Source organism: Notolepis coatsorum, assembly GCF_963971535.1.
Source record: "Notolepis coatsorum genome assembly, chromosome: 12".
In the NCBI taxonomy this organism is placed as follows: Eukaryota; Metazoa; Chordata; class Actinopteri; order Aulopiformes; family Paralepididae; genus Notolepis; species Notolepis coatsorum.
Window position 1 is genome coordinate 9,834,116 of NC_140176.1, and position 62,541 is coordinate 9,896,656.

Here is a 62,541-nt window from a genome sequence, read left to right on the forward strand (position 1 = left end):
GATGCGGGCCTTCACCTGTCATGTCCAGTCCGTGCTTGGGGATTTACCTCAGCCGTACTCAGGATTTCAGGGTTACCGACCAGCTTTTTGTCTGTTACGGTGGGGCTCGTGCTGGTAAGGCACTGTCGGAGCAGCACCTGTCCCATTGGTTGTGCGAGGGTGTTACCCTCTGCTACACGCTGGCTGGGCAGGATCCCCCTGGGGGCGTCAGGGCGCACTCCACTCGTGGGGTGGCTGCCTCTGCCGCTCTCCTGGGTGGGGCCTCGGTGGAGGCCATCTGTGCTGCAGCTTCATGGTCCTCCCCGGGCTCCTTTGTAAGGTTTTTCCTCATGGACATGACCGGGGGTTCTGTCTCCCAGGCGGTTCTGGGGTCTGTGGCCTTTCCTGCTTCCCGTCCTTTGGTCGGGTAGCAGGAGTGTATGGGTATGGGCCGCAGTGTGTTGAGTCACACGTGGTTCCGCCTGTACGGTGTGTTCAAGGGGTTCTGGCTCCCTCTTGTTCGCATTCAGGTGGAGTTGACTGCGCCCCCCCTTCGTTAGGAAGGATGGGGTGACAGGGCTCCCCGCACCCCTTGATGTGGGCTTACGGGTCCTCAGGGGGTACATCTGTCGGGTCTCGCACCCGCTCTTCCCCATTATCTCGTAAGGCTCAGAGCGGGAGCGATGCCATACGAAATATAACGATAGGTTATGTAGATAACCTAGTTATATTAGTATTGGCTGAGCTCCCGCTCTGCGCGCCCTGAGTTCCCTCTTGAGGGATCTTTTCCTGGGACGGGTTTTTGGCGAGGAAGGGTGTGTCATGACCAGAGTCATGATTATATGGGTGGTGCCACCATAAGGGGCGGGGCCCCATACAGGTGGGGTGCATGTGTTTTTGTTCGTGGGAGATACATTAGGTATCACAGGCGATATAGAGTATCTCGTAAGGCTCAGAGCGGGAGCTCAGCCAATACTAATATAACTAGGTTATCTACATAACCTATCGTTAATAGGAGGGATCCTCCCTGTGGCTCGCCCCGGCTTCCCAAGCCCTGTAGGTTAGATGGGACCAAAATAAATCCACTTTATGAATTCCCTGAATTGAAAATTAATGGCTCTCCCAACCCTGTGACACACTCATGTCTAAACCTATCCCCTACCTGCACGCTGTAAAATCCACCCATTATCTATGAAAGTATAGATGTGGAGGGAACTCTTAGATCATAGCAGTTCCCTGAGTCTTCCTGTCAGGGAACACTTGTGTACTTGAGCTTTCTACTCCCACCAGGGACACCTATACACAGAGAAGATGTATATTATGTACTCATGGTACTGTAGGACACTTAAATACATCCACAAATTGGCATATGTCAGTTGATATACTTATTCTGTTCTATTATATTACATTAAGATGAGATATTCCTTTATTGATCCCCTTGGGGAAATCCAGGCATCATAGCAGCATGGGGGAGGGAAGGTACAGGTATATATTCTAATAGTAGAAGCCATACATATAGGAAATACAATTATAGTAATGATAAAAATAAGCATATCTGAATATAAGCATACGAGTAGTATAATCAGAGGTGCAGGGTCTGTATGCCCCATCAGTTATATTATACGTTACAATAAATATGGTCAATAACCCATTCTATTTTACCGTTATGCTTTGTCCTATTCTATTATTTTATTTAATTGAATTTTCTATTCTGCTTCCTTCCATTCTGTTCTACTCTATTATATTCTGTTCTGTCCTGTTCTTCTCCGTTCTGTTCTATTCTCCTCTCCTCTCCTCTCCTCTCCTCTCCTCTCCTCTCCTCTCCTCCTCCTCTCCTCTCCTCTCCTCTCCTCTCCTCTCCTCTCCTCTCCTCTCCTCTCCTCTCCTCTCCTCTCCTCTCCTCTCCTCTCCTCTCTTCTTGTCCTGTTCTACTGTGTAGAATACCTCTGTTCTGGAGAACCACCACTGGAGGTCTGCGGTGGGTCTGCTCAGAGAGACTGCTCTGCTGTCCCACCTGCCCGCAGAGGACAGGTGAGCTTCACACGGAGGTTATCCACACTATCTACCTACTCTGCTTGGCCCTCACTGGGGACAAGCATGTCACACTGTCACAGTATCTATCCACACACACACACGCGCACGCACGCACGCACGCACGCACACACACACACGTGACAGTGACAGTAATTCTGGTAATCTGAAGGTTCAAGGCTCCTTCCGACGTCATGTCGACGTGACCTTGAGCACTTAACTACCAACTGCTCCCGGTGAGCTGGTTGGCACCTTTACATGGCAGCCTTTGAAGTCTGTGTGTGTGTGTGTGTGTGTGTGTGTGTGAAGCATGAGTTGTAAAGTGTTTATGTTTATTTAGGATCCCCATTCGTCGCTGCCTTAGAAACGGCTATTCTTCCTGGGGTCCAGTCATTCACACAGTTAGAATTATCAATAAAAACTATTTGAAATCAAAGTAGTAATCAATTTTAGAAGATTCTACATCCTGAGCCACTGTCGCCCAAAACCCTTTGTTCAGCTCAATGGTTACATGTGATCTGTGTTCAGCTCAATGGTTACATGTGATCTGTGCTCGTCCTGATGGTTCCATGTGATCTGTGCTCGTCTCGTCAGCCTGAACATGGAGAGGCAGCTGGGCTCCCTGATCCTGGCCACGGACATCAGCCGACAGAACGATTACCTCTCCAAGTTCCGCTCCCACCTGGACCAGGACGACCTGACCCTGAGTAACCTGAGTAACGCCAACCACCGCCACTTCCTGCTGCAGGTCGGTCGCCGCCTCCGCCGTAGACGACGTAGAACTGTGTGGGAGAGCGAGGCACCGATGCCAGCGCTGGATATTTGTCTGATAAAGGATAATAATAGTGATGCACCGATGTGAAAATTGTGGCCGATACCGATAACCGATATTAATATTGCTGTTCTGGCCGATACCGATATTTACCGATGTCGATATCTCTGTATAGATTTTTTTTATGATAATCAAATAAAGAGCTATTTTCCAAAACGCATAATTATTTTACTTTTGTAACTTATTTTCAGAAATGACTGATATTTTGAAACTATTTAAGGCCAAAACATGTAAAAAAAAAAAAAAAAAAAAAACTTATTTTCTTTTTTTAATATCGGCCCATATCAGCCCTATCTTGATATCGGACCGATACCGATGTGTAAAAAAAAAACGGCCATATCGGCCGATATTATATCGGCGGCCGATATATCGTGCATCACTAGATAAAATAGAATATCGGTATTGAATATCTTTCGCCGTTGACTAAAGAAAGACGCACTTCTTCAACCATTATCTGAAATAATAATAATTAAGATAAATCTAACCTTACTGTCGTGCACTTGTCCCAATAAACTAACCTACACTGTAGCACTCAACACTTTGATGCACATTGTTACTCAGCTGATAAGAGTTGTGCCCTTCTTCCTGATGACTCGTCGTACAGAACTTGTAAGTCGCTTTGGATAAAAGCGTAGCAGCTAAATTACTAAATGTATTGGAGAATTTCCCACATACTAACATCTGATATCAAGAAATATGTCTTAATATGCCAGAAATCAAAGCAAAGAAAAATATATTATATCTCAATAGTTTTTGTCCAATGACCCCGAAACGACGGTCCAAGTCTGTACTGTTCCGTAAAAGTAATTGCTCGGATTGGTACTTGGTATCGGCCGATGCTGAAAGTTCAGGAATCGGCTATCGGCAGTGAGAACGTGGTATCGGTGCCTCCCCCTAGTGTTGGAAAATCTGTTTTCTAAGCAATTGTGTCCATTTTGTCTCCCAACTCGTACAGATGGCTCTGAAGTGTGCGGACATCTGCAACCCCTGCAGGCCCTGGGAGCTGAGCAAACAGTGGAGCGAGAAAGTGACCGAGGAGTTCTTCCACCAAGGTATCAGTCACTCTCTCCTATCTGTCTCCCACCTTCTGTCTGTCCTGTCTCCGATCTGTCTCTTACCTTCTGTCTGTCTCTCCTACCTTCTGTCTGTCTCTCCTACCTTCTATCTGTCTCTTCTACCTTCTATCTGTCTCTTCTACCTTCTATCTGTCTCTTCTACCTTCTATCTGTCTCTCCTACCTTCTGTCTGTCTCTCCTACCTTCCATCTGTCTCTCCTACCTTCTATCTGTCTCTTCTACCTTCTATCTGTCTCTCCTACCTTCTATCTGTCTCTCCTACCTTCTGTCTGTCTCTCCTACCTTCCATCTGTCTCTTCTACCTTCTATCTGTCTCTCCTACCTTCCATCTGTCTCTTCTACCTTCTGTCTGTCTCTCCTACCTTCTATCTGTCTCTCCTACCTTCTGTCTGTCTCTCCTACCTTCCATCTGTCTCTCCTACCTTCTGTCTGTCTCTCCTACCTTCTATCTGTCTCTCCTACCTTCTGTCTGTCTCTCCTACCTTCCATCTGTCTCTCCTACCTTCTATCTGTCTCTCCTACCTTCTATCTGTCTCTCCTACCTTCTGTCTGTCTCTCCTACCTTCCATCTGTCTCTCCTACCTTCTATCTGTCTCTTCTACCTTCTATATGTCTCCTACCTTCTATCTGTCTCTCCTACCTTCTAGTATCTGTTCACCCCCCCCCCCCTTTCCTGTTGTTTCATGATTCCTGTGGAGGGTACACCCACCTACACCTGAACCTAAACTCAATTTACCAAGCGTTACCCACCTTTTAAACCTATAGAAATCTTGATTTTAAATTCACAATAGTGATTAGTGGCAGATTGAAGTTACAAGAAATGTTGATTGTTTGCTTATATTGCAGTTACTGTGGTCATCGCATTGCGTTTATGGTTTTCCCCTCCTTCTTATATATAACCAGTGCATCTACATTCTGGTGTTCCCACTCTTCCACAGGAGATGTAGAGAAGAAGCACAATCTTGAAGTCAGTCCACTGTGTGACAGAGACACCAACTCCATCGGCAACATTCAGATCGGTAAGTCATTTGACTTGTGTAACAAAAAGCTACTGTTATTTTGTACCGATCCGTCTTCGGGAACGCACTTTTAGAAACAGGGCTGTGCCATATCGTATAAATAAACGTAATCATTAAATAAACAACTCAATGTAGCACCCACTTTACTCACTTTAGACACTTTAACACACTTTATATTTATTGGTAAAGAGATTAGCACTACAATTCATACCTCATTGCACCTTACTCTAAGTTGTACCTCATCCCATTTCTGCATTGTGCATTGTATACTGTATTGTATTGTAACTCAGTTACTAATTTGTTCTACTCTGTATTGTATATATGTATATTGACTGAACACTTTTGTTTACACTTTGTTTACATACTTTTGACTTTCTATTTTATACGTTATCTATTTTTATCTAGCACACTCTCAGGAGCATAACAGAAAAAAGCATTTCATATAAAAGTATTCTGTGTTTTTGTATGACAACTAATAAGAAACTTGAACTTGAACATATAGTCCACAATAATACACGTATACATTTGTACACGAAAAATAAGTGTCATATATCATGATATTGTGATGAGCATTTGCATATCCTAGCATGCATAAGAGCCTACAGAACGATACAGGGTCCCCCCCCCCCCCCCCCCCGGATTTAGTAGCTGAAAGAGGAGCTACTTCAGTCGTGGGGAAGTGGTTTGGCTACAAGAGGTCAGACACCCAATGAAGCGCGATCATTTGCAAAATATGCAAGAAGACATTTTAACGTCTTTAAAAGGTGGAAACGCAAGCCGTACAACCTGTGAACAGTGAATAGAAAAGGGTCAGTTCTCTCTTGCCAGAATAAAGAGTGAATAAAGTATTTTGAATTGAGATTCTAATCTCTCGCTCTCCTCTTCCGTCTCCTATTCTCTCTCTCCTCCTCTGTCTCTCTTCTATTCTGTCTCTTTCTTTCCTTGTCTCCCTCTTCTGTCTCCCCCCCCTCTGTCTCTCTCTCCTCATGTCTCTCTATTCTCTTCTCTCTCCTATTCTACCTCTTTCTCTCCTCTTCTCTTTCATTCTTCTGTCTCTTCTACCTCTTTGTCTTTTGTTCTTTTACCTCGTCTTTTCTTCTACCTCGTCTTTTCTTCCTTGTCTCCTCCTCTGTCCTGACGTTCTCTCCTCTTCTACCTCTTCTCTTTCATTCTTCTTCTGTCTCTTCTATTCTACCTCTTTCTCTTCCCTTCTACCTCTTTCTATTTTCTACCTCTTTCTCTTCTCTTCTACCTCTGTTTCGCTTCTACCTCTTGTCTCTCTCCTCTTCTGTCTTTCTCTCCTTCTGTATATTTCTCCTCTCTTCCTCCTTTCTCTTATCTTCTACCTCTTCCTCATCTTCCTCCCCTCTTTCTCTCTTCTTCCGTCTCTTCCACCTTTTTCTCTCCTCTTCCTCCTCTCTCCTCTTCCTCCCCTCTTTCTCTCTTCTCCCGTCTCTTCCACCTCTTTCTCTCCTCTTCCTCCTCTTCCTCCCCTCTTTTTCTCTCCTTCCGTCTCTCCCACCTCTTCCCCTCCTCTTCCTCCTCTCTCCTCTTCCTCCCCTCTTTCTCTCTTCTTCCGTCTCTTCCACCTCTTCCTCTCCTCTTCCTCCTCTCTCCTCTTCCTCCCCTCTTTCTCTCTCCTTCCGTCTCTTCCACCTCTTTCTCTCCTCTTCCTCCTCTCTCCTCTTCCTCCCCTCTTTCTCTCTTCTCCCGTCTCTTCCACCTCTTTCTCTCCTCTTCCTCCTCTCTCCTCTTCCTCCCCTCTTTCTCTCTTCTTCCGTCTCTCCCACCTCTTCCCCTCCTCTTCCTCCTCTCTCCTCTTCCTCCCCTCTTTCTCTCTCCTTCCGTCTCTTCCTCCTCTTCCCCTCCTCCCCTCTAGGCTTCATGACCTATGTGGTGGAGCCTCTCTTCGCCGAGTGGGCTCGTTTCTCGGACACCCGTCTCTCCCAGACCATGCTGGGCCACCTGGGTCTGAACAAGGCCAGCTGGGTGGGCCTGCAGCAGGAGCTGACCTCCAGCTCGGAGGAGGCGGAGCCCGGCCAGGCCCCGCCCACGGCCCCAGCCCCCCCCACCGGCACGGAGCCCACCACCGCCGCCGGTGCCACGGCCGCCCCGGAGTCCAAAGATATACCTCAGGGAAGCACGAAGTCCTGACACTCCCCCCCCCCCCCCCCCCCCCCATGACCTTTGACCCTGACCATAACCCTGGCTTCAGGGGGCGGCGCCCACACACTGGTGACAGGGTGGGGCATCCAGGGAGGTAGAATGAACTGCACCCCTGCTCGCTGCTCCACCTGATCGAAGAAGTCCTTGGATCACGTATTGTTCCTTGTCCCTCCCATCTTGACAAACCACTGATTTTTATTTAATTTATTTAATTTTTAAATTCTTAAAAAAAAAGCATAGAGCAATACATAGATACCTCATTTGGCTACTGCTGTATTTTCTTTTTATTTTGCTTAATTTTATTTATTTGTCCACTGTTTTGGCATTACTGATTGAACACACCACTATTTTGGTTTGGCGAAAATCTTAAGGGAATTAACAGTATGAGAACTGAAGAAGAGGAACACACTCTTCTGGTATTGTGAAGTGCCATTTGCAAACAAAAGATTTGAAGAATGATCATGAACATTATTGGAATGACAAAAAAAAAACTTGGAGTATTCAGACACGAGAACTCTCTTAAAAAAAAAAAGACTTTAGAGAGAGAGTGACACTGCGTGTTGTTGCATTTATAATGAAGATTCTTCCTCATGTAAAAGTGAAAATGTGACGAGCCCGGTCCTTCTGCTGCCTCTACCAAGACTGTTTACGTGTCTCCTCTCCTCGTCCGTTTCCTCCTCGTCGTCGTCTCTCTCCCTCTCGAGCTGAACCGCATCACGACGGCTCGCTACGCTTTGCCTTCTAAGCACGGATGTGAACAACCCACTGGTCTGAGCCATCGACCCACTGTGTTAACCCTTTCACTACCACACTTCGCGACCGTCTGTAGTGTGGCAGTGAAGGGTTAACCTTCTGTAGTGTGGTAGTGAAGGGGTTAACCGTCTGTGGTGTGGTAGTGAAAGGGTTAACCGTCTGTAGTGGTGTGGTAGTGAAAAGGTTAACCTTCTGTATTGTCGCAGTGAAAGTGTTAACGCTTTGATAGTGTGGTAGTGAAAGGGTTAACCGTTGTCTGTGGTGTGGTAGTGAAAGGGTTAACCGTCTGTATTGCCGCAGTGAAAGTGTTAACACTTTGGTAGTGTGGCAGTGAAAGGGTTAACCTTCTGTATTGTGGTTGTGAAAGGGTTAACCATTTGTCGTGTGCCAGTGAAATGGTTAACATTCTGTAGTGTGGCAGTGAAAGGGCTAACCCTTTGGTAGTGTGGCAGTGAAAGGGTTAACCTTCTGTATTGTCGCAGTGAAAGGGTTAACCCTTTGGTAGTGTGAAAGGGTAGTGAAAGGGTTAAGCCATGATGAGCAGAACCTTAAGTCGGTCACACACACACCAGACGCCATGAGAAACTCATCTGCGCTGCGACGTCCTCATGCTCCCCAGATAACGACTGTGTCGGACCCGCAACCTCTCTATTCACCGGATCTCCCGAGACGTTCTTAAAGGAACACGCCAACATTTTGGGAAATTAGCTTACCGTCTTCTCCAGAGGGAGACAAGAAGATAGATACCAGTTTCCTCTCTGTGCGTTCAGTAGAAAGCTATCTGGCTGCGCGTTAGCCTAGCTTAGCACAATGAATGGAAGCGGACAGTGCCGGTTAGTTGTCCAACTAACGCCTCTCCTGAAGGCTAACCGGTCATGTCCGCTTCCATTCATTGTGCTGTGCTAGGCTAACGTGCAGCCAGATAGCTTTCTACTGAACTGAACGCACAGAGAGGAAACCGGTATCTATCTTCTTGTCTCTCTCTGGAGAAGACGGTACGCTATTTCCCCAAATGTTGGCGTGTTCCTTTTAAAGGTATCGGATAACCTCTCCTATGGTCTCCTGGAGGGGACCGGGGGGTTAAAGATGTCTCTGCGATGATGGAGCCCGGGGGGCCCCCTGTGCCTCCCACACTGGAGATCAGTCGCTCATTGCTCTTTCTGCATCTCACCTGGGATTCCACTACCACGCGACTCGACTCACTCAGGGGTTTTGCCGGTAGCTTCTCCTGGAGGTGGAGAGGCAGTCTGGGGCAGCGACGCGTCCTGCCCGGTTTCCGGTCACGTCGACCGAAGGAAGACTCTCTCCCTCTCCTCTCTCCAGAGTGTTTCATCATAGCTACATGCACCCTGGAGGGCCGCTCTGTCCATGCCTTATAACTATGCACAAACTATGCTAAGTGACCAAACTCCTGAACCCATGAAGTGCATGGTCTGCTTGTTTTCTTTGTTCGTTTTTTGAATGCACTGTCCGATCCCTTTTGCCTTTTTTTGTTGTGAGGAACAACGACGACGGCGACAACTCATGCCGGCCTCTTTTGTACGGAAACAAAATGGCCGAGTGACTTTGAACATTCCATTTCCTTGTTTTTCTGGTTTGTCTACTTATTGATTCTGTACAGCGGCACAAAATTGTGTTTGAGTTTTTTTTTTGTGTTTAACAACTTTTGAAACAATAACAGGTGCTTTTCTTACTTTAGCGGATTTGTATTTTGCTGTTAAGTGCTGTAAGACTGTTGATAAAAACTGTTTACAATTTGTCGCGACAGCCATTCTTGGGAAGACTTCAGTGTCGAGCCAGATTTTGTAAAGGCTTTGCCGTATTGACCCTTTTTGATACATGCCTGTTGCAGTTGCAGTTTGATTAATAAAAACCAATTGTTGGAAACAATTTCTTTCCGAAGCACTCAAAATGACATCTGATATACACCCTCTCTCCGACATTGGTAGGATATGTATTACTCTATCTGACATTAGTAGGATATACACTACCTGACATTGGTAGGATATACTACCTGACATTGGTAGGATATACACTACCTGACATTGGTAGGATATATACTACCTGACATTGGTAGGATATACACTACCTGACATTGGTAGGATATACTCTCTGACATTGGTAGGATAAACTCTGACATTGGTAGGATATATACTCTGACATTGGTAGGATATATACTATCTGACATTGGTAGGATATATACTATCTGACATTGGTAGGATATATATACTCTCTGACATTGGTAGGATATATACTATCTGACATTGGTAGGATATATACTCTGACATTGGTAGGATATATACTATCTGACATTGGTAGGATATATACTATCTGACATTGGTAGGATATACTCCGACATTGGTAGGATATACAGTATCTGACATTGGTAGGATATACTATCTAACATTGGTAGGATACACACTATTTGACATTAGTAGGATATACTATCTAACATTGGTAGAATATACAGTATCTGACATTGGTAGGATATACACTACCTGACATTGGTAGGATATATACTATCTAACATTGGTAGAATATACAGTATCTGACATTGGTAGGATATACACTACCTGACATTGGTAGGATATATACTATCGAACATTGGTAGGACATACTATCTGACATTGGTAGGATATATACTATCTGACATTGGTAGGATATACTCTGACATTGGTAGGATATACAGTATCTGACATTGGTAGGATATGTATTACTCTATCTGACATTAGTAGGATATACTATCTAACATTGGTAGAATATACAGTATCTGACATTGGTAGGATAATCAAGAAAACACAAAAGCAAAAAGCTGAATGTTATCTTCATGACTTAATAAACATCCACATATTGCAATACGCCACTTAGTTCCCATTGACTTTCAGAACAAGATTAAAACACAATGTCGGACTTAAAGTGGTGGTGTAGGTCGGTCCCGTGTAACCATTAACCCTGTGCACTCTGACCATTTCAAAACAAGAGTGACGAAGGCTTGGGGCTGAATCTAGCAATTATTACACAATAACAAACACGCCTGGGATTTGACATTGCTTTTAATAATTTAATGATTCAAGTCAGTTGACAGAACTCTATGGAAGAAATACTGCATCTCCTTATTTACAGATCTCCAATAGCATTTTACAATGAGGATTCTTAAGTAATTCACAAGTATGACTGACATTCCCTTATAAACCATTTCTTTTAAAAACACCTTTATTGTTCCCATAGGGGAAACCTTGTCGTTGTCGACAGTGGTAGACGAAAGGTAGTAATGATATAGTTATGACAAGAAAAGGCACCTATACTGGCATAAACTGAACAGAAATTATCTGGATATCTCTGCAATCACAATAGACCCTGGTCTAAACACAGATCAGTTACAATTCAAATATAAAATGCTGCCTGAAAACAGTTTGCCTCCCCTTAATCAGAGGGCCCCACTTGATGAGGGAGCCAGTATGTTTCAAATGTGACCAGGTTCCAATTACAGGGTTCCTGCAGGTTTCAACAAGTACAATTTAAGACCTTATTAAGACCACTTACAAATATACCACATACAAATGAATACCTATTTCACAGCCATACTAGCAAAAAAGTCATTAGGAAAATTACTATGAAAGTAATTCCATATGAATTGTTGGGGGGGGGGGGGACTGATTTTACCATACTGTTTACTTGGAAATGTCCCCCAAAACACAACAAGATACAGAGAAGTTATCGCAATATAGAAGTAACTTCCTAATCCAATACATACAAGACTTACCAAATTCCTATTTTAAGACCTTTATAAAGACCTAAAAATCTGATAACATTTTAAGACTTGTTAAGACCCTGCAGGAACCGTTTTAAAAAGAAGCCCTCACACAGGATATGACACAATTGATGTTCTAGAAATTAGAGATCAACCATTTGAGAAATGTGACGCCTTCTCTTACTAATTGATTGCCAGCATGAAAACAGCTCTCAAGTTAAGAACATTTTAAGTTAGTAGCCATCTTTTAAGGCTTTACTTAGAGCAGTAACAGTTTGAAAGTAGTTACAGTGAACATTAGCATCCCCCAAAAGACATTTCAAAAAACAAATTAGTGTCATTAATATATTAACATGAACTTTGCACAGATGTGTTCTCCGACACGTTCCTCTTAGTGTTAATGCAACATTTCATCGTGTGAAAAACATGAGAACTATTATAAAGGAAGGATACACTGATATTGGCATTTGGTGACGAAGGGTATGACCTCACAAAGCACCGCTGGAATGTTTTTGGTTTTTAAAAGCACAGGATAAAAATAAGGCAGATGAACAATAGTGATTTGGGATACAAAGATATGAACCAGTAACAGAATAAAACATACCGGCAAAGACGGAACAGTTAAGACAACAGTATACTGACCGCGGAAACTGATTTAGAACTAAATAAGCCATTAACGGACAACGTGAAGTTTGCCACTGATTCAGCTAGTCTCATCTGATCGTCTACAACTGGTGCGGAACCACGTTTATTTAAGTGTACGCACAACAATGGATTCCACTGCGTTTCTATATCAGGCCACAGATAGTGTCCGTCTTGGTTTCCAGTTTACCGACACGTTAAGAAGAGGCATCATGTCCCAATTGACTTTGGGTTTTCCACGACACTGCTGGTCCTGAATAGAAATCTTAATACTAATAAAAAGGGCCAGCCAATGAAACAAATTGTCGTGCATACTTTAACAAGATCAATAATTGGTTAAAAAGCAAAGAACACAACTGCCTTTGTTAAATTAAAACTAAATTATTTACTTAAACCAAAGATAAATCTGTGATCTTAAATCATAAATTAACGACTACAAAGCATCACACAAAAGAACGTCATAGTATTCAAAAAGTAATATGAAACAGAAAGTGCTCCCTTTCCTCCGCATCGAATGAAACAAGTTCACTCTCGACAGGTCATGCAAAAAAACAGGAAAACCCTTTCTCTTTATGTGCGTCAAGTCTAACAAATGCACAAGTAGAATAATCAATTAACTGTTGAAACAATTACAAAACTAGGAGGATTCTGTAGTGTTACCTACAACATACACAAAAAGAGTTTCCCAGGGCCGATATATTCACAAAGCTTCCCAGAGTTGCTGGTCAGTGACTTGTCTTTTTAGACCTTATTCGATCTAAAAAATACCAAAGAGTACCCTTGATCAGTACTTCCACTTTGAGAGGCTTTGTGAATATGGACCCTGAACAGAAAGAACCCCCCCCCCCCCCCCCACAAACAAACAAACACACACAATAGACAAAAATAAATGAACAAAACAACATGGTACAACAGAATAGATATTCCAAGTCTTCAAAGTGCAGAGTTGCAGACCATCAGGATGAGCATCAGATAAAATACTAAGAGAAGACCGTCATCTACATCACTCCTTGTTTAGGCAGATCTCGGCTTTGTCTTCTTCCAAACAAACAGCTGACGGCACCTCAATCATTCAAGTGTCCGTGATCAATCTGGACCTCTAAGCCCAGAACCTTCGCTCATCAATGACCTCACCAGCTGTTCAGAGGAACTTCTTCTTTCCAGTGGATTTCAACATGTGCTGGCCGAACTGAAACCAAGAAGACAGAGAGTATGTAAGACGTCTCACACAAGTCTTTAACCGTTTTAATCATTCACATTTCATACATACTGGGGGTGGGAGATATAATCAATTGAGTTTATTTTTGATGCAATTCTGCATCAATAGACAAAAATGAATAGCCAATTTTCTTGGTCCAGTTTTCTGGGGTTTGAAAGTTGTAGGTCAGATGAGTGTTGTCTCCATTCAAAACCATCTATACAATAGAAAACATAACTGAGGCAAATTTGAAAAGGTGCTATAGATAAAAATTGTATGTAGAGTAATAATAATAATAATTAAAAAAAAAGAATAATAATAATCCAGAGCTTTTAGAAAGGTGTGGAATAAAAGTATTGCTTCCCCCCCCCCCAAAATGCATTATTGATAAAAAAAATTGGCGGGACCAAAACAAATGTTGTTTACATGTTGCATGCATGCATCCCCTCCCTACTTCCCAGTTCCCCATGTGGAATGATTGGATAAATAGTCTGACATCTAGTGGCTGAATTAAAGCAGAAAGTAGAAAAAAATAATAGTTGTAGTATAACCAGCTCTTACCAGAGGAGCCTCAGGTTGAGGTTTCAACTGCTCCACTTTTCTTGGTTTCAAGGGTTGTATTTTAGCAACGTAGCCTGGATGAGTGTCGCCTCCATTTAAAACCACCTATACAATAAGTAAAACATAATGGAGGAACATTATAATTAACTCAGTGTAAAGGACCATGCCAGTTTAATTTCTACTTCTCACAATTTCTACTTTATCGGAGATTGCCCACGCCTTTGACATATTTTGTGTCTGTGTACGGTATATGGTGTGCGTTTAGCCAATATCAGCTTACCTTACTATATGCCATTCAAACTGCGATTGGTGATGAAAAGGTATGTAAAGGTGCAGTGATTTTCACAATGGTAAAATGCCTAGCAACTTTCAAGTTTCATGCATATTTTCAACCCATTTTCAATGAATGAAAGGTAGACTGAGATCTACCAAAACATACACTCCATGACCACAAAAAAAGTGTTAATAAAGATGGGGACAATCTCTGGTATTGGAGAAGAAGAGCATCTCACTCGCTGGAGACATTTAAGGCCCGTCTAAAAACCCACTTCTATTCCCTGGCCTTCAATAAACCCTGATTCTCCCACACCCTAACTCACATACTCCCATGTAATTTTATCCTGCCCCCTCCCTCTTGTATCTCTTCTTATGCTCCTCTGTCCCCTGTGTGCTACTGTACTTTGTGTTCCCCTATCCGTGTGTTGTCCTACTGTCCTATTCTCTGAATGTACCGTCTTGTCCTGCTGTGCCTTTTTGTATTTTTGTATTTGTGTATTTTATATTAGGACATTGATTTTAAGCTTTGATTGTACAGCACTTTGGTTGGCTCTTGTGCTTTTAAACGTGCTATATAAATAAATTACTTGACTTGAACTTCTATCTACCGACATCAAGTCAAGTCAAGAGTTTTTTGTCACGGCATACAATGAAATGCGGGTGGTCTTGCCCGCAACGATGTGCAATACAGTGGTACAACATATAATAGAATCCAATAAAAACAACATTGTTCTACATATATATGGTTCTACATATAACAAGCTCTTACCAAAGGAGCCTGGGGTCGACGTTTCAACACTGGGGCCGGGAGACTGAAGTCGACCTTGTGCTTCAACGCTGGGAGACTGAAGTCGCTCTGGTCCTCCTGCTCGCCGCTGTCGTGTCTGTAGCGATGGGCAAACTTGCGTTTCAGAGCGTCTGCGATGAGCGTGGCGGCGTCTATAGGATCACTGTGCTTGGATCTGGCATGACTCTCCTCTGGGCGACTATAACACACACACACAATAAGGGGTGTCAAAATGCTAATAATAATAATAATTCATTTTATTTATATAGCGCTTTTCAATAACCCAATAAGCAAAACAAAGAACAGAGAAAATACCTACCTCAAACCAAGTCTGCCCATATAACTGTAGGATACATGTACAACAACCATCAAATGCACTCACAGCACACACATCCACACGCACACACTCACTTTAAACAAACAACACACTGCAGCACCCACTCTACACACTTTAGAACACCTAGACACACTTTATATTTATTGGCAAAGAATTTGCACTACAACCCATACCTCAGTACACCTTACTGTAAATTGTACCTAAATTGTACCTCATCCCATTTCTGCTTTGCACTATATAGTATATTGTAATTAGTGTATTGTATAGTATATTGTATGGTAACTCAGTTACTGCTATCCTGCATTGAACATTGTACATACTGAACACTTGTGTCTACGTACGTGACTTCTATTTTATACTTGCTATACTTATTTTATTTTATACTTATCCTTTTGTCTAGCAGTCTCTGGAGCGTAACAGAAAGAAGCATTTTGTATAAAAGTATTCTGTACTTCTGTATGACAACTAATAAAGAAACTTGAACTTGAATAATGATGTATATACACCATATACATATATTTACTGTATATTAATCCACATCCGTCTCTCTCACTCAAGGGACACCAACAAATTGAACAAGCTGGTGAGAAAGGCCAGCTCCGTGGTGGGAGTCGAGCTGATCAAACTAGTGGTGGCGGATCTAATGTTATTGCCTATATTTATGTCTTTCTACTATTACCCTGCCCTCCCCCCTCCCGCTATGACGCCTGAATTACCCCAAGGGGATCAATAAAGGAATATATTATCTTATACACCTGCATACAATCCTTTTTACATATCTGTAGATACTGTACTATACCCATATCTGTACATATCCCTTACTAGTTATGCTGCTGGCCAGTATGACTTACCATAGTATCTTTTTACCTGTATCACTGTACATATTAATGCTACAACTCTGTACATACATCAGATTAGCACTATTACTCAGTAGTACTAATTTTATTTTATACCCAGTTTAAATCACCTGTACATTATATATTACTATTGCACTTTACTGTTACATTTGCACTCTGGTTGGAAGCCAAACTTATTTTCAAAGTACTGTACTTGTGCTGTATAATAATGACAATACATTTAGAATTGAATCAAATCTAATAACATTATTTAGAATATGGTTTGTTATGTGATTTACAAGCACCTTTTGGTTCGGCTCATGGCAGCAGCAGGTTCAGGAAATAGTCATTGTTAACCCTTTCACTGCCACGCGACAGAAGGTTAGCCCTTTACTATCACACAACCGACGGCGATGCTCCATCATTAGCATCATTAGCTCCGCATCCGCGGAGCTAATGATGGAGCATCGCCGTCGGTTGTGTGATAGTAAAGGGCTAACCTTCTGTATTGTCACAGTGAAAGGGTTAACCGGCTGTCGTGTGGCAGTGAAAGGGTTAATGAATTATATGATATTTAATATTAATAATAATTAATAATGATAAAGGAGCCACCTTTTGACCGATCGCAGCTTCACTTTGCCGATGTCCTTCAGCACGTCCAGCATGTTGGGGAACTCGGCCTGCTTGGGCCCCACCTCCACGACCGTCTGGCCGTCCGTCCTCTTCCCTCTGCGCTCTCTGATGAGGTCGATGGTCGAAAAGCTCCTCTGGAGGAGGCCAGTGGAAGGTGGAGGAGGAGGAGGAGGGGGTGGGGGAGGGGGCGGAGGAGGAGGTGGGGGAGGGGCACCACAGGGTGGAGGAGCAGGAGCTGAAGTGAAGGAGTGCGGCAGAGAGAAGGAGATCTTATGTTCATGGGAAATTAATATGAAACACTGCTGCCATCTACAGGCAGGTACGGGTTATAACAATGGAGAAAAATGACAACACATATTCAATAAGCTTTGGCTAAACTGAAAGGTAGAATCTGTAATATTCAAACAGCGACCTGGTAAATGGCTGCATTTATATAGCGGTTTTATCCAAAGCGCTTTACAATTTGGTCCTCGCATTTGACCCATTCACTCACACATTCACACACCGACGGCGAAGGAGACCATGCAAGGTGCCAACCTGCTCATCGGGAGCAGTTAGGGGTTAAGTGTCTTGCTCAAGGACACTTCGACACACGCTGCCCGGGAGGAGCGGGAATCGAACCGGGAACCTCCAGATAACCAGACGACTGCTCTACCTCCTGAGCCACTGTCGCCCTCTAGGCAAAAGATGACAACATGGTACTGCACTTTGTTTATAGTTTTTGTTTTAGTTTCAGTGGGTGTATAGGGGAAGGGTTGCTACCGCTGGACACACCTCAGGCTCGACCAAGAGAGGTCTGGAGAAACTCACAGTATAATACGTTACAAAAAAGGATAGGAAGTATGGCATTTGCCAACTATGCCCCAAAACTATGGAACACACTACCAACACACATCAGAAACGCCAGCTCTATACACATTTTTAAAGGAAAATTAAAAACGTACCTATACAGTCTAGCTTACAAATAGTTATGGCTTGGAAAAACCTGATGGATCCATGAGGCTAGGATAAGCCTTGTGGACCCAACTTTTTAGATGAAGGAACGGGTACATAGGAGACACGCCTCCAGTTTTTCAAAAGTTTTTGACACGCCTCAGCTTCTGAGCTGAAGGCGTGTTTTTGCGGACCTCCCAAACTTTCAAACTTTTTAGATGAAGGAATGGGTACAATAGGAGACACGCCTCCAGTTTTTCAAACGTTTTTGACACGCCTCAGCTTCTGAGCTGAAGGCGTGTTTTTGCGGACCTCCCAAACTTTCAAACTTTTTAGATGAAGGAATGGGTACAATAGGAGACACGCCTCCAGTTTTTCAAAAGTTTTTGACACGCCTCAGCTTCTGAGCTGAAGGCGTGTTTTTGCGGACCTCCTAAACTTTCAAACTTTAGACTGTTTTCTTTATACGTTTTTCTTTTTCTTTCTTTCTACCACAAGACGCGGCCACTGATGGGTCCATGGGACTTGGATAAGTCCTGTGTACCCAACTCTGGCCACTGACCACATGAGCGAACGGGTACATACGCACACAATACACGGCCACTGATGGATCCATGGGACTTGGTAAAGCACTATGGACCCAACTATGACCACTGATAAAAACGTAACTACACTAGCATTATAAGACCTAAACATTGCTACCTACCATACAAGTGCATTGGTTTAGTGCACTTCCGGTTGCCACTGAGCGGAAATGTTTGTGCGGACCTGTTCTCCCAAACTGGTAAGCAAATGACTGTTTTTACGTTATTTTCATTTTTACGTTACTATTATTATTATTATTATTATTTTTTTTTAAACATTGATCTTAACTGATCACTATGACTTTATTGCTTTTATCGTTATATATGCCTATAATTGTGTACAGCACTTTGAGCTGCATGACATGTATGAAAGGTGCTTTATAAATACTTACTTACTTACTTACTTACTTACTAAACTCCAACTACATGAAATAAAAAACAAAACAAAACAAAGTGCAAAACCAAGCAGGGCTCTTTTGCTTAGAATGGGCTTGTTTTGAAGACATTCCAGATCATACCTTTATGTCTGTCATGCCTATATCAAGCAGGCTTTGCAAATGCCGCTTAGCTTTTCAAAAAGGAAGGTACAAAAAATTATAAAAAAGGTGCACAAAAAAATCACTGATGTTTCGACACAACAGAGTCTTCTTCAGAGTTGTTTCAACCTGCTTGGAATTCTAGATGGGTGGGGTTCGGCGATAAGTACACCAATACAATGGGTATCAGTAGGCTTAGACTGTTCAAACGTCAAATTGTATTACAATTTATTTTAGGACATTTCTGCTTTATTTGATGAGACAGGTCTTAGGCCGGATAATGACGTCGTCATTACAGGGTATGCGCCCTTAGCGTGGTGACTGGCGAGTAGGGTTGGGTACCGAACTCTGTACTTTTAACACATTAATTGCCAAGAACGAGTTAACTCGTTTTTATGATCGTTATTTATTTTATTCGCTATATCTATTCATAATTCATGGCTACAGCCTCTGCACACCCTGGTGAATGTGTCTGAACTGGCAGACGGTCAACACCGCCCTCTCCTGCCTTGCGGAGCTATTGCACTCCATTGGAAACGGTCTGGTGTGTTTTCTGAGCCGATCTAAGCCGTGGGGGCGGGGTTTAAATACTCGGGCGAGGCAGGCGCTTGTAGGGATGGCATGGAACACTAACCCCGCCTGCCCGTTCATGTGTAACGCTTGGTAATGTCGGGGACAGGATCGCTGTGGATAACTGGAATGGCGATCAGATAATTGGATTCTTTTTTTTGCATTACATCAGAGACCAGGGCCCTCATTCATCAACGTGTTCTACGCACAGATTTGTGCTTACCCTGTGCGTACGATCATTTCTAAGCAAAGAGTGGGATTCATCAATTTCAACTTGAACTTGACTCCGTGCTTACGTCTACGCACAGGTCAGACCATGCGTACCTGGCGCCCAGTGGTAGAATATATTATTACAACAAGGAAATGAGCTTCTGTGCATAATAACACTGGCATGTTCTGTACGAACCGTAGTTCATTATAGTTCATTGTAAAATAGCAACAGTAGTGTAATTATGGTCAAAACCCTATAAATAGCATTTGGAATAATAGATCTTTCTCTCAGAATGAATGCAGCATGGTTTATATAGCGTTATCGGAATATACGGGGTGTAGGCTACTGACTGACTGCGCTCCGCGTAGCTTGATTGATTGATTGATTGAAAAGTTTATTAACAGATTGCAGAATGGGTACAGTACAGTACAGCTCAGTACATACAATTGTTAATTGGGGATGCAGACCAGAGAAAGACTTTCGTCTTGTTTACATCAGGGTCCCCCATTTTCAATTCATCATAAATCATAAAGCTCAACTCGTTATTATTTTGCGCAGACCGCAGAAACACGGGAATGTTTTAATTATATTTAAAAGGCTTTACGTTAAACGAAACAAGTGGAATTTCGAAGCTGTAAGCAGAATACAAGTCATATGAATATAGTGTTCTTCCCCCTTTTTACTGTATAAGAAAGAATAGAAAACGCATTGCAATGACACCAGATAGTGGACAGACTATGTATATGATGGGATTCAAGTTCGCGTTTTTGTTGATCATAGCCTAGGCATGCTGTCAGAGTATGATATCTTAATCAAACATTCTAGAACATTTGTCGTCACAGATCATGTCCTAATAGAACATAGGCTATGGCATGGATCGTGATATTGTGTGGACTGTTATTATTACTGTACCGGGCGGTACCACCCATTGTGACAACAGCCTTGTGAGTCCCGCACACAAACATGATGGAATTCAAGTTCATGTATTGAAAGGCAGGCTACATCATACATGCAGTGAGATTCATTGTTCTTGTATATGCTCTCGTATTATTGTTTATATAGGCTACCCAATACTGACATCAAAATAGATTGTAGTATGCCTCTAGAAATCATATGCAGCAGGTAGAAAATTGACGGGAGATCCATCGCGATTTGGAATAAAATTGAGGAGAACTTTAATCCCTGGGTATTAATCAAACAACACAGGAAAAGGCAGTCATATTCCAGCGCGGTATTTATTAGTGTTTGCGCTGCCCAGGCAGCAATGGTTAATAGATATCATATCCGACATCACCGTAAGTGTACACGTCTGTCAGCCTGTCTCATGACACGCTTCCCTCGGCTTAGTCCATTTTTCCACATTTCATGGGTGTATTCCATTACCGTATATGGTTAATCGGGGCGTTTCTGGTATGCAAATACGTGAAAGTGTGCACGAGCCTCGGCGCAGAGCCAAGGTGGGATTCATCATGACAGGTGTGCGTAGAGCCTGCGTACGCACGTGTGATGAATCCCGACTTCCCTGTGCGTACACTGGTTCTACATTCCGTGCTTACGTGTGGAAATAGAACATGTTCTACGCACACATTGATGAATGAGGGCCCAGGTAAGAACACTATATATAAAATCTTGCATTGATCTGATATTTCTTTCTCCCGTGATCAAAGCTATCTGTGTGGACCGTGTTGTGCTTTTTGTTGTTGGCTGCGGTGGGGGCGAGCGCCCCGCTACGAGGGCCATTTCATGTATGCACGAGGAGACATAATAATGATAATCTAGCGTTGATTTCAGGATGATTAGATAATCAGCCGAAAAATTACAACGTGATAACTGGATTACACTAAAATGCCTTTTTCTCGTCTTTTCCTGGAATTACCCAGAATCACTCAAACTATACTCATATTCAAAACGGTATAAAACGGAAATGTACGGATGAAAAAACAATCTGTTTTTTGCATGTTGACCAGAAGCAACTCACTGACAGTCGACGGCGTTATTAGATCCATAGCTATAATATAAAATATAGTTTTAGGACTCGCAAGTTCGGCATTCTAAAACTATATCCATTGAATAACGCACTGGCGCTGAAGGCCATCAGCGCCCCCTGCTGCTGGCGTCCAATGTGTTAAGGGTACCGACCGAATTACATCGGTACAAGCAATTGACTAGATCAATCGGTAACACATTTCGGTACCTTTACACGTTTAGTATAAGAGTGTAATATACTAGACAAGATGGAGACTTTTCCACAAATATATATTACTGTCCCGTCGCTTGGGTCTTTGGAAAGACCAGACGAGGTCAGAGGAGTTTGATAATATTTACTGAGGATGGCCAGATAATGTTGGTCATGTGATTTACTTTGTGTGGTGTGTTACAACAATAAATAACTAAATGTTCTAAATAAATTGAGAAGTTTGGACTTAGATTTTTTGTTATTACAGAGAGAGAGTTAAGTACCGAAAAAAGGTACCGCTGGGTACCGACACCGAATTCCAGGAACTGGAACTGGTACTGGTACCGGTTCAAATGTGAACGGTACCCAACCCTAGTGGTTAATGTACTGTTCTGTAACCGATAACCTGTTGGACAACGGTCTGAAGTGAAGTGCACTCATCCGGCATCCCGAGGAGCTTCTATCCCCAGGCCATCAGGATGCTAAATGACAATAACACTATGTAACAACCATCAAATGCACTCACAGCACACACATCCACACGCACACACTCACTTTAAACAAACAACTCACTGCAGCACCCACTTTAGAACACCTAAACACACTTTATATTTATTGGTAAAGAATTTGCACTACAACCATACCTCATTACACCTTACTCTAAATTGTACCTCATCCCATTTCTCCTTTGCACTATATAGTATATTGTATATTGGTATATTGTATGGTAACTCAGTTACTTCTACTCTGCATTGAACATTGTACATTATGTACATACTGAACACGTGCGTCTACGTACGCGACTTCTATTTTATACTGCTATACTTATTTTATACTTATCTATTTTTGTCTAGCACAGTCTCTGGAGCATAACAGAAAGAAGCATTTTGTATAAAAGTATTCTGTACTTCTGTATGACAACTAATAAAGAAACTTGAACTTGAAACTTGAGGAGAAGAACAACTATTTGATTTGAGTTCTAGTAGTGGCTGCTTCTGGACTAACCTGGCTGGGACTGCTTCTGGACTAACCTGGCTGGGACTGCTTCTGGACTAACCTGGCTGGGACGCGTGAATATTAAAGGCAACCAACTTGTGTTCGGCTTTTCTCTGATTGGCCGCGCCCCCCCCGCCCCCACGCGCAGGCAAGCGCAGTCGTCCCACGTCCCAAATTAAATCCAAGGAGCGCAAGCGAGCGGCAGCGCGGGCAACCAACTTGTGTCAACCAACTTGTGTTCAGCTGCGGTAGCAGTGGAGCGCTATGAAATGCGCTGAACTAGAAAGCGTAACGTTATTATGTTTTGCGTCACTGTACACCAGATTCACTCGTGTATAAACAAAGCCCATACAGTTATGAAATGCGCTGAACTAGAAAGCGTAACATTATTATGTTTCGCGTCACTGTACATCACTTCAGCTCCAGCAGCAGCAGCAGCAGCACCGTTGTACTACCAGATTCACTAGTGTATAAACAAAGCCCATACAGTTATGAAATGCGCTGAACTAGAAAGCGTAACATTATTATGTTTCGCGTCACTGTACATCACTTCAGCTCCAGCAGCAGCAGCAGCACCGTTGTACTACCAGATTCACTAGTGTATAAACAAAGCCCATACAGTTATGAAATGCGCTGAACTAGAAAGCGTAACATTATTATGTTTCGCGTCACTGTACACCACTTCAGCTCCAGCAGCAGCAGCAGCAGCACCGTTGTACTACCAGATTCACTAGTGTATAAACAAAGCCCATACAGTTATGAAATGCGCTGAACTAGAAAGCGTAACATTATTATGTTTCGCGTCACTGTACACCACTTCAGCTCCAGCAGCAGCAGCAGCAGCACCGTTGTACTACCAGATTCACTAGTGTATAAACAAAGCCCATACAGTTATGAAATGCGCTGAACTAGAAAGCGTAACATTATTATGTTTTTCGCGTCACTGTACATCACTTCAGCTCCAGCAGCAGCAGCACCGTTGTACTACCAGATTCACTCGTGTATAAACAAAGCCCATACAGTTATGCTCATATTTTGCGAATGCATAAACTATATCTTAAATTATGGCTATGTGTCTAATATGGCTGTCGCTTATCAATGACTTCGCGACAGCCATATTAGACACATCGCCATAATTTAAGATATAGTTTATGCATTCGCAAATATGAGAGCTCTGTCATTGAAGTGGGTGGTGGCACTAACAGTAGCGATTTTTATTGTTTTGTCATGACCAAACATAATCCCAACATATATAGGAGGTGTACTGTATGTCAAATGTCGGTCATGTGGGCATGGTGGAAGAGTTTAGTACAGTCACACAACAGAACACCAGTGGCATTAACCAACAAGGGCGCTCCTCTCAAGAGTACCTGGGGGAGCCTCATGCGCATGCGCGTCTGCCGCGTCTCGCCGCGTCTCTCTTGCCGCGAAGGGCGTGTGCTAGTGGATTGATTGATTGGCCGTGTGGCCAATCAGAGAAACGCTGAACGAAAAGCTGAACACAAGTTGGTTGCCTTTAATATTCACGCGGCTGGGACTGCTTCTGGACTAACCTGGCTGGGACTGCTTCTGGACTAACCTGGCTGGGACTGCTTCTGGACTAACCTGGCTGGGACTGCTTCTGGACTAACCTGGCCGGGACTGCTTCTGGACTAACCTGGCCGGGACTGCTTCTGGACTAACCTGGCTGGGACTGCTTCTGGACTAACCTGGCTGGGACTGCTTCTGGACTAACCTGGCTGGGACTGCTTCTGGACTAACCTGGCTGGGACTGCTTCTGGACTAACCTGGCCGGGACTGCTTCTGGACTAACCTGGCTGGGACTGCTTCTGGACTAACCTGGCCGGGACTGCTTCTGGACTAACCTGGCCGGGACTGCTTCTGGACTAACCTGGCCGGGACTGCTTCTGGACTAACCTGGCTGGGACTGCTTCTGGACTAACCTGGCTGGGACTGCTTCTGGACTAACCTGGCTGGGACTGCTTCCGGACTAACCTGGCTGGGACTGCTGCTTCTCCTGGGCCAGGACAATCTGCGCTATCTGGGCCCTGAGCTTGGCCAGCTCCGTCTCCAGCGCGCTGATCTTCTGAATGGCCTCGTCGTTGACGGCCGTTGGCCCCTGAGGGTCCGGCTCCGCCTGGTGCATGCTGGGTAGTGACCTCTGTCGGGACAGGGGTCGTCTTTGAGGATGAGGCTGTTGGGAGCGGAACGCGAGCCCCGTTGGAGTCTCTGACCTGCTTCATAAACACCAGGAGAACGAGACCTGTAGTTACTGCAGGCAGGCGGCAGAATCATATATAAACACAAGGAAGGTTGTGACTCGAATCAAGATTAGCACCGACAGAAGCTTTCTTCAGAATCAATGATGGGTTACCAAGGAGAGTCCAATAGTGACAAGAATGAGACATTTCATGGTTTTAAGAAGACCGTTTGACAAACCGGTAACATTAATGTTATTGTCAACTAGGTTAGCTAGCTAATGTGATGTGGCTAACAGCTAGCTCCTGAAGAGTTATTGTCAACTAGGTTAGCTAACGTGATGTGGCTAACAGCTAGCTGCTGAAGAGTTATTGTCAACTAGGTATGTGATGTGGCTAACAGCTAGCTGCTGAAGAGTTATTGTCAACTAGGTATGTGATGTGGCTAACAGCTAGCTCCTGAAGAGTTATTGTCAACTAGGTTAGCTAACGTGATGTGGCTAACAGCTAGCTCCTGAAGAGTTATTGTCAACTAGGTATGTGATGTGGCTAACAGCTAGCTCCTGAAGAGTTATTGTCAACTAGGTTAGCTAACGTGATGTGGCTAACAGCTAGCTCCTGAAGAGTTATTGTCAACTAGGTTAGCTAGCTAACATGATGTGGCTAACAGCTAGCTCCTAACAGTGAGGCTGCATAATCATATACACACGTGCAAGAAAGGTTGTGACTCAAATCTCAAGATTAGCACAGACAGAAGCACTCGTCAGAATCAGAATCAAGGAGTGTCCGATAGTGAGCTAGCATGATGATACGAAGAGGATGGGACACAAAACCAACATTCCCATGCAAACATGTCCAGCACTGGGAGAGAACACCATTTCTGACGTCTGCCAGTGGTACACGGGAAGCCATTTTTTAGCTGTTTTGTGTCTACACTTTTTATCGTTACGTGAAAAGACACTGTAGAGAATGCTAGTCAACAGCGTCCTCTCCCTCTCTCTCCCCTCCTCACCTGGGTCCCCCAAGGTAGTCTTCATCCTCCTCCTCCTCCTCTTCCTCCTCGCTCTCCTCGTCCCCGAGCATCCAGCTGACATCCGCCAGAGAGGCCACCGCTCCGCTCTGCCTCCTGACATGGTTCAGACTGCTGGCGTCCTCTTCGTAGGGATGGAGCTGCAACGGACCGGCAACGTTTTTTACAGTTAGATGAAAACACGGGGGGCCCTTTTTCGCGGCGGACATTTTGACTCGTCATGGACGGATGAACACAGGTGTAGTAGCCACAGGATAATGAACAGATGAGACGTGTCACACCGGTGTTTACCCATCAACGACGCGGCAAAATGTCTGCAGAGAAAAGGGTCTCCTTTTAGAGTAGACCACCACACAGCACAGCGTCTCGAGAACACAAGCCCTTGGTTACACAGAAAGCGTCTCTCTTTTCTCTTTAAAGATAAAGGAAGGGGGGGAAAAAGGGAGGAAACGAGGACGGACAAAGGGGGAGATGTAATAAAAAAAACACTTTTTAACCCTTTCACTGCGACAATAGAGAATGTTAACCCTTTCACTGCCACACGACAAACGAAGGGTTAACCCTTTCACAACCACACTACATAAGGTTAACCCTTTCACTACCACACTACAGACTGTTAGCCATCTGTATAGTGTGGTAATGAAAGGGTTAAAGAGTGCTGTTGTTAATGAAAGGCCCCCTGACACAGCAAGTCTTTAGTCGGCGGCACAAAGTTCGCAGTTGTTGAGTCGCCAAGTAAACTGACCTAAAGCAGACATACTGCATTCCTCATAGCTAGGGAGGCTGGAGAGAGAGAGAAGAAGAGAAAAAGAGGGAAAAAGTGTTGAAATGGGACAGCAGAAAGAATTTAAAGACAGAAAGTTAAGTGTTTGGTCATACATGGTTTTGAAACAATGTAAAGGCAACAAAGCCCAAGTATGGCTGCAATCTAAATGACAAGAAAAATCTGAACATGTTTTGTGTACAAATCCTATTCTATCTATGCGGCAATGGAGTGAAAATAACTGATCTGATGATCTTGTCAAACACTGTTTATGTTTCGCGGATCAAAACAGACAGCCGGGGCCAAGTGGATAACAGGTGTTGACGAGGGGGACTGACTTGTTATCACAGACCTGACAGCAGGCGGACAGAAGCGGGCGAAACCCTGACCTACATACAAGGTGTCTCTGCCCAGGCCGGACAATACGCCCATCATCCCTAATACGCACTATTATCTTTAAAAAACGTGCCAAATTAAACTGGAAATATTGGTTCACCTGAAAGTGGACCCTAGGGCAGGGTTTAAAAGGGAGACTGGAGGCGATCCTTCTGACGATACTCCGCGTGGATCCATAAGGCTTGGATGATCCGAAGGCCTGCAAAACACAACCATATTTAATAAAGAAACAACATCCCTCACTGAAACCGAGAAAATGTGTCCCAACGTTTTTTTTCCTTTGTTCATGAGAATTCAACGATAGAGAGTAGAAACACCAGAGGATGGAAAAGGCATGACTCTATTCATAGTGATCGATCGCAGGTATCTGGGTCACAAACAACGACGTCACTGGAATTCTGTTGCTAGGTAACAGTTTGGACCCAGATGCGTTTCCTGTCAGTTAACATGACAACAGGAAATAAACGTGAGTCTTTTTTTACAATGTTATTGTTCGTCACTTTGAAACCGTCTATAATGGAGAATAGAGATGCAACGGTATGAACAAGACATGACAACAATTGTGCTGCGTTGAAAACTAGCACTTGTGCTACTGTATAAACACACAAAACACCACATCTGGTCTGTCCACTGTGACTGGTCGAATGTAGCCGATAAAAGTTCATTCATTCATTCAATTATAGTGAAAAAAATTATCACGGTTTATCACGGTGTTAAAATATCCTGAAGATGTTCAAAGTTTTTTTTATAGTGAAAACTGCAAATAGAATTAGCACTATGCATATGTACACTTTTTGTTTGCATAAACTATTATTATTATTGGTGTTGTTATATTATTATGATTATTATTCGCACACACGCGCACACACACACACACACACACGTTACATGCTGCGTCTGGGAGGAGACTGTTGCGAACATCTTTGGTTGATGCTGAACAGTTAAGACAGTATTTACTGTGTTTTTCAAAATACAGTTTTAATGATAATTCAACTGTTGAATTGGTGAAGGCGGCAGGCAGGATCGTCGGGACTCCTCTACCAAACATCACCTCCGTCTTCACCTCCCGCTGCCTCCACCGCTCCAAGTGTATCATCAAGGACCAGTCTCATCACCTCTTTCAGCTCCTTCCCTCAGGGAGGAGATACCGGTCCATACATGCCAAGAGTTCAAGATTTAAGAACAGCCTTTACCCCCAAGCAGTCAGACTGTTAAACTCTCATTGACTGTCCCCTCACGTGCACCATGCACTTACCTGGACTTGATTATCACTGATTACCACCCATCATGCACTTTATTATTTAAACCATTCTGTTATGTACAGTGTTATATGTGTTATGTGTTTATGTATGTATATATTGTACTATGGTCTGTGGGAGCTCCCCTGAAATTTCGTTGTATACTTGTGTGCAATGACAATTAAAAGTCTATTCTATTCCATTACTAACCATCTGGGAATTTTACTGTGGTTAATGGTCATCATTAAAACCGGTAGCTGTTTCATCCCTAATAATGGACAACATTGCATCTAGACGGCATAATTCCATCCATGGTGTAGGATGTTACAGGAGGTCACGCTCTACTACGGTCTATTTGAAATTTGTGAAACTTATATCAGTGGCACTATGCTGTCGATAAGAAGACACTCATCATCCATTTAAGTATTTATCCACAGACGCCGGTCAACGTACCAGGTCCATTTCAATCCGTGCATATCTTTTATTCATTTCAATCCGTGTGTCTCACACCAGCAGGCATTCTGCAGTCCCACCACGACTGAAAACATCTTCACCAAAATGATGTCTGGGGAAACAAAGATTCATTGGTCACTTTTATTCATATATATTTAGTCTGAAGTTGCATCGTAAAAAGGAAAATGTTCTTGTGACCATTCCAAAGAAAAGACAGACACCTTGGAGGGTAGCTAGTGTGTAGACCCAACCTGTAGTACAACAATTTCAACCGCATAGTTAGTAGCACCCAGGTCACTAAGATCCTCCAACCAGGCTCGGCTGGTCCCCCCCCCGCACCAGACTAAAAAAGAGAAGCGATCGCTCCTTCAAGGCCGTAGCCCCCAAACTATGGAACCAGCTTCCCCTGGAGATTCGATCTGCCCCTACGCTGGAGACATTTAAGGCCCGTTTAAAACCCCACTTTTATTCCCTAGCCTTCGATTAATCCTGATTCTCCCACACCCTAACCCACACACTCCCATGCAATGTTATCCTGCCCCCTCCCTCTTGTATCTCTTCTTGTGCTCCTCTGTCCCTGGTGTGCTATACTGTACTTTGTGCTCCCCTATCCGCTTGTCCTATTTTTTGAATGTACTGTCCTGTCCTGTTGTGCCTTTTTGTATTTTATAGGACATTGATTTTATGCTTTGACTACTGTACAGCACTTTGGTTGGCTCTCGAGCTTTTAAATGTGCTCTATAAATAAATTACTTGACTTGACTTGGAGAAAAGACCATAGGCCACTAAACAAATGCTGGCCATAGGGGTGCAACTCAATGTAAAGACTCCAAAAGGACTTAGTTGGCTTTGTAGTTACAAGTTTCAACTAAGTTTGTTTTTATTTGTCACTCACATATAAAGTACATATACATTACAGTGAAATGCTTGGTTCTGTATGAGCCCCTGAGAATGGGCTTCATACAGTAAAGGTAAGTAAAAGAGGAATAACACATACAATATACAAACTAAAGTACAACCTTAAAGTAAAAAAATGCAGACAATGAGGTACTGTTTTTAAAAGGCAATGTGCAAATGCGGTATGAATGTAGTCACTGCAAATCTCTTTAATAAATATTAATAGATAAATATGATGTAGTGTTAAAGTGTCTAAAGTGAGTGTTAATGTAAGTATTTGTTTAAAGTGAGTGTGTGCATGTGGATGTGTGTGTGCAATGAGTGTAGAGATGGATGGACACACTTATTGGACAATACCTTTGCAATATACCAGCACTGTTTGCATATGACTTTTCCTCAAACGGAGCTACGCAATCATCTGACATGATGTGATAACTTCAATTAGGGAAACCCATAGGAGCCCTTCATTTGGGCAGATTGGCAGCAGAGTCACCTGCAATGCAATCGCGTGACAGATTGCGTAGCTCCGTTTGGGGGAAAAGTCATTATGCAAACAGTGCTGGTATTATAAACATTGCATTTAACATTGCATAGTGTGTTGATTGATCGTTCTAATATGCGGTCGAGCATCTCAAGATACACCACCTGGATTATATATTCATTTCAAATTAATTTGGCGTTCAGTCTTAGTCTTCATAGAGTCATCCCGATGTTGGCAACGCATTATTAACAACTGATCCAAAATCCAAACTTGAAGCCAGCAGGAACACTGATCGATGTCACCAATCAATCGATTATTATAATAACTAAAGTTAAAGTAATGTAAATCACCACAGTAGCCGACAACACCGTTTAGTTTGAGATGTATAACCTACGTTATGAAATATGAGTCTTGAGGCTAAACACACTGTAGCCAGGCGAGTTAACTAATGCGGCTACTATGCTAAAATTGCTAACTAACGCTAACTGGCTCATATGTTACCGCAAATGTAACGCTTACGCTGAAGACAAACATCTTACGAACAACACTCACAGTTACAGTTGTCACAGTAGTGATGTTTGAGTGATCAAACATTAAATAAAAACGACCTACTGTACCAGATCGCGTCACTTCTTGACAGACACACGAACAACTTTTCCTAGAATGTTTTTCTCCACCTTGACTTTCCAAGCTGCAGTGGGCGGGTACCAGGGTGAATAGTTGGGAATCTAACCAATCACACAAGGCGTATTACAAACACTGGGCGGGAACGGATCACATTAGAGAGCATCACTAATTGGCTCGTCAGATTTGAATGGCAGGGCAAACGTACCAACCATAATGTTGAAATGTATCGGTTGTGTGATTGGGTATTATATGTATCAATCAAACCATAACGCCCAATCATAAGGCGTTAAAATAAGTGTGAGTTCGTTACGTGATCTCCAGACCGCCCGGGTGGGCGGTGTCTGCGTTCCTTTCTTTAGTGAACTCACTAACACCGTGTAAACCACGACGTACCGAGGTACAAATCACGCGGATCCATTGATATGGCGAAAAAAAACCAAACACTGACCACCTCCGCGAGCAAGACTGATAATAAAGCAGCAGTGAAGGCCGACAAAAATATTATATTGAAAGGGTATTTTAGACAAATTCCCGTCTCTCTCTAAGCGTCCTATTTGCCTTTCAACTCGGGGTGTTCATGGTTTTAACTAAGGAGACCGTTTGACTGAAACAGGTAACGTAGACGGTGGGTTATTATTGTTAGCTACGCTAGGTTAGCTGCTAACGTGATGTGGCTAACAGCTAAGCTAGCTCCTGACAGGGAACCCACTGACACTGCTGTGTGACAGCAGGGCGTGATTTCAGAGGTTAGCTTGGGGTCGTGGAAGAAGGCGTCCTCCACGGAATAAAGTATGTTTTGTTGCCAAACGCTACATCGGTTGGCAAGTTTGTTTTTGTCTTGTTTTAGTTGAGCATGGAGTTGGATCAATCAATTTGACATGCCACCGTTTAGCTAGCCTCCAGGCTATGCTATTTGACAATTGATTGATTGATTGATTGAAAAGTTTATTAACAGATTGCAGAATGGGTACAGTACAGTACATCTCAATACATACAATTGTTAAGGGGATGCAGACCAGAGAAAGACTTTCGTCTTGTTTCCACCAGGGTCCCCCATTTTCAATTCATCATAACATATATGACATACATGACATACAGATAGACAGTACTGCTACATCTATACATTTATGACATATCAGATTTGCAAATACAGTACTGTTTGTGATACAAAAGTGTCCAGAAAAGGAGTGTATATACATTTGGCGTAGAAACTGTACATTGGAGGAGGTTGGTGGGGTTGGGTGGGTTGGGTGAGGGCTGTACATTGGAGGTGGGGGGGGGGGGGGGGGGGGTTGGGTAGGGGACACACACACATTTTACACTGTACATTGGAATGTTGACAAAGCCTTACTTGGTCATTTACTGTACAATTAGGTTAGGACATTTGTAGGGGCCAGTTTCGAATTGCAGTCTCACGTAGGTGTTTTTTGAGAGTGTTTTTGAAGGTGGGTAGTGATTCACATTCCTTTACAGCTTTAGGCAGGGCGTTCCACATTGATGTGGCATAATTGCGAAACGTGTTTAGTCCCTTGTTTGAGCCGAATCTGGGTTTTACATGATTTGTGGAGCTCCCTCTGGTGTTGTGATCGTGGTATTCACTGACCTTTGGGAAGTATTTTGACATGTACATGGGTACCTTGGTCGCGTAGTGTATCTTGTAGACCAGGCCCATTGCAAGTTGCTGTACTCTGTCGTCTACTCTAAGCCATCCTAGGTTGTCAAAGTGGGCAGGGGTGAGGTGGGTTCTAGGAGTCAGGTCAAGTAGTAGTCTGACTAGCTTGTTTTGAGATGTTTGTAATTTGTTTTTTAGTGCCTTTGAGGTGCTTTGGTACCATGAGGTGCAAGCATAGTCGTAGTACCCTTGAATGAGTGCTCCTGCTAGAGTCTTCAGGGTATTCTTGTTTACCAGAGAGGAGATCCGGTACAAGAATCGCGTTCGTTGGTTGACTTTTTTTATTACATTGGATGCCATTTTGTCACAGGAAAGATTAGCCTCTAGGATGGAACCCAGGTAGGTAATTTCATCTTTCCTTGTGACAATATTGTCACCCACTGTAACCGAGAAGCCGTCAGTCTTGCTGAGTTTGTTATTTGAACCGAAGAGAATGGACTCTGTTTTGCCCATGTGTAATGATAGTTTGTTGTCGGCGAGCCATATGCAGATTTTGCCTAGTTCCGAGCTGAGGGCTTTTTCAACCTGTAACTTGTTCTTGTCAGAGACCAGCAGGGCTGAGTCGTCCGCAAACAGGAACAAGTTGCAGTCACAAGCTGACGACATGTCATTTGCATAAATTAGGAATAGTAGCGGTCCTAGTATGCTTCCTTGTGGAACACCACAGCTCACTGTGAGGGGGGGGGATAGGGTACCGTTTACTTCCACCATCTGCTTGCAGCCTAGAAGTTGATTGATTGATTGATTGATTGATTGATTGAAAACGTTATTAACAGATTGCAGAATGGGTACAGTACAGCTCAATACACACCATTGTTAAGGGGATGCAGACCAGAGAAAGACTTTCGTCTTGTTTACATCAGGGTCCCACATTTTCAATTCATCAGGATGACATACAGATAGACAGTACTGCTACATCTATACATTATACCAGTTACAAGGGTCACATGTACACCAGTCACATACAAGGGTCACACACACCAGTCACATACAAGGGTCACACACACCAGTCACATACAAGGGTCACACACACCAGTCACATACAAGGGTCACACACACCAGTCACATACAAGGGTCACACACACCAGTCAGCATGATAATAATGTTATTTTCAGCTCACGTTACTTTCAAAATACACAATTGATTAGGAAACCGGTACACATGTTTATAAACTAGCCCAAGCGAAACGTTGACTCATTGCCCATATGGTTAAAGACGAGTTGTGGTGTTTTGATTGTTCAAAGCAGAAGACAATCCGTTACCAGTTGCTGCTAGTGATTATGATCACGATGCAGATCATCTACACCAGTACCTTGTAAATGCATGTGTATTTAACATGCATCATTGTAGCATGGTTCACAGATTAAATCGGGTTCATAAAGGGGGGGGAAATCCGATGCTGATTTATGTTGCACATAATCTCACTCACATCCCAAAACTCTAAACAGATTTGCACACATGCATTTAGTTTGACAGTTATTGAGAGTAAACACGTTTGAATATCGCTACCAGTGATGTCATAGAGGACATTGAATCCTTGTGTTGTTAATTACAGCTTCATGAAATGGTAATGTAGCAGTCCCTATAAGACCAGGTATTCATCTACATCATTTCATGATGCTGTACTTAACGCAACACAAGGATTCAATGTCCCCGATGACATCACTGGTGGCCGTATTCAAACTGATTTACTCTAAATAACTGTCAAACTAAATCAATCTGTGCAAAACTGTTTATAATCTTTGGACCCCCATTCTCTTGTCAGTAGTGTTCAGGGCCCTGTCAGCAGTGTGCTGGGGCCAATAGCTGTAATGTCCCTAACACCATGTTCTCTTGTCAGCAGTGTACGGGGGCCAGTTTGCTGTGCATGGCACCAGGAGAGGAGGCACCATGAGCGGGGAGCTGGATGCGCTGACTGTGGTGAACCAGCTGCGGGATCTTGCAGCGGACCCCCTTAACAGAAGAGCCATAGTAGAGGACCAGGGCTGCCTACCAGGCCTCATCCTCTTCCTAGACCACCCCAGCCCCCAGATTGTCTACTCTGCACTGTTGGTGAGTGTTATCCCTTTACACGTGCCTCTAGAGAATGCATACCGGTAGTTTCCCCTGTATGCCATGATGGAGCCTGCTCACCTGTCCTTCTTCCCCGGGGGTTGTGTGGCCCAGTGTTCTGTTAGGGTACGTCCGTGGTCAATGACCTTGTTATTATATTACTTGGGATGCACCGATACCGATAGCGGATATCGGTCCGATACCAGGCTAAAATAGAATATCGGTATGGGGAGAATTTCGGAGAATACTCAAATCTCATGCCAAGAAACAAATTTCTGGGGCGCCCCGGTAGCGCTACATACAGTACATTAAGACGCATGCTGCGTAATCGCAACGTCGTGGGTTAGAATCCGACCCAGGACATGTGTGTTGCATGTCCTGTCCTCCCCATCTCTTCTCTTCTCTCACTGACTGTCCTATCAATAAAAGCACAGAATGCCCTAAAAGATATCTTAAAAAGAAACTAGTTTCTTTACATTTCTATGAAAAACCTTTTTGTTGTTGTGCTGCGTGATCATTGTCACATGCAAGTCACGTTACCTAAACAAACGTTTTGCTCATCGGACCGATGCAATCAAAAACAAAAAAAATCCCGATCACCAGCCGATACCAATATTTGGCGGGGATGCAAAAAATTGTATGACACCGGACGACCGCTGACTGAGAAGGTGAGCAACACGCAGTCGTGTTGGAATAAACAGGGGCTACAGTTTCCCTCAGGTTCATACATTATTTAATGGTGGGTAAGATACACACATACGGTAGTTAGGTACAGAATATAAGTATATGTAACACTAGAAGTGTTGTTAGTTATTCTGTCAGTTTGGAAAATCTATTTGTTTTATTTGCTTTACTTGATACAGTGGTTGGCCACCACTAATACATTCATGTGAAACACTGGCCTAGCTTAATGCTCCAGCAGAGGTGTTTTTGGCCAACAGCTAGGCTAGTGGTTCGTTTCCATTCATTGTGCTAAGCTAGGCTAGCTTGCAGCCGGATAGCTTCCTACTGAACACACAGAGGACATTTGGTATCTACCGTAATTCCTCTAATAGTAACCCCGGCTTGTATTTGTTTCAACTGTAGCGGGTACCAGGCTTGTATTAGGAGGAGGCCTGTATAAGAGGGAGGCCTATATTTCAAATTTTCAAACGGATCATAATGAATAAATCAACATTTTGTGTCAGTTTGAATCCAGTCAAATGTACTGGGTTCATTTATTGAAACCAAGTACTGTATGAAATAGTAAACAGTGCAATTACAGGTGGTCACTGGTCATTTCAACGTTTTCAAAGTGAAATCAAGTAACTAGCTCAGTATGCAGCTCAGTATATTAGTAACCCGGCTTGTATTAGGAGGCCGGCTTATAATTGCTTAGCTCAAGAGCGCACCCGGCCATTAATAGAGACCCGGCTTGTATTTGAGACCCGGTTACTATTAGAGGAATTACGGTATCTTCTTGTCTGACTCTGGAGAAGACGGTAAGCACATTTCCCATAATGTTGGCGTGTTCCTTTTTAAGGCCCAAAAAATGCATTTGAAGTGTTTGACACGCACCTTGAAGCACATCGTTTTAAATGGCCGAACAACGCGTTGCTTGGATGTTGGAGCATGAAATGAGGACCCAGCGACCAAAACAAACAAGGCTGTTTGAGGAGATGACTTGACTTGCAATTCGACAAGGCAAATAGACAGACTCTGACTGAATTCATCATGATTTAATTAATAGATAAATATAATTTAACATAGATAGCCCATGTAGCCTTACTCTCTAATGATGACGTCACACACAACACCTGCGGAAAACCTCAACAGAACATTAACGTGCAAAAAATAAATAAAAATACAAATAATTGGTACAGCCCTATTACTTACCATTATTCTTTTTATAATGTTAATCTTTTTCTTAACCATATACAGTATATTATTATGTTGCATAACATTATTTTGAAGTAAATTATCTCTGTACGTTGAAACGATGTAGTCTTGGAATTTCTGCAAAGTGATAGTGTACACAACAGTGTACAAACTGCAGTAATCACGGACCTGTTTGACAAACAAAGCCTATTTATTCATTCAGGGAATGGGATGGGCATTTCTTTCAGTTACCATGATGTATAAAAACAAGCTTATAACGACTGTCCTACCCAACTTGACCTGAAGTGTAAAAGGAAGGGAGCAGCAGAAAATGTCTCTTGCGCAGCAGCGTACATGCCTGGTGGAGATGGCAGCATTGAAAAAAACTAGTTTCTGTCCCGGAACACGCTTGTCAGAAAAACACATCAACAACGCTGCCTGTGCACATGCCGTGTTAGTCTATCGTTTAAAAATGGTGGGAAATGCTTTTCTTAAATGAACACGCCAACATTTTGTGAAATTAGCTTATTGCGAGTAGAAAGCTATCTGGCTGCACGTTAGCCTAGCTTAGCACAATGAATGGAAGCGGACAGTGTCGGTTAGCCTAGGCATTGTCCAACTAACACCTCTCCCGAAGGCTAACCGGCACTGTCCGCTTCCATTCATTGTGCTAAGCTAGGCTAACGTGCAGCCAGATCGCTTTCTACTGAACGCACAGAGAGGAAACTGGTATCCATCTCCTTGTCTCTCTCTGGAGAAGACGATGAGCTAATTTCCCAAAATGTTGGTGTGTTCCTTTAAGTACTAGTGCCTCATTTCTACACACACATGTGGCTTCCAAAAAGGTGGGGGACGCACGCCTACCTCCTGGAGAGTATTCTTGATCTGGCAAACAGGGAAATAATTCTTCTGTCATCCACCACAGTTGTTTTCCTTGGTCTTCCTGGTATTTTGGTGTTGCTGAGCTGAGCTCACCAGTGTGTCCTTTCTTTACCAAACACTTGATTTGGCCACACCTAATGTGTTTGCTATATCTCTGATGGGTTTGTTTTGATTTTCCAGCCTAATGATGGCTTGCTTCACTGACAGTGACAGCTCTTTGGACCTCATATTGAGAGTTGACAGCAACAGATTCCAAATGCAAATAGCACAGTTGAAATTAACTCGGCTCCTTGTAAATGAAAGAATGAGGGAATAACCCACCTGGCCCTGGAACAGCTGAGCAGCCAATTGTCTGATTACTTTTAGTCCCTTAAAAGAGGGAGGCACATATAAAATGTTGTAATTACTACACCCTTCACCTGATTTGTTTGTAAATACCCTAAAATTACAGCTGAAAGCACTTCTTGATTGTTTCATTTCAGATCCATTGTGGTGCTGTGTACAGAGCCAAAATGATAAATTGTGTTGATGTCCAAATGTTTATGGACCTGACTGTATATTAATTGTAACATTCACTCTGTAAAGTAAACCTATGCTTTATGGACACTGCCGCACCTCCCTAAAAATAACTGCCCCTTGTCCCCATATCCTGAATCAAATGCCCAGCCAATACATCTTCTCTGGCGCCTGTACGGCCCCACACTGAAACAAACAAGACTCATGTCATTTCCCCTCAAGACGAGGGCCGCGAGAGAGTGAAGGTCAAATAAAAAGCACACAAAAAGCTCCCTCTGCTGCACCATACAGCAGCACAAAACCTACTTCTGTGTGGGTCTTTCAAGGCCGACGCTCGTTCGCAGTGCGCCATAAAAGCGTCAGACGAGGTGAGTCTGTTATGGCTTTCAGACAGTGCGTCGGGGGCCGTTACACTGAAGGGCGTTCCCTGCGCCACACAGACATGCAGTGGAACCCTGTAACAGCAGAGGAAGGGGACGTCTTACTGTCCTACACTACCGTGCACTCCTCCTACAACTATACTAATATCTTACGTCTGCATTCAATACTGCAGCACCCAAGTTTCAGCACTGTTTGATGAACATTGTTACTCAGCTGAAAGAGTTGTACCCTTCCTGCTGACTTGTCGTACAGAACTTGTAAGTCGCTTTCGATAAAAGCATCAGATAAATTACTAAATGTAAATGTCTGCTCTGGTGTTCCAACCAAGTAGGGGATAAAGAGAAGATCATTGCACACTATCTTCAGCTTGTTGATAGAACTTGTTTATTATGTTTATTAGTAGACAAAGTCCCACAGAGGAAGATACTTTGGGATCTGTCTGCTAATAAACACGTTCTATTTACAAGCTCAACACGGTGTGTGGGTTTCTCTCCCAACACGCCTGCCCCACAAGACTCTTATTGAAGTGTGCAGAAGTATCTTCTATGTATTCAATCCAAGTGTATATTTACCCTATAACCTAAAATATGGATACACCACTACCATTGCTGATAATGATTCCTAAATTGAGATTAATTACTTGATAAAAACAGTGACCCAGCACAGACCTTGGGTCCTTAAAGGCGTCAAAACATTTGATACATGATATGAAAGTACAGGTTCATACCTTCAAAATAAGCCATCACTTGTACAAATCAGGCAGATACTTTTCAATCTATGTCTTATGAATCATGCCGATAACACACTACGCATTCCTGAGCTACGGGGCTTCAAAGAAAACAATGTAGACTTTGACTATTTGTTTGGTGTCACTGGACAAAACTAGAGATCAAATAACTCTTTGTTATACATGGCTGGTACGGAACCAGATGTCAGTATCGTGCTAGGAGGTATACCTTCAAGGATCCATACTATACCGTCATCAATGATCTACAGATTGTGAAATGATACATTATACACAGGCTAGGCTATATCTTTTTTTAGTTAATCTAAAAATTGTTCCTTGCAGCAGTATTATACAGATTTTGTGATAAACATTTATTAAAATATACCATTTTGAATGAAAAAGCATCATGACATTTGAGCCGTAGTCGACTATACAAATCCTTAGTCGGGGACAGGCCTAATATATATATATATATATATATATATATAATGTGTATATAATAAAGAAAACGTCACACGGTAATTTGCACTGGAATAAAAAGTTTAAAAACCAATACCATAATATTGATATCGCTATACCCTCAAAAATAAGAAACATACAGTATTGTGATATATCATATTTTGGCCATATTGCATATTTGGTCATTCTCTGGTATACTATATTTCAGCCTGGTATAGGTGCACTCCTCCTAGACGCAACCTAACCTAACATGACTCAGTCAGAATGCAAGTGCTCTTTTATGTAACAGGTTATTGGCAACCCCTGAAGTATATAAACACTGAGGGAATGCTTGTGTATACTGGTTATATAATGTAGTTAGGGATGGGTACCGTTAACATTTGAACCGATATGGTACCGGTACCTGTGAATCGATACCGGTACCCAACGGTACCTTTTTTCGGTACTTTAGTTTATAAAAATGTAATCTACCTACCACAGTCGTGAAAAAAAAATCCAAACTTCAAATAACTATACACTTTCGACCGTTTTCGGCTTGCCATTGCCCCGACTGCTTTGTTGTTGAATCAAGTCAAATCCTAGGTAAGCGTATATTGTGCGTGTGAACGTTGACATGAAAAGAAAAAAGGTTTAAAAAAATAAATAAAAATTATGGTATCTCACGTGAATCGATACTCTGTAGTACCGTCGTGTTTCGGTAAGTACCTTTTAAAAGTACCGAATTCGGTACCCGTCCCTAAATGTAGTACTATCTCTACACACACACTTGTTACTACAGTATACTAGTAACTCACCTGTGAGGACATTGTGTTGACTTAAATTAATTCCCTAGCCCCTTACTCTAACCTTTATTCTTTAACCCGATTCATCTTTATTATTTTTTTTGGTGTGAGGACCGGTCAAAATGTCTTCACAATCCAAAATGTCCTCACATTAAAGGTGATTTGTAAAGAGGCCGGCTTCTCACAAGTAGTTAAACGGACACACACACACTGGGGACAGAGGGCTCTCTCCCGCCTGCTCCGCCTCGGTGCGTCTGCCTGCTCTCTGCCTGCTCTCTGCCCGCTCTGTGGCTGTAACGGCTAATGGCCGCCCTTGTCCTGACAGGCGGTCCGCTACCTGGCAGAATGTCGAGCCAACCGAGAGAAGATGAAGGGCGAGCTGGGGATGATGCTGAGTCTGCAGAACGTCATGCAGAAGTAAGGCCCTGTCGTCTGCACTGAGCCTCACACACACACACACCTACACACACACACACACACACACGCACACACTGTGCTCACCGTGCAGTTTTCACACAAAACCTTATCCTGGACATTTCTTTTTGTTTTGAACAGACAATAATGTGACTGTCTGCAGTTTCTTTCCTGGGCAGGAAGACAGCCACCGTCTCCCTGTCAGGATGAATGGGATTAATACTGAGTTAAAATCAGGGTGGTGAACAATTAATATGCTGTTTCTGCAGGTTAAAGATTTTAATACGTCCTGCCACCGTCGCCTCATTTTAATGTTTTTTCTTTTTTTTTTTACTGATGTAGGCTTGTGTTTACTCTCTGTTGTGCTGCGGTTGTTTACACGTTATTTTGCAGAGGCAGCTCATTTTCATTTCATTACGAGTGTTACTTGTTTTTAGCCTAATTAAATTGACCCTCATCCCCAGTTTTGTTTTGTAGCTTTTATTAAAAGAATAATGTCGACACATCCTTGAAAAATGTAGGCGCACAGCAGGGCAAAAACGGAGCGGTGTGATCTGTGACAATACTTGAAAATGCCCATCCTGTGCCCCGAGAGACGTCATGTGTCCTGACTGACCCGGGATCAGATCCCACCAGTGTTTCCTGCGTCTCCCCTTCACTCCTTAGTCATACATGCGCTCCTCTTTCAGTTTAGTCTTAGGTGCGTAATATGCCTTTTTAAAATCATTAGCACTCAAGAACCAACTATAGCCAGAGGGGAGTTCTCGGGTTTTAAAAGGTGTGTGTGTGTGTGTGTGTGTGTGTGTATGTGTAGTATGAGTGTGCGTGTGCACACAGTCCTCCAGGGAGCTAGTGTTACCAGAGGCTTCGTGACAATGGCACTAAGTGACAGCTGTTTATCATGAACACTCACATGTGAGTAGTAGGCCTATCTGGCTGTAGCTGGCGTCATGTCTTCTCCTCAGGCACTGCCCCCTGTGGCGAGCCAGTGTCACTTCAGCTTGTCAGGCCTCCTGTCAAGTAGGGGCCTCCAGTAAGAGCAGAAGCCCCCCCCCCCCCTCCTACTCCCATTCCAGTCACCGTGACTTTGGGGTAGAGGTCGTTCATAGCTGGACACAGTGGGAACAAATGGCTCAGGGGCGGGGGGGGGGGGGGGGGGGGGGGGGGGGCATGGAGTTGCACCACATTAGTGCAAATACCAAAATACCTTGTAAAAATTGGCATAGAAGTTTATTTTTTACAATTTATAATTGACATACAAAATTAATTCCTGTCTGTTCATAAAGGATAAGCAAGGTGCCTTGTAGTTTTTAACCTCTTAACTTGCACCGGGTCCTATAGGACCCGTTTTGCGCTTGCGCGCGTCTGGAGTCTCGGGGGTCAGCATTTTTTGTAAAACATATAATATATAGAATTAAAGCCCTATTTGTTGCCGATTGAATGCCACCTCATTCGACAAATCCGTAAAAAAAAATAAAAAAAAAAAGTACCCAGGGACAGTGCACATCTTCAGTGTCCACATCAATGTAAATGTGCCAGAATGAGCTAATGAGCTAGTTTTCATCTGTAGTACTAGTCCCTGCATGTCTTCATGGTGTGTGACCCTGGGCCAGGACAGGAATGTGGAGCACGGTGCCTCCGCTGGGGCCGCTCTGCCAGGCAGCTGATCCACTCGTATCCGGTTGCTATACATGGAACGGTGGCTTGGTGACATCATCATGTACATTGTAGCCCGCGGGGGGGGGGGGGTGTCCCAAGATGCCCCACATTAGTCCACACAGGGGGGAAAAAGGTTATCCACAAAAGACCTGTGGGAGAAGCAGGCCGCCTAAAGATATAGTAGCGGTAATAGGAAACAAAATGTATGTTTATTAAAAGCTATAGTGCACAAAATGAGACCGGCATAAAGAAGCCAGGAGCACAGAGCGTCCAACGCTGCTTGAGGAAGAACGGCAGTTAATCAAAACCTACTGCTGCCTCCATGTTGTGAATGTTATCTACAGCACCTTTTTTAAGTTGCTAACCTTATGGGCTTTTCCTTTTTCAAGGAAGGCTTTGACCCACAAACCTATGACTGTGTAAACCGTGGAGTATATACTGACACCGTGGAGACTGTTGTGAATGCGTTTCTGTTGAAGAAGAGGGTGTTTATTTTTGCAGTGGAAAGGTTAGGCAGTGACAGGGATGTCACTGTGGCTGTCTTCAGTCCCCTCTGGCAGGGGACCCTCCCCAAACCCACCCCCCACGGTGCAGCTGGACACTCTAACATCTGACGGAGAGTCGACGACCTTTTAGAAATATCAGCCTCTCAGCTCTGGGAGTGGTTTGGTTGGAGGCCACAACCCATTAATAGATAAACAGAGCCTCATTGTTTAATGTATGGGAGACTAGGGGGTCAATTTATTTGGTCATACCTGCAAACTAGTCACCTTTAGTCACCTTTTTTATCCCAAATTAGGTCTCTTAAGTGAAGTGAATTTTGTATATCTGTCACCCTTTTCACTCTCTGAGTTTGCAGGTATGCTTTTTAAATTGGATTGAAACTTCACATCTGTTTTTATTAAAAGACAAGTATTTTGTGTTATCTTCTAACATAGTCTCTTGATGTCAGAACTCAGGATCCATCTGCACTTCAGTGACACAGCTGAATTGCCATCATCTTCTTTGGCGTATATATGTCCCTCCCTCTCCTCCCTGTTCACCTCCTCTGTACCCCTCCTCCTCCTCTATATCCTCTCCTCCCTGTTCACCTCCTCTGTACTCCTCCTCTATCTCCTCTCCTCCCCCGTCGTCCTCCTCCTCCCTAAGGAGCACGACCCCGGGGGAAACCAAGCTGCTGGCCTCGGAGATCTACGAGATCCTGCAGGCGGCCGGCAAGGAGGAGGCGGAGAAGGCGGAGGCGGCGGCGTCCTCCTGCAGACGTAAGGCCCACTTCTTCCTGGGGTCCAGCAACAAGAGGGCCAAGACCGTGGTGCTGCACATCGACGGCCTGGACGACTCTGTGAGTGGTGATGATGATAATAATTAATAATAATGAATTGCATTTATATAGCACTTTTCTAGACACTCAAAGCGCTTTACAATGTAGGGTGGAAATTGCCTCCTTCACCACCACTGGTAGCACCCAACCTTGGGCTACGCAGGCTCAATGGCTGCCATAGGCACACATCACACTACACAATGGCTGAACGGCTCAGGAGACAGGGATTGATATCAGCCAATTAAGGGGAAGGGATGATTAGGTGGCCTTGATGTCAGACGCCTGATTAGGAATTTGGCCAGGAACGTCGGGGAACCCCCTACTCTTTGCGATAGGCGTCCTGGGTTCTTTAACGTCTTTCGTTTAGTAACAAACTAAAGTAATCAAGGCAGAAATAGGAATTCATTGCTGGTTCTTCTCTGTGAGATGTGGCATTCTAACACAAACATTCTAACACAAACTTTGCTACTAGAGGCATGGATTCTTCATGCTCCAAGAACAAATGATAGTTTGTGGAATTATTTCATAAAATTTGGGGAAATTCTCTGTTCTAATGGTCTGATATTTTGGACAGGATGGCAAAATAAAACTCACTCTCTCTCACTCACATTCACACTCACACACTAAAATGGGATTGGTTTGACGACTCCGTCCCTCCAGTGGTGAGAGGTTATTACAGCGGTCATCCCCCACTGCCCAGACCTTTGGTCACACTGTGTTGCACCGTCCAGTGGGGGGGCGGACGGACGGACGGGACATTCCAAGTTGTTATTGGATTTCTTCAAGCAATCGCTAATCTAGGACAACATCAAACTGGAGTAATGGGAGACGGGCGACGAGATCCTGACTGAGAGAGTAGGCCAGTACAGTAGCACACTCCTACGCAAAGACCACATTTTGTCTTCCGTGACCAAATTAGTTTGAAAGATAAATGCAGCTATAACGTTTAATTGGGTGTATATACAGAGTATCGCAAATAACCAAGAATTAAACTTGTTATGAGTTATGCAGCGATGTAATTGTCAGAAATGTAAACGGCGTGTGCTATGGCTTGTCAAATGACGCTCGCCGGATGTTTTGTCTTCTGACTCGAGACTCGAAGCACGCAATAGGTTGATTGTGGTGACGATCGAAAGGCGGCAAATTCAACTTTCCAACAATGTATTGGTTGATCGGCGAAAACACAGCCCCAAGCCGACAGACGGGGAGCAAGTGCTGCGACGTGTGATAAAATGCGATTTTCTTTTTTGTTTGTTTCTTTTTTTTTCTGTTGTTAATTAATCAAAATGTATGCGATAAAGCCCTAAAAAAAATATATGTATATATAAAGGAATACGTGCCGCCATTCTAGACCTTTTCAAACATGACAACGTAAACATTCCAAATGGCCCCTGTTTATTTCCTGTTGCATTGTTTGCTAATACGGTAGCTGACAGGAAATAAACCCTCTCTCTCTCAGTGTGTGAGGAGGATTGGCTAGATTGAGAAGTGGCTGTCTCTCGGAGATCAAATTAATGAAGGTTTACGGCATATAGAACGGACATTCAGACACGGCAACGCACCTCCGAACAAGGTGTGATAAACATGAATCGATATCCCATTTCCTTGGCATGAAACGGGAAATAGTAATCAACCCATTCGGGAACTTACATTTTAAAGTTAAATGCATCAATCTGGTGCACTTTGAGAGCAAAATAAAGAGTCTAGATCTATGATGAACTTTGTGCTCAAACACAAAATAGACTAGACTGCAGTGCTTTCTCCCTGCAGCCTTTTCCTCAAGTCAGTCTTTTACATTAAGCACCCCCCACAGCCCAAATGAAATTATAAAAAAAAGAAAAGAAAAAATGTATAATTTCTTACTTTGACTGCCGGAAAACGCTTTAACACGTCATTCCCGGCCATGCTCAAGTTGCCGGAGGACGCTTTACAGCGTCCTTATATCAATATTTAAAAAATCTGCGATCGGATTCATATTTCCCCTCCGCTGGCCTGAGATCCACCAGGAGGACCCACTGAGCTCTCTGGCGGTTCAGGAGCGCCATCTGGTGGCCGATCGGCGCAATCGCCAAACAGGAAGTGCTATGGAGGTTGTGCTGGTCGGCCTTATTACTTCCGGGCACTCTGTTTGGCTACCGGGACTCGATCTCGACACAATACATAGCGATCGATTGCCAATAACTCGATAAACAACATGATTTGGACATATATACTATTATACAAGCTGGAAATGGACCCGATATTTCTACATACCATAATAGGTAAATGACTGTTCCACGCTCATCGCCCAACGGCGCGAGGAGGATACGGTAAGATTCAGCGTTATTTTTGATCGTATTCCATATAAACTGTTATGATGAACATATCACCCACACTAGATGAATGATATAACGCTGCCCACGGAATTATAAACGATCCCCCGCCCATCCGGTCATCATCAGATCATACGTAGATCATTCTAGAAGTACGTCCAATTGACATTTTTTATATCGCCCCGATTGCCATCAAACTGTATTTCATCATCAATATAATGCATTTGGGGCTATATATCACGTTCTGGAGAAAGCTGCAGAAAGAGATGAAAACATACTTATACATTAGACCATACTTTACTATGAATATGTGAATGAAAAAGTTTAACGTTGCTACACAATGAACAATACATATAGGACTTTGAATGGGCCCTAATAATGGCAATGTAGCAATAGAATTTAAAAAGTTATAGCCCTGCAAAGAAGGGGAATTTCTCCATAGACAAATAGCGCTGGCAATCCACAGTCATTTTCCGGATTTCTGGCCGGCACCCATAGTGTTAAATATATATATATATATATATATTTTTTTTTATTTATCTTTTCCTCCGATTTTCTCCCATCCCAATGTTAGTCGTTATGCCAATTCCCAATCCCCTTCCTGGTCGCTGCGTACTTACCCCCCACAGTCGGTCTGGGAGAGTGGAGGCTATCACGTGCTTCCTCCGACACACGTCTAGCCAATCAACCGCTTCTTTTCACCTGGCAGCGCGGACTCTCACTGAGAGGGTGTAACGTGTGGAAGGATCACACTACCCCCCTTAGATCCTATCTGCGCTGAGCAGGCGCCCCGACCGAACTGTAGGAGTCGCTGTTTACAACGACCTGGACCCACCCCGCCAGCTTTCCCACCCTCTAATACAGCCAATTGTATTAGTGTGAACGGCCAGCCAAGCTGGTGACAACGCCGGAGCTGTGAGCTGGATTCGAACAGGCGAATCCAGCGTCTCCGGTGTTGGTGACGAACGCAATCTCCGCTACGCCACCTGACCGCCCTTAAATAATTTTGTTTTAATAGTCTAGTTCATAGCAGCGGCGGTCCTAATTCAGTGCCGCTGCTGAATGCATATAGGGGAAACACCACTTAAAAAATTTTTTTTTTTTACATTCCGATTTTGTTCCACTAATAATGATTGGAGTGAGGTGAACAGACTGAAAACATGATCTCATTAGATGAAACGGATGATGTATATATATTTTTTATTCCAGAGTCCAAAGTTTTCTGTTGGAGACATAATTTGCAGTTGAAAAAAGGTAATATAATCGCAATATATCGTGACTCTAGTATCGTGATAATATTGTATCGTGGGGCCTCTGGTGATTCCCACCCCTACTAGCAACATAGTTCCTCCAACGAGGTCTGTGCTCGACATCCTGGACGTCAGACTATTACAATCGTGTCCAACAAACCTGAGTAGGTCAACGCGGTTTCTTTCCATTACTGTTGTCATGACTTTCCATCCTGTTGTCATGGTGATGATGGTACGAGTATCACTTTAACCGGTATCCGTCAGACTTTGGGGTGGTGGCTCGGTGTTGTAAATGCCAGCCACAGTGGGATGTTGAGATTGAACCTGAACGCCGCTCTACAGGAGAGCTGCAGCTAGCCAGATCACATGGTGACAGACCACAGACTGCAGCTACAAAACACACAACAGCCTCTGATACCAGCAGCACTATACATTTACTTAATCAAACGCTGCCTGTAGCAGTTGAATACCTGCAATGAATGAATAGTTTATTTCGAACAATAAAATAATCAAGAAATAACAACAAAATATATATAAAGTAAGATCAAATTATTTTCAGTCTTTTATCTTTCATCAACCACTTCATTAGTGCTACATAACCAAGTGCACCTTCACGGTGTTCAAATGTCTTCCAACTAAATCATCTGCAAACAAAATCACTTGACGCTCAGTCCATCGATCAAGTTAATATACAATCATTACTGTTAATCAATATTTTTCAATCTATTGTCCATCCAATATCTTTTAGGAAGCAAAGGGTATATGCTGACTAGATCAGAACAAAAACTAACAAACGACAAGTCAATAATTTCAACATCTCCATTAATGACGTTAATGAGACATCAATTATTGGACATCGTTGATACTATGGACATTTTTGGAATTCCTTTGCACCCGTCGTTCTTATTTCAGGGGCATTCTCTGAAATGTTATAGAGCATCCTTGCCATAGTAGCTACTGTTAATGTCCTAGTCTTGAATGAATGAATGAATGAAAACCTATATTTAAAATGGACACCACAGCTACATTGGACCAGTCACAGTGGACAGACCAGATGTGTTGTTTGCGTGTTTATAGCACGAGTGCTAGTTTTCAACACCAGTCCATTGAGGCTTTGCTAAAAGATAGAATAAAATTAACAGTATAATACAGAATTAAAATCACAAATCAGAACAGATAGTTACCAGAACAATAGTCCATGATCAAAACAACAAAACCAGCCCGCGTCTACATATGTGAGCACTGCTGCTTTGATTTCAGCCATACTTTTGAGTCCTCTGTTGAAAACGTTGGCATTGGACTCCAGTTTTAAGCCAGTAGGCAGAGAGTTCCATAAGTTTGCCCCGTTAACAGAGAAGGCAGACTGTACAAACGAACTCTTGCACATGGGAACAGTACAGTCACCATTATTGGAAGCTTGTGTGTTTGCTCTGCTAGAGCTCCAACGTCTAACCACCAGTCCAGAAGATAAAGATGAGAGATGATTGTGCAAACATTTAAAAACAAGCCTAATATTACAGAAAATTACAAAATGTTCAAACGTGAAAAGATTGTGCTTACTCAAAACACTGCAGTGATGCCATCGCATTGGTTTACAGCCCATGATTTTTATAGCCTGTTTCTATATTATAGTTATGGGTTTTAGTATGGTTTGTGACCATGTGATACAATAAGACAAGTGGGGAAAGAATCGTGCATATAAAGTTGAGCAGCTTTAGTTTACAGATCCCTTCTAATAAAACGAAAACAGTTTAAATTAGGCTTGACCTTCTTACATACATAATGTACCTATTTATCAAATTTTAGGTTCTTGTCTAATATGATTCCTAGGTACTATTATTATGTATCATATTTATCAAGCGGACAGTGCCGGTTAGCCTAGGCATTGTCCATCTAACACCTCTCCTGAAGGCTAACCGGCACTGTCCGCTTCCATTCATTGTGCTAAGCTAGGCTAACCTGCAACCAGATAGCTTTCTACTGAACGCACAGAGAGGAAACTGGTATCTATCTTCTTGTCTCTCTCTGGAGAAGACGGTAAGCTAAAATGTTGGCGTGTTCCTTTAACCACTGCCATGTTCTTTCACCACACGTACCACACGTTCACCTCCCGCTGCCTCCACCGCTCCAAGTGTCTCACCCAGCACATCACCTCTGTCAGCTCCTTCCCTCAGGGAGGAGATACCGGTCCATACATACCAAGAGTTCAAGACTTATGAACAGCTTTTCCCCCCAAGCAGTCAGACTGTTAAACTCTCATTGACTGTCCCCTCACGTGCACCATGCACTTACCTGGACTTGATAACCACTATGTTACCGCTCATCATGCACTTTATTATTTAAAATATTCTGTTATATGTACAGTGTTATGTGTTTCATGTATGTATATATTGTACTACGGTCTGTGGGAGCTCCCCTGAAATTTCGTTGTATACTTGTGTGCAATGACAATTAAAAGTCTATTCTAATCCATTAATACATTGAGAATCAATACATTATTTTTTTAAATCACGATACTCAAACACATTATGTGTTTTTCTTTTTAACCCCGTAGAGCCGGAGGAGTCTGTGTGAGGAGGCCCTGCTGAAGATCAGAGGAGTCATCAGCTTCACCTTCCAGATGGCCGTCAAGAGGTGTGTGGTCCGGATCCGCTCGGACCTCAAGGCCGAGGTAAGAGTCTCTCTGGACACACAGCCTGATATATACTGTATATATATGATAAAAATAATAAAGATGTTGCGCTTTAGAACCAAGAGCAAACCTCATCAGTTTGTTTTCCTCAGGTGCCTACCTTATTAACCTGTAAATTAAATTGACATGATCAACTTCAGAGGCCAGAATGTGGTGGGACCTATAAACACATTTACTATCCAATAGCATTGTGAGGCTGAAAAACAGAACCCATTGACTATGTAAATGTACTCAAAAAGTAAACATTTAAAGACTTTTTTTTTTTTTTTAAATAGCTAAAAGCTAAAAGTCATGTTGTAATTTTGCAACCGAGGGTCTTACAGGGTTGGTGTCAGCCCCTCGCCTCTGGAACAGCTTCCCCCACATTAGATCTGTCCAGAGCCTAGAGGCCTTTAAACCGCTGCTGAAAACGCACCTTTTCTCCCTGGCCTTTGACCAGAGTTAGCCTGCCACCTGTCAACTACGTTTGCTGTTACTCTGGACTTTCTGTATCTATTTTATTACCACTTCTTGTCTCTTTTTATATTGCACCTTGCTTTACTGTATTTTATTTGTTACTGTACGTGTTTTTTTTGTTGTGTTCTACCTGTAAAGCACTTTGGGTGGCTTTTAGTCATTGTAAACATGCTATATAAATAAAGCTGGCTTGACTTGGACATGCTATATTACAGCACAGTGATGGAGCCTTAATACCACTTTCATTGACAATAAACTCACCCCGAATGTGGCGTTTGGAAATTATCGTAAAAATAAAGATACTTATGCTTCAGAAACGAGAGCGAACTTATCGGATGTTTTCCTCATGAGCACCGAAGAGAAACTTGTAGACTTTTACCGCTCAGCGACGGAGGCTAAGCAACACACTTTGACAATGAACTCGCCCCAGAATGTGCTGTTTTGAGATAGATCAAGGCGTAAGAGTTCTAACAGACCTCTCCGTTTGTTTTCAACGCCATGTGTCTGCTGATTCACATTACATTTTTATTGTCACGTCATTCAGTACTTTACAGCAAACAAAATAGTGAAATTCACTTTGTTGTGGTTCCTCAACCAATAATATAAATAAAATAAAATTGGCATAGAATAAGATCAAATATGACTAAAATTAAGATGACTATGTAAAGTTCTAAAAAGTGTGCAGTGCAGATAACAGGATGGACTTGGAAAAAAGTTGTGTGATTGTGCAAATGTTTAGCAGTGGGTAAAATGCAATGTGCAAAAAAAATCATTTATAAATGATTCATGTTGCAACTGTTTTTAACTGATTGCACTGCACATTGTTTTGTTGTTTTATCTTGTTGTACACTCAGCAGTTCTGTAAATGAGGTGGCCTCACCTCAGAGCTCACCGGAGTATAAATAAAGGTTTCAATCAATCAATACAGTTTGATTGATTTATCAGCAGCAACTGTGTTTCTCTGATAACCTGGGCTGAATGATGGCTCCGAGTCCTAGTTTTGAGATTTCTCTTGGAAATAATCGGGAGCTATGAGGCTACTGAGACTAAAAACTAACCTTCTGCGTCCGCTTCCCTCAGGCCCTGGGCACGGCCATCAGCTCCACCAAGGTGATGACGGCCCAGCAGGTGGTCAAGGCAGAGAACGGAGGAGAGGTGAGACACGACGAGGCTCACAGAACAGAACGCACACACAGTAGATCTCATTTGGCTTCAGTCAGCGTGTAAAGGAAGGAAGCTTGACCCCATTGACTTTTGTTAAAGGCTGACTAGCCGGGGTTGGTATGAGGAACAAGCTTGGATCGTGCTGAGAGTGGACCAGTGGGGTTTGGGCTTTTGAGATATTGTAAGCAGAAATCATTAGCATTTGTTAGCAATGGTAGTGAACATCGACCACATTCCTGAAAAAAATCACAGGCTGAAATGCTAATCCTCAATTAACATTCTCAAATATTTCAGAAATTGTTTTTGTGTGAAATCTAACTTAATTGTGTATTACGATGAATAAATGCAATAATCCAGATAGACGATGAAAGATGATAATATCGATATATATATGGTATATATATATTGTCCGGCCCTAGAGGGTGTGGAGTAGGTGAAGAGTGATGATTCACAGTGACATGATTAGCTGGTCATATCTGTGCCCTGGGGCTGTGGGCCACTTGCTCTCTGCCTGTCATGTGACCATCTCCGTACGCCCTGAGTGTGTCCCCAGCCCCCAGCCTCTAGACAACCTCTCTGCCTGTCATGTGACCATCTCCGTACGCCCTGAGTGTGTCCCCAGCCCCCAGCCTCTAGACAGCCTCTCTGCCTGTCATGTGACCATCTCCGTACGCCCGGAGTGTGTCCCCAGCCCCCAGCCTCTAGACAGCCTCTCTGCCTGTCATATGACCATCTCCGTACGCCCGGAGTGTGTCCCCAGCCCCCAGCCTCTAGACAGCCTCTCTGCCTGTCATATGACCATCTCTGTACGCCCTGAGTGTGTCCCCAGCCTCTAGTCTAGACAGCCTCTCTGCCTGTCATGTGACCATCTCCGTACGCCCGGAGTGTGTCCCCAGCCTCTAGACAGCCTCCACCATTATATTCAGACCCGGGGCAATACATTAAGACTCCTTTATTGTCAACTTACATAAGGCAATTGATTACAGTGGCGACAGTGGCTCAGGAGGTAGAGCCACTTGACCCCTAACTGCTTCCGATGAGCAGGTCGGCACCTTGCACGGTCAAAAGATAAATATCGGTATGTGAATGGGTGAAAGCTGTTATATAAATGCAGTCCATTTACCATTTACAAATAATTAATTACTTGTCATTACCAAGTAATTAAGTTATTTATGTTATTACACAGTAATTAACATGTAATTTGTGTATCTTTTTTTAAATCGACTGCTACCCAATTTAGTTGTCTAAACTAGATTTTTCCCCCCCAAAATGTATTCTGATATATTCGAGAATGTTAATTAAAAATCATATATAAATCGTATACCGGCGTATCACACTTCCTAATATGATATGCACCAATATGATGAACTTCATGAGTTGAGTTCCCATGACTAAGCAGATATAGTGATGTATATCCTTATTGAAAATAATCCTGGATATTGTGATATTTCTTCCGTACCGCCCCGCGCCTTAATCACATTACATCTGAACCTTCTTCTTCCTCACACACAACTCCCCAGTGTTTCTTATCCGCGACTCCGTGAAGAACGGATGCAATATTCCACCAAAAGAGCAAACTGACGGGGGCGTTACATTTAGAGCTATACACCTTATGACCAGCAGGGGTCAGACCTGACTCAGCCATGTATTTGATGGTTTGAGGCAGTGTCTGCTTCTGTTGTCCTATGCCTGTTTCTAGGTGCATTTGTAGGCTTTGTAGTGGTTTGTGTTCACCTGTACAACCTTGGGGGGGATAATAATTAATTCAAGACGTATCAACAACAACCATTAATACCCTTGTTGCTATTATTTTACTTATTTTTACTTTTATTTCTACGCCCCACTATCCGCTGGGTGCATACTATCGTGTTTTGTAACCGATTACAGAAATCCAAGAAGCCTATTGGAACGTGAGGTTCTTCTGATATGATGTTGATTAATATATCTGCATTATTTTATCCCACTTTATGCTTTGCTCTTGCCGCTTGTTTTACACAGATTTTATGTCTTTATTTCTTACTGATGTAAAGCACCTTTGAACTGCAATCCCCCGCATGAAGGGTGCTATACAAATAAAGTTATTATTATAATTTACAAACAATTACAAACGTATAGTGGTGTGATGGACATGACAACAGAACCTTAACCCTTTCACTGCCACACAACAGCAGGTTAACCCTTTCACTGTGACAATACACAGAAGGTTAACCCTTTCACTGCCACACAACAGCATGTTAACCCTTTCACTGCCACACTACAGAAGGTTAACGTCGGTACTGTGATAGTAAAGGGTTAACCTTCTGTAGTGTGGCAGTGAAAGGGTTAAATGGAAAGCACAACTTCCCCCCCCCACCCCCTAATCTTGGTTCCCCCGTCCCACGTGCAGCTGATCCTGCCGTTCCACGTGGACTCGGACGGCGTGCTGGAGGTGGAGGAGAACACCAACATCCCCGACTACCTGCCCGAGGACGACAGCCCCTCCCTGGAGCCGGACCGGGCCGTGACGCGCGTGGGCTCCATCACCGACGGCAGCGGCTGGCTCAGCACCGCTGCCAACTTCCTGACGCGTTCCTTCTACTGGTGACCACTTCCTGTCCCCGTCCCCCTCGACCCCGGCCACCTTCCTCCGAAACTACCGTCAGACAACCGCCTTAGACTCCCCAGCTTCCCGAACCCCCCGCCCCCCCCCCCTACCTGAGTTCTGCCCCTCGCCGGTCATCCCGACACGACTCTATAGACTCCCCTCCGCCAAGGACGCAAAGTGTGTGTGTGTGTGTGTGTGTGTGTGTGTGTGTGTGTGTGTGTGTGTGTGTGTGTGTGTGTGTGTGTGTGTGTGTGTGTGTGTGTGTGTGTGTGTGTGTGTGTGTGTGTGTGTGTGTGTGTGTGTGTGTGTGTGTGTGTGTGTGTGTGTGTGTGTGTGTGTGCGCGTGCGCGCTGGACAACCGAGTGGAACCTGCAATAACCTTAACTTGTACAGTGTATATATATATATCAGTGGTTCCCAAACGGTGGGGCGTGGCCTGCACAAACTGCAGGGTGGGGGGTGGGGGGGGGGGGGGGGGGATAGAGGGAGACAAAATGATGTCCTACTACCAGTGGAATACCGGCACAGCGCTAACACAGTGTGGAGAGAGGAACAACAGAATCTGAGCAGAACGAAATGTACCGTAATTCCTCTAATAGTAACCCCGGCTTGTATTTGTTTCAACTGTAGCGGGTACCAGGCTTGTATTAGGAGGAGGCCTGTATAAGAGGGAGGCCTATATTTCAAATTTTCAAACGGATCATAATGAATAAATCAACATTTTGTGTCAGTTTGAACCCAGTAAAATGTACTGGGTTCATTTATTGAAACCAAGTACTGTATGAAATAGTAAACAGTGCAATTACAGGTGGTCACTGGTCATTTCAACGTTTTCAAAGTGAAATCAAGTAACTAGCTCAGTATGCAGCTCAGTATATTAGTAACCCGGCTTGTATTAGGAGGCCGGCTTATAATTGCTTAGCTCAAGAGCGCACCCGGCCATTAATAGAGACCCGGCTTGTAATTGAGACCCGGTTACTATTAGAGGAATTACGGTATTCAGATTTCAACACAATGTGTTGCACCCGAGGGCTGTAAACAAACACTGTTGCTCGACGGTTACCATCACACACACAAGATCAGTTGTGTCAAATCAGTGATTGTGATCATCCAACCAGGGAGAAAAAGAAATCATGAAACAAAAGTGAACGGTTTTTTTTGGACACTGTCGTCGGGACACTAAGAGAAAAGCTGACTCGCCCATAATAACAACCAGCGCTCCAGGTAACGTTAGCGGTGTTCACGTCGCGAAGCCCAAAATGAGAACATAATGACGGGGTGGAGGCACACCTCTCTCCCCTGGCTTCACACCTACTGAAAGGTCTTCTTTCTTTCTTTTTTATATTATGTTTTTGGTGAGATATTCTTTTTTTTTTTTAAACTTTGACCAGTCACCTGGTTCTTTTAGCGTTTATCGCTTTTTCTTCTCATTCATACTTGGTCAAGTTCGACCGACAGAAGCAGGCTGAAAGGGTTCAGATGGGGGGGGGGTAGACACTCTGGGAAAGGCACGGCTGCCGTCCGCGATTCGAACGCGCTCAGCCCCAGATCCGCGCGAGCGCGGTTGTCCACGGCGCTGAAATAGCACTCGCGGTACGTGGTGAGCTACTGGAGCTCCCCTTGGTGAGATATTTTATTGTTTTTTTTTCCGGGCAGTCTGGCAGAGAGAGAGAGAGAGGAAGTATGGGAGGATAGATGGGTTAAGACATTCGGCAAATGTCGCCGGGTCCGGGAGTCGAACCCGGGACGGCCATGTTGCACCGCAGTGCTGTACGTTGTGTGCCACCCTGGCGCCCCTGGTTTGCATTTCTTTTATAAAAATTAAAAGCGCTTATCTAACTATGACACCCAGTAAATGTACATCAGAACACTTAAGAGTAACCTCAAGTTTAATGTTGGAATGAAAAGAGACCAGTAGAAATTGGTAATTTTCAAAGTTCTGTAAGAATGTAGTAAAATAAATTAGGTGCTGCCACTCGAACCGAGTCATATATGTAGTTCAATACTTGATATTTCATGGTAAAAAGCTGTTGAAGGCATACCCGGGTACTGGCTTGGTGGGGGACTGGGGGTTACGTTTGGGAACCACTGGGATATATATGATACGATGAGCTACAACGCCACTATGGTCTGTTTGTGCAGAGTGACTGCAGCCATAGATGGAACTCACAAGCAGTAACCAGACGACGTCAAAATTGACCTAAAACCCTGCCCTCCCTCCCTTTTTTTTTTTTTATCCTCCGGTCACGACCGTCGCTTCCCTCAGGAAGAAACCTTTGGGAGACACCGGTCACCAGGGGAGGATCAACAAAAGAGGGTGGGGTGTGAGATGATGGGTCAGCAGGTCTATGCGTTTTGTTTGTTCTCGCACTTGCTTTGATGTTTTTTTCCCCTCGAGTTCCAACGTGTCTTCGACTGAAACCAAATAGCGCTGCGGGAGCTGTACCGGTCGTACTGGGAGTTGTGGCAGGATTTCCGTTTTCTATCTCCAGTTGTCCTCCTCACTGAGGGTGACACTGCATTAGTCCAAATTTCTTTTTATATATATATATGCGTGTGTGTATTCGCATGAGTTCTCTCTCCCTCTCTTTCTACCCCCCTTTTGAAGAAAAAAACATCATCCCCTCTCCTCTCTTTTACAATCATCTGATTGTCCCTAATTCAAAAAAGTTTCCCTTATTTTTTTCTCTCTAAAGCAGGCTGTAATTCTCGCGTGCCAATTTTAGCTTGCCGCCTTTATTCACAATTACGCCTCGTTTATTTTTATTGTTTGTGTGCCTTTTTGACGCTTCCTTACTATGAACTATCATCACCGCTATTTATTTGTCATTTTAACCTCCTTTCAAAGATATCTTGAGAGCTCTGAGCTTGTTCTGGCCGTTCTCTCAGAGTCCCCCAGTGGGGTCTGAACCCCCCCCCCCCCCATATATCCCACCAGGACGTGCAGCTTCAGTAGTCTAGTTAGTAACCTAGAAAGGGGCCGTAGCCCAGTTCAACCAATGGCTGCCGTTGGCTGCGCAGTACAGTAGTAGGGCTGTGGATGCATGAAGAAAAGGGAAATCACACTGATTAGCCTCCTGGCTGCTTTGCTAATTAATAGACTATCCCTCGTTAGTCTGTAGTAATTCTCTGTCATTAAGACGCGGGACTCTTGATGATGTAGGAAGGGGAGAAGCGTGCGTGCGTGCGTTCTGTTTTTAAGTAGTGACTCATCCGACCGACATCTCCTCTCCACCTATCACACGGCCTCTAGGGCCACCTCTCCACCTATCACACGGCGCCTAGGGCCACCTCTCCACTTATCACACGGCCTCTAGGGGCCACCTCTCTCTCTGGGTTTTTAAGACGTAATACTTTCACCATCAGTGTTACGGTCATCTGAAGTTTCGAGCAATATCTCAGATAAAACCTGGGTTATTTAAGACCCGGGTCGACACCAGCGCGCCAAATACGTGTGTTACTACCCCGGTCTGTCTGTCTGCTTAGTTCTCACTTTAGCCAGCTGTGTCCTTAAAGCAGAGATGTTGTTGGTATCACACACACACACACACACACACACACACACACTTACCTCTTACCGTACATTGGGGACGTAACATTAATTCCGTAGCTCCTAACCGTAACCTTAGGAAACGCATGCCGCCTAAGCCTCACCTCATCCTAACCTTAACCACTGATCTGAAGCTTTTTTCTAAATTGGGGACGGTGTTTTTTTTTTAACGCCGGTTTTGGACGAGACGTGTCCCCCAGTCAACCGGAGTGTAGTCTGAAAGGCGTCCCGGATTTTATGCTATGTCAGGAACACGCACACATATACACACAGAGACACACACACACACACACACACACGCATACAGAGACACACACACGAAGCATGCCACGGTGCCACCGCAGTTGTCTGAAGGGCGGTGGAGGTGTGTTTGTATCAGGGGTGTGTGGATGATATGTACATTTTGTAAATGGTGCCTGACGTCCTGTAGTTTCAGTCCTCGCACGTGAAGGGAATTTCGACATTTTCAAAACGCTACATTTGCCGTTTCTGGGTCACTACTACATTTAAAAATGTCCCACCACTACAATATAACATTATTAACACTAAAGTGAAAGACCGTAGCCTTTAGAACTGTCTTTTTAATTCTATACCTTTTTTTTTAAGTTTAATGTCTCCCGACTCTTTCGTCGTATTAGTTATTCCCTCTTTAATTATGATCACATCTCGGTTTGCGCGTGCCGCGTCTCTTGTCATAACGCGTATATTACGCAAAGTGCTGATCGGGCGACTTTCATTGTTTTTCATGGCGGAGACGCGTCACAACCGCTTGAGGTCAAACCGTCCCTAAGAATGACCTCGTTGACCTGAAGCGGTTGTGAATAATATTATAATGCATTGATGAGCTGTGTTTTAACTAAGCATTTATTTAAAAGAAAACTAAAAACCTGAAGCCATAGAATGAAGTTTGAGATCATAAGTATTAATATTTAATTATCTTTTGTCTTCCTTATTTTGTCCAATGCGCACAGTGGCGATTTACATATTTGCACCATGTAAATCTAATTTTTTTGCATTTTTGTTATCCGACATCTCTTCTACCCTATAGAATAATGAATACTTGAACACGTTTTAGGAACTGTTAAAAGCACCCTTTATGGCATAACCTTTCATTTCACGACATGGGAACGGCTGACGGAGAGAACCATGTAATAAGTTAGTCAGCAGTAATGTAGCGTCACATGTACAGAGCATCGTCTGCTATCAAATGTAATATAACGTATCGCGAATCATGGAGGAGATGGTTGATTCCCTTTCACCGTTATTGCAAATAATGTTAAAAAGAAACTGAAAACAAATGTTGGGTCTTGTGTGTTTTTAAAAAAAAATTATTTATACATTTTTGACACTGATATTCATGTACATATATGTAGCTATGCAATTGTCAATACATGTCTCGTCTCGTCAGCCTGTCATACCGAGATGTTCCTGACGCCTCTCTATCTGGCATCATCCTCGATCGTCGCCCCATTGAGTCATGTTGGATTGCTGAGGGCAGCAGCCACTCTCGGTAATGGAGAGATGCGCTTCTGTTTTTCCCTTGCTAGTGCAGAAGTGCGGCGCCCCGGGGCGATCCTGTGGCCTGCTCCGCCACCTCCCCCCACCCCCGGTGCCTTCCCCCCCAGCCCCGGTGCCTCCCCCCCAGCCCTGGTGCTGGTGCAGGCAGAGGCAGCAGCAGTCAACCCCAGCTGGAGGGCCTGGAGCCTCTGCCTCTGCTGCTGCTGCTGCTGCCCCCACCTCTCCAGCTCTGTGGTGAGGGTGTTCCAGTCTGGTAGTAGGGCTGGGTGATGGGTTTTATTTATTTATATATATATATATATATATATATATATATATATTCAGAAGGACTTTTTTTTTCAATATGTATCATGATAAATCTTAGGTATGGAACATCACATTAGATAATCCAATGTACATTTTGTTCCACTGCGCACTGTTGTGGAAAGTGTCAAGTGAAACAAATTTACAATTTGACATTCTCAATTTCAGAAATCTTTTTGTAAGAATTCTGATTCGATTTTTTATTTCTTTTATCATTATCCATACAGTAGATGACAAATGACTAACTTGCGTACCACCATTCACAATATTAAAAAAGAAAGCGTGACACAATAACACGGATGATAAATATGTATTGCCAACCCTGTCTTGTCACATTAGCATAGTCAGGCTATTGCGGAGGAGGCCTTCAGTTTTCCGGTCACATCAGTGGATGATAATAACTGGTAGTAGTGTACTTTACATTACAGCGGGTATTACAGCCAGTTTAAATTGCTTGAGCTTTATTTGTCATTTACTCGATATCTAAAGTGGAGCAGGTGCGACTTGGTTGTAAATATTGTTTTCATACAGCCCCAATCCATGATCTTGACCATATAGATGTAGATAGATTCATAGGCATTCTTGAAGAGTTTTGTATGGAAAATAATTTTCCTTTTAACTTTCTTAAAACCCATAAGAAATCTCAATATAGGTCTGTTTACAGGTAATTTTATGAACATTACTAATGTAACAATCCTTTCACAGCCACACATACAATTAAAGACTCACGTTGACCTGTCGACTAGCGTTAGTCCTCGTATGAAGAGCTCAGTCAGTCAACTAAAGAATGAAAACACGTCTACGTTTCTATTATTATTTCTGATGGTGGGGGCTCCCCGTTTGTTCACGTTTAGATCACCGATCTTGCCTTTAACGGGAGGACTTTGAACGTGACGCTCGGGAGCCATTTATTTGCAAATTCAGTTTTGTCTTCATTTAAATATATAGATTTTCCCTCTTCGCCTGCGACGTCACAGTGGGCCTGGATGAAGACCAGCGATTCACACAAATGTGCAAAAACATGAATACTAATACTCTGTGGCACATCTGCTCTCTCTAAGAAGATTCCTTCAACCAGCCGCTTTATCTTACTCATAAAGACATGAAAAAGAGATGTGGCTTGATAGGCTTCTGGCTAGGGATTTCATACATCACCACTAGAGGGAGACAGTAAGCTAAAGAGAGGAAACGGGAGAGTGGGATATGAAATAAGATAAATATTTTCCCACACACTACACTATGCTCCTATGAAAATTTATTCTTACCGTAAAAAGTCTTTGATATAATTTTTATATATGTATTTGATGGGTTTCCCATCAATTACCTAGACTGGCAGCCCAAAGATATATATATATTTTTTTTTTTAAATATAAAGTTTGCCAATAGGGATGTACAGTATCAGTAGTATTGGCAGTGGTAGTAGTTGTAATAGTAATCCACTATCTTTTTATTTTCTAAAAAATAAACCAGTTCAACACAGGTAACCACTTTTGCTTCATTTCTTTGATGGCTCAAATGTCTGCTCTAATGCCAGTGGTTCCCAAACCTCTCCTCGAGACACCCCAGCCGTTCCATGTATTTGTTAAATTCCACCACCAGCACACCTGATTCAACTAATAAAGGGCTAGTTAAGTTGAATCAGGTGTGCTGGTGGTGGAATTTAACAAATACATTGAACGGCTGGGGTGCTTCCAGGAGAGGATTGGGAAGCTCTAGTCGATTTTGTGTTTTGAGCACAAAGTTCATCATAGATCTAGCCTCTTTATTTTGCTCTCAAAGTGCACCAGATTGATGCATTTAACTTAACTAAAATATACACACCAAAGAAAAAATTACGGGGGGGGGCATGCCCCCGGACCCCCCTAGAGTGTCGGAGGTTCACCCCCCATAGTCTCTGAAAATCCTGTGGGAAACACTAGTATACCTTGATCTGACACAACTGAATCACATGTATTCTAATAGCCCAGGTTGTTCTGAAAAGAAAGATGTACATCACTTCATTGTACAATACAGGGCTGGGGTTTTACAAGCAGTTTTTATAAAAGTTGACCAGCGAACCTAAAATATCACAAAACGGCAGACGGGGGAAGGATAGAGTGACACACCTACAGATATACCTGCTAAGGCCAGGTCACCTGGTCCTAATGGACCTGTCTCAAACCCTGCCCTCTTTTCTTGATCCTCCAATCACAACTGTCGCTTACCTCGGACAAAGTTTGTCCGAGGTAAGCGACAGTTGTGATTGGAGGATCAAGAAAAGAGGGCAGGGTTTGAGACAGGTCAATTGGCTCCTGTAACCATAGACCGTAGTACCACACGACCAGATACATACAATAAATCATAAAATGCACAACAACGTGTAACATGTAAACCACACGTCAAGTGTAGTGAAGATACACACAAATAAAAGCACCTAGAATCCATGCCATGCGAATATATACACAATATTTAAACGGTATATATGGAACTCTAGTACACACAGAAATATATATACTTGTCTGGTCAAAAACATAACGGCATGTAAAGGTACAACATCGTAGTGACGTGTAACAATTTAACCCTTCCACTGCCACGCTACAGAAGGTTAACCCTTTCACTGCCACACTACAGGCGGTTAACCGTGTGTGCACTGTGGTAGTGAAAGGTTAACCTTCTGTAGTGTGGTTGTGGAAAGGGTTAACCCCTTTGTCGTGTGGCACCTTCTGTATTGTCGCAGTGAAAGGGTTAACCCTTTGGCAGTGTGGTAGTGAAAGGGTTAGGGTTAACTCGGAACAACATCTTGTCACACAGCAGAGCAGGCAGCGTTGGCCCTAGTAAAGGTTAAAGAAGCTGGCTTGTGATCAGAATGTCGCCTGTTCGATCCCCTGACCTGCAGGAAAAAAATGAATGAATAACACACTCCCCTGACTCAGCAACTAATACACTTTCATTTGTACAGTATAGCACCTTTCAGGCTAGAATAGCAGCTCAAAGTGTGTTACAGCAGTAAAAGAAGACATACAATGAGCATAAAATAGACTAAAG

General features: G+C 43.4%; 3 protein-coding genes across 8 annotated transcripts in view; 2 read left to right on the forward strand and 1 right to left on the reverse strand.

Annotated features, from left to right (window-relative positions):
* pde7a (phosphodiesterase 7A) overlaps positions 1 to 7,098 on the forward strand; it is a 60,717-nt gene extending 53,619 nt beyond the window's left edge. For both annotated transcript variants that reach the window (XM_084326560.1, XM_084326561.1), the window contains exons 8-12: positions 1,919 to 2,010; positions 2,605 to 2,758; positions 3,798 to 3,894; positions 4,857 to 4,937; positions 6,817 to 7,098. In XM_084326560.1, coding sequence (XP_084182686.1) covers positions 1,919 to 2,010; positions 2,605 to 2,758; positions 3,798 to 3,894; positions 4,857 to 4,937; positions 6,817 to 7,091 — 699 coding nt within the window. In that variant the 3' untranslated portion in view covers positions 7,092 to 7,098. The remainder of the gene's footprint in view (positions 1 to 1,918; positions 2,011 to 2,604; positions 2,759 to 3,797; positions 3,895 to 4,856; positions 4,938 to 6,816) is intronic.
* A 5,994-nt stretch (positions 7,099 to 13,092) lies between these two features.
* On the reverse strand, positions 13,093 to 31,045 carry mtfr1 (mitochondrial fission regulator 1). Of its 4 annotated transcripts, none has more exons than XM_084326220.1 (9): positions 30,952 to 31,045; positions 28,962 to 29,073; positions 27,371 to 27,469; positions 26,094 to 26,251; positions 24,879 to 25,120; positions 16,857 to 17,112; positions 15,054 to 15,270; positions 14,009 to 14,113; positions 13,093 to 13,438 (listed from the first exon to the last, which is right to left on the reverse strand). In XM_084326220.1, the coding sequence occupies exons 2-9, from the start codon at positions 28,995 to 28,997 to the stop codon at positions 13,391 to 13,393; spliced, it is 1,161 nt and encodes a 386-aa protein (XP_084182346.1). In that variant the 5' UTR covers positions 28,998 to 29,073; positions 30,952 to 31,045; the 3' UTR covers positions 13,093 to 13,390. The 4 variants fall into 4 exon arrangements, with proteins under 4 accessions (XP_084182346.1, XP_084182345.1, XP_084182347.1 ...); XM_084326219.1 differs by having other exon boundaries at positions 30,957 to 31,043; XM_084326221.1 differs by having other exon boundaries at positions 24,879 to 25,117; positions 30,948 to 31,027.
* Positions 31,046 to 31,422: 377 nt separating this feature from the next.
* Positions 31,423 to 59,157, forward strand: LOC311238594 (armadillo repeat-containing protein 1-like). Of its 2 annotated transcripts, none has more exons than XM_084326715.1 (7): positions 31,423 to 31,579; positions 34,479 to 34,690; positions 40,620 to 40,711; positions 43,517 to 43,709; positions 49,805 to 49,921; positions 51,479 to 51,553; positions 53,949 to 59,157. In XM_084326715.1, the coding sequence occupies exons 2-7, from the start codon at positions 34,529 to 34,531 to the stop codon at positions 54,144 to 54,146; spliced, it is 837 nt and encodes a 278-aa protein (XP_084182841.1). In that variant the 5' UTR covers positions 31,423 to 31,579; positions 34,479 to 34,528; the 3' UTR covers positions 54,147 to 59,157. The 2 variants fall into 2 exon arrangements, with proteins under 2 accessions (XP_084182841.1, XP_084182840.1); XM_084326714.1 differs by having other exon boundaries at positions 34,482 to 34,690.
* The last annotated feature ends 3,384 nt before the right edge of the window (positions 59,158 to 62,541 follow it).

Excerpts from the sequence above, each read along its gene's own strand:
- LOC311238594 (XM_084326715.1), top strand. The coding sequence starts at position 34,529 with ATGAGCGGGGAGCTGGATGCGCTGACTGTGGTGAACCAGCTGCGGGAT. Across the intron at positions 34,691-40,619 it reads TTGTCTACTCTGCACTGTTG|GCGGTCCGCTACCTGGCAGA; the intron begins GTGAGTGTTATC and ends TTGTCCTGACAG. Across the intron at positions 51,554-53,948 it reads AGGCAGAGAACGGAGGAGAG|CTGATCCTGCCGTTCCACGT; the intron begins GTGAGACACGAC and ends TCCCACGTGCAG.
- mtfr1 (XM_084326220.1), bottom strand. The coding sequence starts at position 28,997 with ATGAATAAAAGATATGCACGGATTGAAATGGACCTG. Across the intron at positions 26,252-27,370 it reads GCCCTAGGGTCCACTTTCAG|CTCCATCCCTACGAAGAGGA; the intron begins GTGAACCAATAT and ends GGTCCGTTGCAG. Across the intron at positions 25,121-26,093 it reads GACTACCTTGGGGGACCCAG|CAGGTCAGAGACTCCAACGG; the intron begins GTGAGGAGGGGA and ends GTGTTTATGAAG.